Raw genomic sequence first — 61,915 nt, forward strand, 5'->3', positions numbered from 1 at the left:
CAGTGAATGAATGAATGAATGAATGAATGAATGATTGATTGATTGATGAAGGCTACATGCACATTCCTGCATTGACATTGTGCGTCACATTGTGTACTTTTGGAGGAGGTGTCCGGTCTCCTCCTGTGAACTTTCACCCCTTCACCCTGCCTCCAGTTGGCAGTGCATCACTAACACATGACACCAGCCTGCTGAGGGAAGTAATGATACCAAATTAGAAAGAACGCATACAGCTATTACAGGACATAGCATTACCAATACACCTAGCACATGCTTTAACAAAACTTTCCTCTAACGGATCCAGGGCAAAGGCAAGATACACACTTGTATGTACACACACAACGAGAAGCAGGAGCTGTTGAAGGAGCTATAATTAACCTCCCTGTGAGTCCCTGTAAAGCCAGCTGTGATGGAAACTGTGGTCACACTCTTTGGGTCTACTTAGATATGTGTGATTGTGTTACTGAACTCTTTGATCCTGCTGTTTTCTTTGAGACAGAACCAACAGATTGGAGCACTTTCAGGGTCAACACACTCAATTTAGTTCAATGCGGCTTTATTTATATGAGGTGAAATTGCAAGGTATTCCACCTCAGGGGTAGTTTAGGTCAAGATTTCAGAATATTATAGAGAAAACCAAACAGTTTTCCTCAGCTGTGACTTCACAACCTTCCCCTGAAGCTCTTTGAATGAAACTTTACAGAACTGTCTGCTGATTAAAGCTGCAAATAAGTTCATTTGAAGAACATTTGATTATTCAGATTCTTAAATAACCGAGAATAATGCGAAAATTTCTGTGTTTGAGTCAAGGTGAAGTCATTTTTGGCCAGAAAACAAAATCTTTGCACCTGGAGCTACCATCTGCCATGAATGAGCATCTGGAAAAACTAAAACACACACCACAGAAGTTTCATTGCTTCATTGCCATTTTGTCAGTGTGGATGCTTTTATTGAATTTTTTTTTTTTTTTTAGATCTCAACAGACAAACTTTCCAGGCTTATCAGAGGCACCATGCAAAACACATTTTCGAACACAACAAAACAAATGCAGCTCTGGAATTTTTTTTTTTTGAGAGAGAAAAACAACAACAAATTCTTGGAATTTATTCAGTGTTTCTTACAGTAGAAGGAACAACATATCAAGAGAAGAACAGGGAGGTCACAGTCAGGAGTAATGTCAGTACTGAGTACAGTATAAAGGAACACGGAGGGGAATCAGCAGCAGCCGTACGAAGGAACGCTCGCTCGGCCGGGGTTGAAATGTTGTTACTGAGTCTGGGGTGCAGCCGGGCTTCAGCTGACACGAGTAGAGGTTTCAGGTGGGACTTGGTGTTGGGTTTTACTCTGCCTTCTCATAGTGACGCGTGCAAACGACATCTCCGAGTGTGAGTGTCTGCAGTAGAAAAATAAAGAAAGTTAAAATACAACTGAATCAGATGTAGCTTTAACGCATTTCATGGACGGATGCACTGACCAGTGTGAGGTTGTTGCCACTGACTTCCCTGACCAGGCTGGTCTCTTTGCCGTCCCACTTCTGTATGTGCACCAGCTTCCCATTTTCTACCGTCACCATGGACTGCAAGTAGCAGAGATACAATCACAGTGAACACACAAAATCACATCATCCAAATATATGTGCCTGTATATGTTTTTTTAGCTGCTTGCTTTGCTCGAGTTTTTCAATTTTATCCTACTTTATACGTCTTCCTCGTCTCGTTTTAAAGTCAATTATGACATTATTTACTCTCGATAATCAGCTAGTAAACTGGTTTTACAGACTAAACTACATAATAGTGTCAAGTAGTTAAAATCAGCACAACTAACTGCAACACAGAAGGGCTTTTTTGGTAAGACTCTTTCAAAACTGTTACAACATATTAGGTCATAAATGTGGTGTAACAGTAGGGACAAATAAGAGTTGTGAAGTCAGTAAAGTGGCAGTAAAAAAAATGATGCTGCATCAGTCTTTCTGAGTTGCAACAACTTCTAACGAAATTAAGTTAGACCAACAAACTATATTGAGTTGAGGGAATTTGAGTTTGTCCTACAATCAATTGTACTTCTTTAATAATTGGTAGCATGAACACAAGGTTTGAAGTTTTTACAGACAAAAAATAAAATAATGAAGTTATCAAGTCAATTTAAACCTTTAACCACAACCAGAAATTTGCTTACAATCAATTACCTAAAAAAATCAGTTTAAATTACACAAAATATTAAGTTGGTGCAATTACCAACATTATTATGTCAACGCAACTGACCAAAACTCGTTTACAACTCAAAAGGTTTATTTAAATAAGTAAATCATCTTGCATTTAAAGCAGTTAATTGCACTTTTTAGAGTGCAAAATCTATAAACCATCTTAAACTGCAGGTTCTAGTTAATAGAAAAACTCTAAATATGCTGTTTAAAGGTGTGATTTTCAACATTTACTGTCTTTCTCACTGAGACTGTACCCTGAAATCATTACCTCATGTCCGCAGCCCTCTGAAACTTTGCCTTTAAACTCCAATATTTACTCAACATTACTCCTGAAACCACAGTTCATTCGTATTTACCCTCAAAATAAGATAAGAATAAGAAAAGGTTTCTGTGACTCAGGTTATGGTTGCAGATCTTTTCATGATCAATCCATTTTCTCTGACCCTCACCTCTGACCTTTCTGAACCACGTAAGGCCTCTACAAGAATGATGAACCACAGATGTAGGATTGACCATTAATCATTCTCATGACTGTAATCATCACTGTCATGTATTTATGGTTGCGTCATTGAATTCTAAGTGTGCAGTGAGTTTAAAAAAGGCTGGTTTTATGCACCGTAATTAAAGATTTATCACAAGAACACAACTGCAAGGTTTTACGTTTCAGTGGCCGTAATCTACAGCAGCCTATTGTCGGTGCAGTGTGACCGTAGACCTCTCACCTTAACCTTCCTGTCATCGGCGGTGGTCTCATCAAACTCCTCTCCCAGCTTGAAGTTAATCTCTGTGTTCTTAATGGTGCTCTGGGTCTTCACGGTCACCGTGTCGCCGTCCACCGAGATGATGGTGGTGGGCTTGGTTACGCCACCAATCTTACGGGTAGCAAAGCCCACACCTGGACAGACCAAAGACAGGAGGGTTCAATGCAAATTCATGGAAGAGGAGATGGAAGGTAAGATGGCTTCGCAACACAGAAGCATTCACAAATAAGATGAAAGTGTCAACAGACAGGTTCATTAACAAAGCCTTTCCCCAACCCACATGAGCTTTAGGCAAAACGACAAATGGAAATTAGGAGTTAACACAAAATATACCTGAGGCTAAAGGGAATGCTATCTTTGCATGTATTTGTTCACAAACAATGACAATAGATTTAAAAAAATGAAGGAATCACTGAGGTTAGAATACAGATGTGGATGTCATAGTTGCACTGGGATTCATGAAGACCAATGCAACAAATTTTGTGGCAGTGTGTCAAGCACCAAAGTTTTGTGTCACCCTTGTGGAGGAAAAGTTCTTACTGCTGTTCCTCTGGGGACCATGAATATCTGTTGCAAACTCAGCAACAGTTGCAGAACAGAAATAGTCCCTCACCACCACCAGAGTCCCTAATGTACAAATGATTTATAGATATTTAGTGGAAAAGTTGAAAGTGGCAGCAGTGGATTTGCCCTCTGGCTCTCCTTCAACTGACACGCTGCCTAATCTATGTTTGTCTACTACTAAACCTGCAGCATGTTCTTCAAACACTGGAGCTGACCTGTTTGCCTGTCTGAACCTGTGTGCACGCAAATGATTACTCGCTTTCTCTTAGAGTGTGAGTGTGTGAGTGTGTGAGTGTGTGTGTGTGTGAACTATCAAAGTGAGGACATTTTTACAAAGTGAGGACATTTTGGCCGGTCCTCACTTTGAAACAGCCATGTTTGAGGGTGAAGACTTGTTTTTAAAGAACAGGTATGAATTGAGGTTTGGTTAGGGTAAGGATTAAGTTTCGGCAATCAGTTGTGATGGTTAAGGTTAGGGTAAGGCTCTAGGAAATGCATTAAGCCTATGGATGTCCTCACTAAGATAGAAGTACAAACGTGTGTGTGTGAATTTTTTTTTTTTTCTATGCAAGAGGGATCAAGAGAGTGACTCACACCCGTCATTATTCAAGTAGACAACTGGCCCTGTTTCAAACTGACAAGTCCAGTTCGTTCCCAGTAGCTACAACAGCAACGTTCCCACAGTTGGTGACAACAAAAAGTCACTTTGTGTGTGCGTGTCGTTGATCACAGGGATTGGGGGTTAGAGGTTAAAGGGTCTCTGGTTTCTAGACGGGTCACACAATGGCCATGAATCGCACACACTGAAATAGTTTTGTGAAATTCTTCACAGTTGTAAAATCCAGAGCACCTGCCCCCATCAAGCACACTGTGTGAGATACGTTGAAGCCTGTTCTCGTCCCACTTGGCCGCTGCTAGGCATCGGGACCATCTTAATATTCAGCTCCTCCCATCGGCCCAAACAATGAGCAGCTTTCAGCGAAGGTCACCCACATTATACTCAACTGTGAGTGCCAGTTGCTTGCCATTCAGACTTTCCCACAGTGGGGTTGATGTTGCTCTGCACTAAAAGAAAGCCCCTCCCTCATTTCCAGCGCTAAGGCCATGCGGTCAACCACTCTTCCTCCTATTTTCCTCCCCCATTCTGGCTCCCATCTTCCCTCTTTCTCTTCCATCTGCCTCTTTCCACCCACCCAGCCATCTTTATTCATTCTCCAGTCCTATCCTCTCTTCTTCATTGTCTGCCTTTCTTCTCCACAGCTACTCAAACATAAACACACCTAAAACCATTCATCTGTCCGCATCTGCACATTTTCACATGTGCTCACATGCAGCAGCAGGACTGCATCCTCTCCTGTTACCGGCGCATGCGCACACGCTCGCATGCACATATGCGGCGAATGCACAAAACACATAAAACTCACCCAGCTCCTTCATGTACTCATCGAACTTCTCGCTGCTCTTGAGGTTCCATGTGCCAACGAAAGCATCGGCCATGTCTGCGGTGGTGTGGAGGAATGAGAGAGGGTGTGAGAGAGAGTGAGAGGGAGTGTGAGGCAGCAAGGCTCAGAATGAGAGAGGAGGGAGTGAGGCAGAGAGAGTGTAGTCAGCACCACAGGCCTCGCTGCAATCCTACTGGCTGGATATATACCTGCTGTTCATGATGTCATCAGGGGAGGGGGGGAGGGTGAGGAGGAGGAGGAGACAAAGACACTCGTACGAGGAGAGCATGTGATATACTTGGAGTAGTTAAAATAACTACCATGCAAAATACTCGTGGGTTTTCTTTAATGGTTCCTCTTCATCAGTTTGTGTTGTGTCTTCCATTGTTCTGCACATTTACTGGATTTAGGAACATGATTTACTTTAATTTGACTTTGAGAGCAAAAGAAGGAAAGGGGAGCCTCACTGAAGGAACCCCAAAGCATAGAGAATGAAATACGGAGGAGTAGAGGAGGGAGAGAAGAAAACCAGACTGAGCCCGAGGCTGGGAGGGGTCATGACTGATTTTGTGCTGAAGGTTGAAAATGTCATGATCGACCTCTCTGGCTTGGTGCTGTCCTCGCCACGTTTTTCTGTACTTTTTGGGGGGGTTTCCACATGGTTTTGTGGGTTGTTTGACTTTTACTGAGCTCAGTCTGGTGTGCCAGAAGCAACAAAGAGTGCTTTTGTGCACACTTGTAAGCATACATAACTTGCTGGCATATGATGGCAGACTGAGCAGTAGCTATGAGTGTGATAAGGGCGGGAAGAGTGTTGTGGTACCACAGTGCTTATTTTAGACATTGCATTGATTACACTAATTTCCTGGGCATTTACAGCAATGCTGATGAGAAATAAAACCTTTGATAGCACCAAAATTTCCCAAGAAAACTCCAAAGCCATAGAGCTCCATTGTTGTTGCTTTGTGTTTTCAGTCAGACCTCATTCTAGTGCAGTAAAAACCCAGTAAAGCACTAAAGCCATAGACTGTATATAAAGATGGACGTAGCATCTGGCTCTAGAATTGAAGCCAATCCGAAGTGTCAAAAACTTGCAATATCACGCCGTCCACTAGGGCTGGCTCCAAAAAGCTTTTTCTCCATAGACTCCAATTCATATTTGGAAAAAATAAAATTTGATAGACTGATTTTCTACAGCTCAGGATTTTTTCCCCGTTAGTTTTCATGGTCAAAATGAGAGATCAGGTGGCCAATCTTAAAATAAATCAATACTGAATTTTAAATAAATTGTTAAAGTTGGCAGAGCCAGGGGTCGTGGCTATACTTGATAGACAGCAACAGAAGCCTCTGTGGTAAAATGTGGGCGGGATAAGAGAGTCCTCAGCCAATCCTGCCCCTAGTTGCTCTCCAGTCCAGTCTGTTTGATGACGCTTTTACGTCACTGGCTCCAAAAAATCCAAAACGGCGACCAGGAAGTAGCAAAATCCGGGCTTCTTTTTCTCAACGTTGAAACCAACGGGTGACGTCACGGTTAGTTTACGCCTGACTAAAGCGTATGGATCATCCTGGCTCAATTCACCGCAAAGAGATACAAAACCACCACAACGACACAAAATGACACAAACAGAGATGCTAACCTACCACAAAACTACCACAAAGACACACAAATCCACCACAAAGACACACAAATCCATCACAAAGAGACACAAAACATCACAAAAAGACACAAAACTACCACAGAGACACAAAACTACCACAAAGATGCAAAACTACCACGCAGAAAGTTACGGCCAGTAACCAACACCTCTAGAGCTCACTAATAAATACAGATTAATTTCTTTTAGTCTCTACAAACATCTTGAAGTGTAGAAATTTTAAGTGGTGGATTTATGTAGGATTGTGTGTTGGACTATTTCTTGGTGGGGTGCAGTGACTTTCCAAGCTTTGTGCTAAGCTAAACTACTGGACTGCAGGCCGAAGCTTCATATGTAGTGCACAGGGAGTGTTGGGAATGAAAATGCTTCAAATCTTCTCAACCAGCTCTCAACAAAAAAAGTGTTTCCTGAACATGTTGACAGATTAGTTTGAAAGGAACCCATCGGAACCCTAATAGAGACCCTTAAAGATGTCAGGATGGGCCAACGTGTCTCCGCCTGCCTAAAACTTCAAAGACTGATATTCAAATCAGGGTTCACAAAGATATATGTGAGAACACACACAAATGCAAACACACAGCTGTATTCATTTAGGAACACTTATTGTCTGATGAAATTCCCCTTTTTCTGCAAATGTGCGCTCAAATGATCACTGGGAGTTGTGTAATAACAAACCACTTTAACACTCACGTTCACACACACACACACACGCACACACCCCGGGACTGTGGGCCAGAAAAAAGTCAATAGAGAATACTGTTGCATTGCGTCGCACCATATTACACACCCTGTCCCACTGCCCTTGTCCTCCAGTGGCCTCTCTCAGGGTTCTTCTATCAGTGTGTCTGAACTGGCATGTGTGTGTGATGGAACGAATCTGTGGCGTGCATGCGTGTAACATTTGACATGAACAGGTGTGAAAGAGAGGCACATGGTAAAAAGAGAAGAGGAGGGAGAGGGAGGGAGAGGCTGAAAGGTCGAAACCACTGAATCGAAGGTCTTCGGCTTTTTTTTGCCTTATTTTTATCTCATTTTAATCAAACTGCTTGTGCAGGTGGGATGTGAAAGTACGTAAAAGTAAATGTTCACGCGTGTAGCTGATAGTTTGTGCTTATAGTTATGAATAGAAATGACTTTTTTTTCTCTTGCTAAATACTGGAAACAGGAACAACTTTTGTCCCAAAAATAAAAAAAACGTAAAATTAAAACGCAGAACTTGTTCCCAGGCTGTCACCGGCTGTGCAGATGTGTCTGAGCATATGTACGTTTGATGGAATGGAGTCGCATGATATAATGCTCTAAAGGCAGGGAGGGTCATAACTCAGACACACACATGCCTGGTGTGAAAGCTGCAAACCACAGAACTGCCCTAGTTACACCTCCTGTTGTCCTCATTTACGGGCATCAAAAAATAGTGTTTCCTTGTCTGAAAAAACAAAACAAAAATTCAGCAAAAAACAAAGAAAAATCCCCATATTTCTGTAAATTTGCAAAATCTTCAGGGAGAAAATTCCAATAATTCCATAAAAGTTCACCTTAAAAGTTTTTTGGGAAAAAAATCCCCCAAATTTGGCAAGAAAATTCTTGTAAATATTTTCAAAAAATGAGTAAAAATCTTCCAAAAAAAAAAATGCTAAAATTAATAAAGTGATTACATACATACCAGTAAAACTTCTAGTATTTTCTTTAAGAACATTCACAAAAAAATCAACCAAAGTCAGGGAATTTTGCTGGATTTCGGTTGATTTTTTCTTTTTTTTTTTGTATGAATGTTCTTAAGAAACATTTCTAACATTTATTTTTTTCCACCAAAAAATGTTCAAAAATTTCCCAGGAATATTGAAAATGTGGACATCAGGAGCTTCACTGTACAAATATATTTTCAAACTTTAAAACGGGTCAAACTTTAACACAGGTCTATTTTAATTCCTTAAAAGTTTCCCTTAAAAGTTTGATTTAAAAAAAAAATCCCCCAAATTTGGCAAGAAAATTCTTGTAAATATTTTTTTTAAAAATGAGTAAGAATCTTCCCAAAAAATCCTAAAAATATGCAAAGTGATTACATATATATCAGCAAAACGTTTAATATTTTCTTTAAGAATATTCACAATAAAGTTTTTGTTGTGAATTTTTTTTTGTGAATGTTCTTAAGAAACATTTCTGATATTTCTTTTTTTCCACCAAAAAATTTCAAAAATTTTCCAAAAATATTGAAAACGTGGATATCAGAAGTTTTCCTGCAAATTTTTTTTTCTCCCTACATTTTCAAACTGTAAAATGGGTCAGTTTGACCCATAGGACAACACAAAGGTTAAGCACACAAATAGCTAGTTAACACTTGCATTTGCAATTTCTTGAACAACATCCTGTGTTATTTGTCATTAATATAACCATCTCAGTTTCTACTGATGTGAGTGTTGGTAACAAAATCAATTTTCCTGGCGAGACTGCTGCTGACGTTGTTGACCGTAGATGTGATTATGGCCCCTGTACTACTCAGGTGAACCCTGCGCAGACTGTTTGGTCTCAACACACAGGACTTTAGCCAAACGCTTCACTGAGTGTGTGTGCAAATATACACGAACACCGAGCTGACATTAGCACAAAGCTGAACGGCCAAGATTGCTGAACAAGCCCAAAAGGGAGCAGAGGGAAGAGCAGGACAGCCATAAACAGAGGAATGTTGATGTGTCTTCCAGATTTCTGAGGGCTTTCCTGTGCATCTGTGTGTGAGCGATACAACTGAATGAACATGTGGTCGTTGCCACTCCCTTCTCTGTCATTTGCTCATGCATTCATTTGGCAGCCTCTCTGCCTCTTCTCCATATGGAGCTGGAGTAACAAGGCAGAAAGTTAATTACATAAATGGAGGCAAACGCTTGAATAACATCATGACTCTGCCTGACTCAGATTACAGAGCGAGTGGCAGACGCTTAAACATGCATTTATTTATCAGCACCGCCTTTTAATGAGGGTTATTCCATCTCAAATCATCAGGGGCCTTCTGCTGAACCTTCTCTGATTGACCTGAAACTTTCTTTTATCATAAACAATGGATATTTGAACAGACAAAAGACGTTAATTCAGGAACTATTAAAGACAAAACCTTGAAATATTTACTATTATTTCTCATCACATCACTGATTCTGAATCTGCAATATGGGACAAGTCGGTAAAACTATCTCTTAATTATAGCTGACTTGAAAATGTTTTTGTGGTACAACTTTTCCAAAAGCAAAAGTACCTGTTATCGTTGGGCTAATAACTCTCTCGTTGTCTTCATTTACGGGCACCAAAAAATATTGTTTCCTTGTCTGAAAAAAATCCAAAAATTCCACAAAAGAATTCCCAAATTTCAAAAAATTTCCAAAACCTTCAGGAAGTAAATCCCAATAATTTCTTATGTTTCCCTTAAAAGTTTTATTTAAAATAAATCCCCTAAATTTGGCAAAAAATTCTTGTAAATATTTTCAAAAAATTAGTAAAAATCTTCCAAAAAATCCTAAAAATATCTGGTGATTACATGTATATCAGTAAAACTTGTAATATTTTCTTTAAGAACATTCACATAAAAATCAGCCAAAATCCAGCAAATTTTGCTGCGTTTTGGTTTATTTTTATGTGAATGTTCTGAAGTAACATTTTTAACATTTCTTTTTTCCACCAAAAAATGTTCAAAGATTTCCCAAATAACTTTGAAAATGTGGACATCAGAAGTTTCACTGTGAAAATATTTTTTTCCCCCCACATCCACACGAGGATTTATGGTGAATCACTTTTGTTTCAGCAGCATGTTACTGTTGTAGCTGCTGCAGGTGGAGCTAGTTTGAACTACTTTATATACGGTTTTATATTCATGGACAGCAGATTGATAAATCCGTAGACAAGTAAAAGTATTTATTTACTTTCCACCACTTCAGTATGCCTTAGAAAGTGGCACCATCTTCTTTTCTTTTTGGTAGCAGTTCCCTGAACAAGTGCAGCACAGTGTTTACGTGTGTGCATATTTTGTGTTACCTCTGCAGCTGGGCCTGAGATTGCATTCCTTTATTTGCTCCATAAATCCTCCAGTGAGCCAAAAAGAGGAAAAGCAGCCAGAGTCATTCAAGGACGCCTCACTGAGTCAGGCTTTCCTCCTGTATCTTTGGATTTTGCATGTTATCCGGTTTCATACTGCCGTATGTCACACAGGGATTATTTTTTTTGTACAGCTGTTTCATTCTTATATAGATTGGTAGTTATTCCAAAAAAACGTTTGGCTCTGTTCTGGATAACCATGGCTGGATGCAGCTATAATAATAAAGCTCTCCTCTGCATCCTAGAACATACAGCAGGTACACTGGCCTCCTCTGCTGGCCGCATAGTCCCAGTGCACCGTTTCCATATCAGCCTATAGCTACTTTACTGATTTGGCATCTCTGTGAAGATACGGCGACAGTAAAATCACCACTACTAATGAAATCTGAACTATAAAATATTATGTAGTCAAGATTTTGACCTCAAAACAAAATCAGTGTGATTTTGACCATGTCAATGAAAATACTGTATCAAAACTATCACTCTGTAAATAATCCCCCCCCAAAAAAACAGCAGAAAAAAATCACAAGATAAATAAGCAGGAATAAAGATACACACAAGGTGACAGCAGCAATCATCAGCACTTTTGTTTCCAGTTGGGGAAAACACACTCTACAAATCTGAGTCCAGGATGAGGAGCCGGAACCAACGTCGCTGCTTCCTGACCCAATAGCAACAGTATCCTTGGAGACAGAGCCGAGGGGGGGGGGGTCACGTATGAAAAGATCAAGCGTACACAGTGTGTGAACGCTTGTGTTTCCTGTGTGTGTGCAGCAGAGTATTGGATTCCATCAGTGAAACTATGGTAACTGACCCAGAGACTGGCAGCCCCTCTGCCCCTCCGTCACTGTGATTTTTCACCATAACTATCACTGTCATGGTGATATAAAAGCTTCTGTTACAGTTTTTTTTCTTCATTCACAGTCCCCCTCATTGAAACAGCAATGGACCTTAACAACTGAGTGGAATCAAGTCCTCTGAGCTGTTTCTGGGAATTGAGGAAATGAATAGAGAGAGAAATGACGTGCAGCTGAGGTTCCTCTGTGGGTTTAAAAAGAGGATCTTGTTGGGACATGTTCATTGTTTTAAATCCCTGCGTCATCAGGATGCTCCTTGTTTGTTTTCAGTTTTCGTCGGTGGTAGCAAAAGTGAAAAAGTGAAGCTTAAAATGTTGGGAGAAATGAAACTCAAAGCAGGAACACTGGTTTACATACTAAGCTGAGTCAGTTCTAAACCACTACACAGTAAAAAAAATTTTAAAAAATTAAAAAACTAAAATCGTACAGTAGTTTTCTGTTTAGAAAAATTAAATTCTGCAGATTCTGTATTGAAATTCACACTGTCAGTAACGCCAAATTAAATTTTTCCTCTATTATTTACTGCATTATTCATAATTTGTTTTGTTAATTCTTAAAGAACATGTAAATCTATGTAAAATGACAATAATCGTCTTAAATATATAGTTCCTTGTCTACCGGTTTATGCCCTTGCTATCAATGTAATGGATTTTCTTCTAATTTTAAGCTAAATCTTGTTGGGTTTACATTTATATACACTTTTACACTCACACTTAATAATTCTGGATAAAAATCGTCCCAGGTTTTTACTTTTTTTTTTAAGAGTACAAAGATGTTACATAGGCTTATTTGTCCTAAATCCCAAAATCAGAAATTTTGAATGCTGAATCTTGTATTGTCACCACGCCATGCTCTCATGGCAGCCTATATTTTTTGTCTGTTTTAGTTTTTCTTTGCTGCATTTTATTTATCGTTCACGTGTGTCTGTTGCTTTGTCTTTTTCCACTATAAATATTCCGTAAAGATGTGTGTTTTGTAACATGTTTTTGGCACACTTTTTCTTGCTTTCTTTTTTCCCCACAGTTTGTTTGTATAATGTGTCACTTTTTTTTTTTAGCAAATGTGGAGACAGTTGTCCTCCTATTACTGACTCAAGTTAAACAAGTTATAACAAATTCAAACCACTGTCATATCACTCAGTTAAAAACGTTCTGTGTTTGGGAGTGTCAAGTCCAGATAATAAAATGGGTCAGAATTTTCAAAAATAAAACCGTGTCGGTGATCATCCACAGACATATTGCAAGTCTGCTTGAAACCAGTTACCTAAATACGTTCAAATGTTCATTCAAAAAAAATATTTAAAATAAGCTGATAAAATAAAAAGCATGATTCTGAGGAACATTAACAGTATTTTATTGACGCTACTTCCGGTATCCCTATTCCGCTGTTTAACTTGACGTGTAACCATGACAACAGCTGTAACTACACGGTCGGTCCTTATCATCCGTTACTTAGTGTGGAGGGACAGAGACAGCAGCAGCAGCAATAAGCAGAGGGATAAAAAATGACAAAGAAAAAATAATCAACAACCGTACATGACTTTTTTGTAGTTAGCTCTGGTCCTTCTCTAATTTTATATTTTTATTTTCGTGTTATTGTAAAGACATGACGCCCTCACAGAAAGCCCGGTACGGATGCGAGGCGGTGCGGAACGCTAAATGGAGGCTGGCAGGTGAGTCAGATGATGGACTGAGTGGATTTTTGATTACAGCTAGCATGAAAAAAAACTTTGAGTATTGTAGTCAAAACTTTGCAAAACAAATGCTGATCTGTCCTGCATATTGACATTTCAGGCTGTGTAGGCTTATAAGAGGGAACTTGTTGACAACTGTTGAACGGTGAGAAATGTAAAATATCATGACTTATGCGAAAATTTATTGCTATAGGAAGGACTTTAAGATAAGATCATTTAAGATATGGATTATTTGTCTTGGGCAGCAGTGCAAATATCAACATTTTACAGCTTTGTAGGCTTCAGACAACACTATAAATATAACACTATTAGAAAAGTTAGACAGATAGATTTGGTATATAGTTGTTCAATACAGAGCCTTAAATGCAAACAATACCATAAAAACAACAAAAAACCCGCACTAGGAACTGAATTATATATATATATATATATATATATTTAATCCATTACTGTCAAAAACATACACATACATCCACACATATATTCAAACCTTCATTCATATTGGTATTGCAGTTATAAGGGAACCGTATTGTATCTGATATAGATGAATAACGAGAATAATTGATCTCTAAATCAACCTAATGGATCAAATGCATAAACCAAACACCTCAAGAGTCCAAACAGAGCTATAATTTGTTGAGCAGTGTGATATAAGTAGGATTAAAACACCTGAAATGTCCTGAAATGATGATCTATCCTTTAAATACAGCTCTCTCCGTACACTTTATGAGAAAGGGCTGATTCAGTGTGACTGGCCACAGCTGTGGTCTCCACTGAGAAAAGTTTTTGTGTGTCACTGTGTGCTCTCCCTCTCAGACCAGCGGTGTCTTGTTAAAAGGGGGGGGCCTGCATGGTCACATTAGAGGTACAGGGTCTTGTGTTTCTGTCTGTTGTTCTGGAACAAAACGAAAAAAAAAGAAACAAACCCCCAGCCGACGGGATGGATAACATCTCTCTGTCTCCCCCGGTGCCAGAAAGTGAAACGTCAAAGATGCTGTGTGTCTCTAATGCTTCATTAATCATGCAGATTCAGCTGAGCCTGAACCAGGTCAGGCAGCCTTTTGTTGGGGTGGGTGAGTGTGTACATACGTGTGGCTTTTCATGACTTAAGGAAGCCTAAATAATTCAGCCGGTGGGGCAAGGTGCTTGAGGAATCTCAAATGGCCCTTGCACTCCATGTGATGGAAAACACTCAAATCTGATCAGCCGGATTTGCTTTCACACTCACGCGCCCACAGTGGCACAGGATGAGGAGCTGGTGTTGTGTTACTTATGAGTTTTCCTTTGTGTACAGGTCTAGAAGAAGCCCACCACCGGGGCAATGACCTTAGGGTTATTAAGCACACTTTCAATGGATCAACTCTTGCTTTCTGTCTTTGTTCCTCCTCGTCTCTCTGCTCCAGTTCCTCCAGTTCCCTTACTGAGGCGCCCTGGTGGGGCAGCCCAGCTGTGGCCCGTCCACACCCACCCGGCAGGACACGTCCACAGGTCCCACTTCCCTCCACCTCCTCCCCCTCCTCACCTTCCTCTCTTCCACACCCGCCATGCAGAGGAGAGCGCCGAGCGACCCCATTTGGTCACCATCGTCCGTCCATGTGGTCAAAGTGCACTACGGAAGGTGAATTCAATGTTTAAATTCTATGTTCAAGGTTCGGTAAAAAGCAACTGGATTTTTAGTGAACTCATTGGATTACCATGACCTGGAAGACTGAGAATCTAAAATAGGGCACATGAAGAGAAGGGGGTTACTAAAGGCTTTCTAAGCAGTCTGTTTACGAACATTATTAGCATCACAAGGCATTAATAAAAGCAATGTTTGGGTCAAGAAGTTATGAGAAATCTTTCTCTGGTTTTAGTTCTTTCTGTTTGGTCATTATAGCATATTGACCAATCCTCAGGGGTCTTCTCTTTGTAATAAATCAACAAGGCTCCAACTATAAATTATATTAACCCCTTGATGCCTATTGTCGTGAATTCGCATCATACCACTTTCATTCAGACTGCAGCTGAGACAGCGTATCCGTTCCCCAAATGCTGGTTTGTGCATATTCAATACATACCTCGGATCCTTTTGCAAGCACTGGTTTCTCGTAGGACCGGTCGGAGTGGGATCCAATTATTATTTATTTGTTATTATTATTATTATTATAAATCTGTTCTATGTGTTATTTTAGCATCAGCTGGAAAGCAAAAACGCACAAAAAATGTTTTTTATTTAATTGTAAATAAATCCAGGTGTCCAGGGGTTAATAAATGAATTCTGATCAAGAACTCTTTTTACACTCAATTACAGTGTCTTGTTCTAATGAACTGAAGGCTAAAAAACACAAGTGCAATCTAAAAGTGACTCCTATTAATATGTGAGAACTCTGCTCCAAGGCATTCGTAACTGATTTGCTCATCATTAAAAAAAGCCATTCCTTTCCAAAGGCTTCAATTAAGTGATGAAATCCATAACTGAACTGTGATTTTGGTCTCTCTGTGCCCTCAAGGTGACAGTGCTGTTGAACCGCAGGGGCGTGGTGTCCTTCGAGCAGCTGCTATTGGATATCTCTGAGGCGTTGGGGTTTCCGCGATGGCACCGAGCCAGAGTTACACGCCTTTACACGACACATGCACGAGAGGTGAGGCCCGGCCAGGACTGGGTTAACTTGAAAGGGAGAAGACAAAAATGTGCAGACAGACCCTATGAACCTCCCACACTTGTAACAAAACATTATGCAGAGTGGCTTCTTGGCCCCAAGTTTGCTGTGCGGCAGTTTACTTGATTAGTCCTCAAAAACCAGGCAAAATATAAGATTTATAGAAATTATAAGAGTACAAAAATCCTCATAAAATCCCAACTACATGACCTGATGTGCCCTCAGCTGTATCTGCAACCCTATACAGTCTTCCTTCACAGAATGAATCAAATGTTTAACCTGCTGCAAATTCCCAGAACAAATATTTGGTGCTCTGCCACTGTAAACCCCCAAGTTCCCTCTTTTTGCAATCTGCACAGTTTTTCTGCACTGGAAAAGTACTAGGCCCCGTAAGCACAAATAATGACTATTGTGACACTAGATGTTGACATAGGGTCCATCTTTAAGACAGATTTAGTAATAAAGGAGGATATAGTTGTGTATACAGACAGCCAGCCTTACAAACACTGGGTCCAAATGTTTTAGCGCCCCAAGCTCTATTGGTCAACAAACTTTTATCCCAAATATGCCGATATGAACTGAAGCAGAATAATTATTTGCTTTATACACAATAATGGGTGAGGTCGCCAAGAAAACCAAGAATCATATTAGACAACAGGAGTACAAAGCAAGAGAGTGAAACAAATTGTAAAAACTGTACAAAATATATCAATTAGCATAAACTACCATTGAAAAGTTTGGGGTCACTCAGGCAATTTCATATTTTCCATGGAAAAATCACATTTTTATTCATGTGTTAGCATGACTGCACAAGGGTTTTCTAATCATCAATTAGCCTTTCAACGTGATTAGCTAACACAATGTAGCATTAGAACACAGAAGTGATGGTTGCTGGAAAACAGCCACATTAAATCCCATGAAAAAATGACCTGTTTTCCACGTTTTTTGAAAACCTCTATGCCTCAGGTTTTCTTTCGAGTTTTGATATGAGCTGTTGACAAGTTAACAATCCTCACTTCCTAACTAAAAGGCTGTGGGAACAAATCTAAATGTTAAAAGATTAAAGGTTAAAAGATTGGAATCAGGATGTAACAATCAATCCTTTTATGAATTTATGAAGTTGATTTGTTGTCCAAGTCTGCAGCCTGGTAGTTGAAGACTGTATCTAAATCTGGATTTCTTTTCTCTCTATCGTAGGTTAAAGGTGTGTGTGATTTCTTCCGAGGCGAGGTGGCCTTCCTGGCTCTCGGTAAGTCTCGTCCTGAGCTGAGCTGCGTGCAGGACGCTCTGGAGGAACTGTTTCCTGAACATTCGCACTACCGGGCTGATGCACTGCGGGCCTGGGAGAAGAGGCTCCGGCTGGCTCCAGATAAAGCTGCCAAAGCCGACAGTGGATACAGCGAAGGAACGGACAGCAGCAGGACCGACCAGGAGACACACCGAGACACAAATGCACACGTCAAGAACCACGCTAACACTCACACATCTCCGCATACAGACACACACCACACAGAAAACTATCATTTAGATTCTCAGAAACCTCATAAAAAGACATCATGCAGAAAACCTGCTCTTCTTCCCAACCACCTGCAAAGACTGCGAGTTAGATGTGGAGTCAGAGAGAGACAGGCTTCTGTTATCGGCCCATTTAAACATGAAGGTCTCAGAGAAACAGACATCCCCTCTCCTACTCTGTGTGACAAGTGCTTAGCCAGAAGAGCTAAACATCAGGGTCCAGAAGTGATCAGTTCGCTGTCTGGGAGGGTCCCGCTGCCTCCGGTCTCGAGCAAGCAGAAAGGAAGTTCTCAAACAGAGCAGGAAGGGGAAAATCTGGATAATTTCAACCCTTCAGCTGCTTGGCCGATCAGCAGAGACAAGGAGAAGAGTCTTATACAAGTTTTAAACGCAGCTCCAGATGTGCAGAAAGACACACAGAACAAGGCGGCCTTTGACCTTCCCTCGGACGGCAGCAGTGTCACCCTGCAGGACATCGAGCGCTGCTACGAGATTGGACGCGTGGTGGGAGACGGGAACTTTGCTGTGGTGCGAGAGTGCCGCCGTCGTGACACCGGCCAAACCCTCGCCCTGAAGGTTGTCGAGCGCTCCAAGCTGGTCGGTCGGGAACACATGATGCAGAACGAGCTGAGCCTTCTGGGTAGCCTATGTCACCCTCGTGTGGTGCGGCTGTTTGCCCACCACCACACCCACACCCACTCCTACCTGGTGATGGAGCTGGTGAGCGGAGGGGATCTGTTCGAGGCCATCAGCGACAGGGGCAAGTTCTCAGAGGCGGAGGCAGGACTGATGGTGTCGGACGTGAGCGAGGCGCTGAATTACATCCACTGCAAGAGCATCGTCCACAGAGACCTCAAACCAGAGAACCTGCTGGTGGGTATCAGAGCTGGAGAGAGAGAGTGGAGTTTTATGTGAAACTATCTCCCTTTCAGACAATAAATCTCAGTAGTTGGATTTGCAGATAATTTACTACAAGCCTGGAGGTGAAGAGCAATATCTAAAAACCTAAAAATAGTCACTTTAATATCACTGAATCTTATCCAGAGTTTTTTTTCCCCCACAGTGGCACAGTTTACATGATTGAAGTGTCAACTTTTAGCTTTATTTCAATGGGTTTAGCTAAAATATTGCACTAAATGTTTAGGAATTGCAGCCATTTCCATATTTTCTATATCTTCACAGTCTCAGAAGCAACAGGACAACTGACTGATAAACAGTTTTGTGGCCAGCCTGTTTCCTCATTATTTTGCCACTAATGAAGGAGATACACGGCCTGGATTTGATTCCAAGGGTTGACTATGCATTTGGCAGCTGTTCATGGAAACTTTTCGATATGCGGTCCAAAGATTTGTCAGTGCAAGAGCAGGTGAGCATTACTAGGGTGGAAAACACAGTAGGCAGCAGAAAGTTTAGAAAGAGCAGGCCTTCAAGACTACTGTTGTGGTGTACAGAAGCGGAATAACAAAAGTTGTGTTAGTGTTTGAACACTTATGGACTTGACTGTGTGTCATCAGACACAACCGATTTTAATAAAATAGGATTATCACAACGTTAAATGATGAAGCAAATTTTATCAGCTATAGGCTTTTGGAAATGATCAGTCACCTAGTTTTTACTGCATTTAGAAAGCAGAAAATTTATAAACTGTCATAAATAGACACTATTTTGAGGTTTAAATAGATGCATAATTGAATGTCATCTGCAAAGGAGTGATAAAATATGTGTGGCCCTCTTAATCACAAGTCCTGCACTTCTATAGAAACAACACAACCATGGCTAGAAGTAGGAAGAGCGTAAAAATGTCTTCTGTGCAGGATAACATAAATATAATACTAGAAATTATTATTTTAAATAAGTAATAAAGAAAAGAAAAAACCTGGAATCAACACGTATGATTTATTTCTAAGAAAATATGTGACTCTATATAAGATAGATATTTATTTTTAATGTATTGCTGTACTTGAACAGGTGAGTCAGTCAGAGCTTTTTGTTTATTTAATTAAATCTGATTAGTAAGATATGATTGTTTACAAAACGCAACCATATTGCACTAATCAGATTTCTTGGTGATTTTTTAAAAAGATTAAACTTGTTGAATAAATAGATGTTGATGAAAACCCAAATCTAATCTTAGATTCAGTTGTTTGTTCTGACAAAACAGCACGTTACTTATGATACAGATGAGTAGTTTAAAACTTGAGAGTCCAATGATTATTTATGTTTTTGAAGTTTCATGCTATGATAAATGGGGTCATTTGCAGGTTTTTTCAAAAGAAAAGATTTCTTCAAACCCCGGATTCAGAGGGCTAAACTCATTATTACGTGCTGAACTTAAAGCACAAGATAAATAAGATTGGAACTGGAACAGAACCGTGTTGAACGCTGCAAAACTGATGCACGGATGAAAAAGTCCTATTATAGAGTCAGTAGACAAACCACTGCAGGGCTGATCCAAACATTCAATCTAATTCTCTTTATTATTACGCTGTGGTCTACAGTATGATGTAAAATATATAGGGAATGTTATTTATGTCGTGAGAGAATCGTATTGTAAATGGAATAAACTCACTATCTAGCTTCAGGTGACAAGATTAGGAATTCAGCTTCAATTTTTTTCTGCCAATACTCATGTTCTCTCCACTCTCTGACCTTCACCACACTGTGGCACTGACATGTCAGCATAATTTACATTATCCAGCCTAATGTGAAGGTGGAATTATCAATTTTGATATAAAGTAGGGTCAATAGTTCAACAGTTTGCAAAATCCAGATTGCATGGAAATGTATGGTAAACGAGGAAGCCCTAGGAACTGTTTGCATACATTATATAACCTCAGCTCTGCCTCTGTCTTGTTTTTCTTGTTCCCTTTCCCAGATAGAGCAAGTAGATGCAGGCATCTGTAGGCTGAAACTGGGGGACTTTGGTCTGGCCATGGTGGTGACTGAACCAGTCTTCACCATATGTGGCACACCCACGTATGTAGCCCCCGAGATCCTCTGCGAGACAGGTGAGGTCATAATGTGACTTCTGTTTCTGAATATGAGTCCTGTTTTCTGATTCTGAAATGATTTGTTTGTGGTTTTGCCCATCAGGCTACGGTGTAGCGGTGGATGTATGGGCCCTGGGTGTGATTCTCTATATCCTGCTGTGTGGCTTCCCCCCATTTCGCAGTCAGGATAGGGACCAGGAGGAGCTGTTCAAGCTAATAAAACAAGCACAACTTCATTTCCCATCCCCCTACTGGGACCCCATCTCACAGGGTGAGATGTATAGAAATACACAAATCTCATACATGCATATACTCGCACATAAATATACAATCTGTGTTTTTTTTCCTGTGTGTGTGTAGAAGCTAGATGCCTCATTAGGGCTCTGCTTCAGACGGACCCCACAGTGAGGCTGACGGCAGAGCAGACCCTCCACCATCCCTGGGTGAAAACTATGGCTTCGATGTGCAGGCAGAGGGCACTCACAGACAAAACTCAGAGGAACACGGCAGAACCAAACAGAGTCCAGACCCCAAATGCAGCAGAATCACTGAGAAACCAGCAAGGAATCACACTGAAAGAGCTCAGCAGACATGACGACACGAATACAGGAAGCAGACAAGATGAGAGCAAGACGAACGCAGTCCACATCATGTCTCCATGGGTCAAAGAGGCCACGCCGGGTCAGCAGAAACCAGAGTCCACTTCACAAGAAACACAGGATCAAGATCCAAACACAAACTCTGCTGAACTCGATCATCTTAACCCCCTGGCAGCCCAAACTGAGCCTCCATCGATACAGTCACCTCCAGATTCACCAGCTCCAACCAGCACATCTGCACAAACCACAGCGGGTCACTCAACACAACACAACTCGTCCTCTGACCCTGCAGCAGCTTCTCCAACTCTTCACCAGCACGACTTGACCTCCCCAACCAGCCACCCATCTGAAAACCATAAGGAGCAGGGCGGTCACACCACCGTCACCCATCCACTCACACAGTCCTGATAGCACTGTTAATCTCCCATTTGATCGTGTGATTAGAAGAGGGTCATCACTGTGCTCGTTCCGGACATTACCGCTGGATCCTCGGCTGACCTGCGGATGACGTAATTCCCTCTCCTGGACTGATTGAGGTCTGATTGATGGAGCTGGATACATCTCATAATTGTGTGTAATCCATTTGTTCTGCAATCATAAATTAATCATGAGATATTATGTAATAACCGAGGTCTGAAAGTATCTAGAACTGTGTAAGAGGAGGATGGGAAGAAGTAAAGTACTGTGAGTTTGTCATTTTAAAAGAAAAATGTTGTGATGTATACATGAAGAGACATTTTTATTCTGCAAACCGTGTTGAGGATATCGTCTGTCTGTTGACGCTGACCCATCCTCCTTTTATATTCCTAGAAGTCTATCTTAGGATCATGCCTCTTGCGTTATTTGTTTACTACATGATTACAAAATAACTACACAGAGAACTGTTGTTTAGTCTTAGTAAATTCTTGAATGCCATCTTTCTGACAGTGTGTTTGTTGCACTTATTTTGAACTGGGTCCGGTTAATTACTCGGATTGTGTGATGACAGCGAAATAGAGAATCTGCTGCAACGTTTGGGTAATATGAAGTGTGGTAAGATCCAGTAGCTAATGCTGGGTTTGCCTCACACCGAGGACACTGTGTGACCACATACAGCTTCTGGCTAAGCTGTGTGTCCATAGCTGAGGGTGGCATATTGCTCTCTTGCCATTCCACACAGACCAAATAAGGCATATCTGTCTGTCCAGTGGGAGTGGCTAGTCCTGTCCCTCCCCATTGCAGACAGCTGACACTCTGACATCCTGCCCCACCCGCCTAAAAACACACACACAACCCCCCATCCTGTGCACATACACTCCTCCCAGACTGCTAAACCATATATGTGAGGCACTGATGACATGAATAAGCATGTAAATGCATACTGAGTGCCTGAGAATTGGGCAAGGTTTTCTTCCATCATTGTTTTCCTGTTTGTAATATTTGTGCATCTTTGCCTGACAAATATACACTGGGTGTCTTACCACTGAATTGCAGTAACAAGGCCACATTCAGAAAGCAACACCAGAGCAGCAGAAACAGGCTGTTTATAGTATTAAAGTCTAGTTTGTGCTGTCAAACTGTGTGTTGTTGTGCTGATATAATATGTAAATGTTGGCCCATGAACATCCAAACAGTATGGAGGATGGGTGCTTTAGTAGAGTAGCCTAAATTTGTCGCATATCAGGTTTTGGTCACCTTTCAAGTGCTGCCATACTCTGACCCGCAGGTGCTCACTACGCATGCGCCTTTACAAACTCTTTAAATACCCCAAGTCATCTGCCACAACAAAACATTCCGCTGTCAGCCAATTCACGGCTCTGTTCAAGTGTTGCCGGCGCTCACAGGCCCTCACACAGACAGGAAATTTATTTACTTTCAAATGCGCAACTTCTGTTACTGGCCACAATCGAGAGCCTACCCGAGTTAAAGCGAAACTGACCCGGAGTCTGTGCAGGGTGAAGTCGGGGAGACGGACAGGAAAAAAACAAAGATGGCTGTGTAGCCAGAGAGACAAGTCCCAACAGAACTGTCTCTATCCGCGGCTTTAATCACCGACACGTCCCGTGGGTCCCGTGGACAGTCAGCCGGTACCGGAGCAGGGACGCAGGGAGCAGCCGAGCTGAGCCCCCGGTGCACATCGTTGTAATCTGCTGTCATTGCGAATAACGGCGTCGGGAGTGCAACAACAGCTGAGAGTTGTTTTTGTTCTGCTGGGCAAAGGGAGAGGACTGCTGTGTTTTTGTCAACGCAGCTAGCCGCATAGTCTGCTAGCCTCACTGTAAGTCTACAAAACTAGTCGACATTTGATCTAACAGATAGTCAGAATTAGCTTTTGCACATGATTTCGTTATTACATTTCGATTGGCTTGTTAAAATCCCAGTTGGTACGTGTATGGTGGCATTAATAACAAGTTAGCTGCATTCCTTCCTGACAGCCTGCTGGCGAGGCGTTAGCTTAGCTCACGTTAGCTTGCTGTCAGCTGACCGTTAGCTTGACAGGTTGTAAGCTAGCCCTGAGCTAACCTGCTAATATTTCGGGCTCAGCCTGGTCGCGACAGGTACATATCACACATTTTGAGACAGCCGTCGCCATGTCTTCACTGGAAGAGAGAGACGTGGGCGTTGCGGCCGCCCCTGGCTCCTCCTCGGCCGGCCTTGGGGTCGGGGCCGTGGGGGCAGCGGTGGAGGCTGTCGCCGGGGTCGCAGCCATGCAGGAGGAGGTCGGGATACGACGAGAAGGGCCCGAGCCTGACCCAGACGAGCCACCCAAGAAGAGGGTGAAAATACCCGAGGGAGAGTCAGGGAAGCTGGAGGAGAGACTGTACTCAGTGCTGTGCTGCACCGTGTGCCTAGACTTGCCCAAGGCGTCTGTTTACCAGGTAAACGTGGTGTCAATCACAAACCTCCCCCCATAACCCTAAACTTGCCGTCAAACATCAGCAACTAGCTGACCCTCATAACAGGAGCTCACCATGAGTCCCAGCCCCCAAACCCCACTGTCAACCTGTTGAGTGTGTTGGCCAGCTCCATTTACTTTTAGTGATACTGGATCCAACACAGGCCCTGTACTGAGTGTACCTATACTGCAGACTGAGCCATGAGGCAGACAGATCAGACACAACCAGGCCGGGTGGCCAGCTGTGTTTGCTCCAGTTTACCACATTTTACTGAGAATTATCCTCAGATAGTCCTCAGCAATAACCACACCCCCAGACCCCAAACAGAACCAAAACCTAAAGTTTAATTATAGCTTTTGCCCTTCCCTTCAACCCACCAGACATTGTCCTGAATGACCTCAAACTGCTCTCCTCAAAGTCAAGTGAGCACATTTGTAATCAATCATTGTCAGTTGTCCACACCCTCATGCCTTACAGCACACACTTTCAACATTTTATGGTAAATGTTTATTAATGCTGTAAACACAAGTCTGCATTCTTTCCATACACAATGTTTTGTGCATAAATAGATATATCCCAACACACAGAACACCAACTTTACTCATGTAGAAAATGCAAAATTTCAGCTCTTCTATGAAAGTTCCTTATAAGTTGCAGTCTTGCCGTAATATTTGACAGACTGACAATGTGATTGGCTGTTGTTGCCAATCCATTGTGATAAACAAAATCAAAATAGATTCCAACTAAATATGCCTGCCCTTAGCCAATCATATATAATGATGTTACCCTCAAAATTACATGTTTTGATATAAATAGAGGCTAAAACAGTCAGTGTTTTTCATAAACATTTACCCAAAGTATCTATTTTTAAGCAGTCCCAGTCAGTACTCCTTAAATTGTCCATCATTTTTTTTGTCATACAATTTCACAAGAGAATATCGTAGCGTATGTTTGCCATGTTCCCTGTATCTTCCTGTTTATCATCCTCAGTAATTATATTTTTCCACTTCCCTCAAACGCTCTGTTTGATTGACATTTTTCTACCACAGTGTACCAATGGACACCTGATGTGCGCCGGCTGTTTTATCCACCTCCTAGCTGACTCCCGTCTCAAGGAGGAGCAGGCCACGTGTCCCAACTGCAGGTAAACAAATCAACTGTAGATTTAAGCACTTCCTACAGTTCAAAATATAGAACGGGGACAAATTAAAGGAAACATATACTCATAGGACCTTAGTATGTGCTGCAAGAATAGATTCAGTGCCCCTTGATATTTGCTCTTCAAGTCTCTGGAGCTCTACTGGAGGAATGAACACTATTCTACCTAAAGTTATTCCCTTATTTAGTATTTTGATGATGCACAGTATATTTAGGTGTTGAGCTGGGCTGAGTTTAGGGATGAACAATGTGTAAAAGATGTCTGATTGCGATTTTTCTGACCTATATTGCAATTGGATTTCCGATACAACTAATTTATAATCAAGCTTTATTTCAAGATTCACTGTGTAGCAAATTTAAAACATGTAATAGAACATAAAGCAACAATGTAAAACCTGTCAGATATGCTGCATAATATGGGTCAATACATAGTTTGTGGGACTTTTTGCGACATAGGAGACAGACATCACAGTTGACATTTTTGCTGTTTTCAGGCCTAAAATCAACATGGCCGCCTCTAACCAAACACCACATGGCATTTTTACACAAAGATTCTTCTAAAATATTACATATACTGTGGAGTAAAACTGAAAGTTATTTCTAAAGATATTGTAGTAAACCTGTTGACATGCCATAAATCCACACTGGACTCACACACTAATTTATATTAAATAACTCAGAAAGCCTTGGAGTCTTGCCAGTCTTTTCTTCAGGAGGAAATGACATCATGTGGAGCAGGTCATGTGATCTGGAATTAACACACTTCCTGGGGAGGTGTTTTTGTAATGGGCAACTTAGCCGAAAATGATTTCTCGGACGCAGATGCACTTTTTATTTCCATATATAATATGATATATTTTCAAAAAAGAAATATCTGTCGTGGTTATCTCAACTTAATATAAAGAACATAATCAAAGCAGTTTTTCAATAAGCTCATTTTGTTATTCTTCAGCTAATTAGAAGGTGGTTGTTAATAAATTCAGACTGTTATTTAGTTGACATTGTAGTGATATCTAGTCTTATTTTATAAGTAAGTGATTATCGTGTATTGTAGATAATTATGTAATTTGTAAAGTCATGACTATAGCGAACATAAAAACATTAGTTTTTGAAACTTTTAATAAAAAATGTATGCAAGATATATGCCATGGACTTCAAAAGTCCTTCAGTTATATATTGACCCAAATACATCCTAAACTGTGGCCTTTACACGTCGCTTCATGCATTGTTTCAAATTGTGATTTCTCTTTAAAATTGATTAATTGTTTAGCCCTAGTTGAGATCTAATAACTGTGAAGGCCATAGTATATCATTCACATTCTTTTCATATTCATCAAACTGTTCTGTGACTAGGGCTACACAGTGGGGTAGTGGTTAGCTCTTTCGCCTTGCAACAAGAAGAGCCTGGGCCTGGGAGCTTTCTGCATGGAGTTTGCATGTTCTCCCTGTGCATGCGTGGGTTTTCTCCGGGCACTCTGGCTTCCTCCCACACTCCAAAAATATGCTGAGGTTACTTGGTTACTCTAAACTGTCCGTAGGTGTGAATGTGAGAGTGACTGTTTGTCTGTATATGTAGCCCTGCGACAGACTGGTGACCTGTCCAGTGTGTCCCCTGCCTTCGCCCGAGTCAGCTGGGATAGACTCCAGCACCCCCCGCGACCCTAGTGAGGATAAAGCAGTGTATAGAGAATGGATGGATGGATGTTCCCTGACTTCTTGTGCCATGTGGATGAGGGTCATTTTAAAAGAGACCACTCCAATCAGGATACGTTTTTTTTTTTGTAGGATAAAGGTGATCACACAAAACAGCTTTGTACTGATTTGGAATGATCCATCCCTCAAAGGGCACAAATGGATGCCAGCAAAATGTCCCCCACAGCATAACAGAGGCACACAATCCCCTCACTCAAGGGGTCAAGCGTTATGTATTTTTTTCCTCTAATTTGTTGTCCATTTGTAGCTACTGAGTCACTTTAGTTAATGGCTGCAGCGATGGAGTGGATCTGAACATCACTGTGTATGGATATTGTTACATACAAATGACGTTTTGGTTAAACACCACATAAATACCACTGAAACTTCAGCTGAGACAATTATTTTAGCAGCTAAATAGTTTAGATGTAGGTAAACATTTTTTGTCAGATTTAATAACTTGCTTGTTTGTTCTCTGGTTCTTTTGGCTGATATTGTTCTCTTGACCAAAAGTCAGCCTTATGTACAGTTACTCGCAGTTTTAATTATTCTCATCTTAGTGTTTTATCCAGTAGACTTATTACAGTCAAGATCATTTTCTCTCAAAATGACTTCATCAAAAATGTATGGAAACGGGAAAAACACCTTGATTAGTTTGCTTTATCTTATATCGTGTTTCAGTTACCAACAGCAAGTTTCAAAAGCACAACTTTCCTATTAACCATGCTCACAGTTGTGCATCAGTCTTAAACTTATATGAACATACTGTGCATACCACTGATATTCAATATGCCCCTACACTGAGGGATGGTTTGTGGTTTTCTGTGTTTGTGTAGGTGTGAGATCAGCAAGAACCTGTGCTGCAGGAACCTTGCAGTGGAGAAGGCTGTCAGTGAGCTGCCGACAGAATGTACCTTCTGTCTAAAACAGTTCCCCCGCTCCAGCTTAGAGAGACACCAGAAAGAGGAGTGCCAAGACAGGTATACATCACGCACACACGCATAAATACACGCACATACACAAGAACACCGGAGAAAAGAAACGAGGTCCCGTCAAATGTTCCAAAACTATCAAATTAAACAGCTACAAACTGTGACTGGGTGAGTCCAGCCACTTTACAAGACTAAACGAAGGTGGCAGAAACGGCGTGTCAGCAGCTCTGTTGTGAACTTGTGTACGTGTGCTCCCGGTTTCCCAGCACCGTGTCACACGGGGTTAATGTGTGGAAGATGGAGGAGCATGTGAGCTGCTGCTTCGGAGGAGAAAAACTGCTAATGTGATTACCGACCGCGAGCTTGTGATGCTCAGGCCGTGCGTGAAATCCCATGGGGTTGTTGCTATAGCAACAGGTGACCCCGCTTAGGACAGCGGTGCCGATGCGAGTGTTGCTATGACAACAGCCACGGCAGTCACCAGGTGTTTGCAGTCGGGTCAGACGGAAAATTATGCGGGTCTCCTGAGGAGAGGGGGTGAAGCTGCTGTCCTCAGGGATGCCATCATCATGTTTTCAAATGGTGCTCATTTGAATATGAACTCAGCCGTTAATATGCTGTAATTATAACCAGTGATTACAGGTGCTTTTGTTGTGAACCCCTTTTGAGAAGACGAAACTTCAGTTTGAACGATGAATTCTGTTGAACGATCAATTAGCTTTGCTTCTTTACAGAAGCTAACTAGTACCTTTCATATTTCTAGTACCTGACTTTACTGCAAGAAAGTAATAAGTAGTCATTGAAGAGCACCTCTACCCGTGACATACTTGATAGGAATCTATGTCTTTGTTTCCTCGTGGTCGGCTCTCAGCAGACACTTATCATTAGCACACTGTTAATTTACCACAGTTCACAGCCTAGGTTAATTAATACCTTTGATATTAACACCTTCCGTTCGCTGAAAGTATTCATCACTGAGCGCCTCTGTAAAGGATCTAATTCATATGAAGTCTTTGCTTCCTTTGTCTTTAACTCCCTCTTGCCGTCGTGTTGCCAGGGTGACACAGTGTAAGTACAAGAGGATCGGCTGCCCCTGGCAAGGTCCGTTTCATGAGCTGCCGGCACATGAAAGCGAGTGTTCTCATCCGACGAAGACTGGTACAGAGCTGATGGGAATTCTGGGGGAGATGGACCAGAACCACCGCAGAGACATGCAGCTCTACAACAGCATCTTTAGCCTGCTCTGCTACGAGAAGATTGGGTTTACAGGTACATACATCAAAAAAAAGACAAATAGAGTGTGTTGATGGCCTTGAAATCTTAAAACAGCACTTCCCTTGCACTAGAAATGCTACTTTAACAGCTCTTTATCTTCTCTTTGCCTCCTGTCTCTGTCTTTCTAACTTGTCCTCCACTCGTGTGTCCGTCCAGAGGTTCAGTTCAGGCCGTACCGCACCGATGACTTCATCACTCGCTTATACTATGAAACACCGCGCTTCACCGTTCTCAACCAGACGTGGGTGCTGAAGGCCCGTGTCAACGACTCCGAGCGCAACCCCAACCTCTCCTGCAAGCGCACCCTCTCCTTCCAGCTCATCCTCAAGAGCAAGGTACACTCACTGCTCTATCTGTCCGTGTTTATTTTTAACTTTCTCCGTGGCTGCATGATTTCACAGCCGCTGATGCGTTGCTCTTCACCAGTTCTGGTCTGGTGTTCAGTTCCAAGGATTGTAGTCATTATCAGTCAATGTAATAATTATTTAGGGATGATGACAATTTAAAATCACCCATTCAGTTTACTCCTAGATAAAAAAAAAACATAATATTTGCCAGTGAGAAGCTGAAATCTGGGAATATTTTTTTTCTCTCGATCCAGTAACTAATCATTTTACCTCGGTGTCTGATCAGTAACAAGAAATTACACAAGTGAGGTGAATGTAAGCAGTTTAAAGAGAAGCTGGCAGGCTTCATGTGTAGGAAAATGAAGAAGAAGTTTGATCTTTGATTAAAAATATGACTACATATATGAGTAGTTGTAGAACAGTTGCATATCTGCATAAACAGACACAAGCTGGGTCTGACATCACAACACAGAATGTGTAATAGGCAAGCTAGGTATAATTTAATAAGAAGAAGTCTGGATCATAATGCTAGTTTTGACACTAAATAAGTTAAAAAATATGTATATGATGGAACAAAGCTGTGATTTTAGCCTGTTGGTTGTCACAGAGACCGACAACAGTAATCTGAATACATATAAACAGTATTTATCAGACGAGCTGGCATCAGTCCCTTCTTGCTTGTCTAACATAAATTGACACTACATTTCAAAGTGCCACATGAGAGAGGGAGAACAAGAGCTGACTAATTTAGAAGTTTGCAAACTTAAAAAGTAAACTCAGAGTGCACAGTTCGCATTTTCGTCGAGCTAAATCTCAGGCCGATCTGTGATCATTGCTCCCGCCGGCACCTTTACTTGAAGTTACTGTGTGTACGGCAGGATCTGTACCGGCAGTCGGTCTCACGAGGTTCCGTTTCAGACATCCCATCTGGAAGTTCATCCATCGCATCTCCTGGAACATAATCTTTATGTCTGAACACAGAAGACTTAAGTGAAATCCTGTCACTGAACTGTCCCGGTGTTGCGTCCCTCTATTCCCCTCTCTGGCCTCGCTGAAGCAATGGAAGAGTGTTTGGAAGGCCTCTGGGCTTAATTGTCTTAATTGTTGACAGCTGTATACATCTTCTTAGGTGTGGATAAAGGACAGGGAGTCTTGTGCTGTCACCACACTCGTGCTGCTGAAGGTCTAGATCAGAAGTGTCAACTTTTTTTTAGGTCAGGGGCCTCGTTCAACCAATTTGATCTCAGGTGGACCGCACCAGTAAAATCAGAGAGTAATAACCTATGAATAATGACAACTCCTTTTGTTGTAGTGCAAAAAACCTTTTTGTCAGATCAAAAAACAAGACGCAATATTCCAAAAATGAGACACAAAACAACAAAAAAAGAATGATTTGTGATCAAAATGACAAAAAACAACCAAAAAGAAGACAAAATATTACAAAACAAGACATAAAGCGACAAACAATAGACCAACGACACAAGCAAGACAAAACAGAAATGCAAAAGGACAAAAGTGAGAAACAAAACATCAAAAGCATGAGACAAGCAACAAATATCAGACAAAAAGACAACAATCAACAAAAGCAAGACAAAATATTAAAAAAATGAGACACAAAATGAAAAAAGAAGAATATTTTTTGATCAAAATGACAAAACAACCAAAAAGAAGACAAAATATTACAAGACATAAAGCGACAAAAAATAGACCAACAACGCAAGTAAGACAAAAAAACCCACAAAACAACAAAAGCATGAGACAAGCAACAAAAGATAATACTCAACAAAAACAAGACAAGGTGCTATACAAATAAAGTTATTATTATTATTTGGTTTAATGTGACATTTTATTTGACATTGTTTGAGCACTACTTTAAATGCTTACTTTTTTATCTGAATTTCCACCTTTTTATCTCATAAAATTGATTTTAAAAATTCTGCATTAACTTTTCAGTTTAGTTTTTTAACTGTAAATTTAGAATGGGGAAAAAAAAAAAAATCAACCCGCAATTTGCTCTTGAAACATTCTTGCCATGATGTAGTTTGTCCACCAGAGAGCACTGACAAGTTAGAGTTTAGCTGAAATTTGAATTGGTCCCAGTGATCGGATAGCCAAACTGATGGAATGTCAAGGAAAGATTTAGTTTCTTGGTGAAAACTTGGATACATATCAGCCTGAAAACTCCCGTGTGTGGGTTGGGATCTGTATTCACGTGGATGCGTGTGCGCAGGTGAACTCGGCCCTGGAGTGCTCCTTCCTGCTGCTGAAGGGGCCGTACGACGACGTGCGGATCAAGCCGGTCATCCACCACCACGCCTTCAGCAACGACGCCAACGAGACCGACTACGTCCCGCTGCCCATCTCCGACTCGGTGGAGTGCAACAAACTGCTGGCCGCCAAAAACATCAACCTACGCTTGTTCATCTTCCAAGTCCAAAAATAAAGAGCGAGAGAAGAGATGAAGGAGGAGGAGGAGGAGGAGGAGGATGAAGCGGACGAGGAAGCAGTGGAGTGAGGATGTGATGATTAAAGAGAGACACCACTGAACCATTGATACCTCTTAACACCTACACACACACACACACATGCTCACACACACACACACACACACACCTTTACGCAGGGTACTCACGTTTACACACACACACACACACACCACTAATTACACTTACCTCCTTTTTCAAGATAGTGAGACCCCTTGCTCGGGAAAGCTGTGAGTTGCTATGGAGATGGGTGGGCATTGATATGGGATGGAGGGGTGTTGGTGGTGGAGGAGGAAGGGGCTCCCAGACGGTTGGTGTGTCTCTGTGGACCTTTTCACCCGCCACAGCCGAAGGTAGCACACACGCCAACCAAAGCAGGGTTTGCTGGATGTCGCGTGCATGTTTGTGTGTTTGTTTGTTTTTGTGTGTGTGAGTGCAGAGTTCAGCGACGGACGCCGGAGCGCAGCCGGAATTCTGCTCGCGTGTTCAAATGTCCCAAAGACGTGATAATGTGAAAACAGAGCGATTGACTCTACTGAGATGTTCTTTGGACATGTGAATGGAGGTGGAGGGTGTGAATGTGTGTGAATGTGTGCGTTTCCCCTTCTCTCTTGACACACTTTACACCCGAGTTTCGTCAACAGTTCTCTCCCGTTTTGGCAAAAACGACCACGTCGCGTGTCCGACTTTGTCGTAAAAGTACCCCCTTCCACCTTCCATCAAGAGGAGAGACGGCCTGGCTGCATGCATATTTTAGTTCTTCGGATTATTCCTCCGGCTGTGGTTATATTTAACCTCCAACACTAATACCATTTTTATTTCTCTTAACCCTGAATATTTAAGTACACGTGAACCTTTTTTTTCTTTGTAGTTGGGTTTTTAGCGTGTGAATGGCTGCCTGTGTGTGTGTGTGTGTGTGAGTGTGTGATAACAGATCATAACTGTGAATGTGTCCCCACGTGAACAACTGTACAATCCTGGAGGACATAACTAGAAAGACTGGATTACCACCAAAACCCCTCAAGTTTCACCACGTCGGTTGCTTTCTGGTAATTTAATTGCTCTCTTATTAGTTGGGAATTTGCATTGCTGAGGTGAAACACAAACTGGATCACGCTATTATGGAATCTTTGTAGTTTTAGTTTTATAGCTCGTATTATAACATGGTGCGTTTTTCTATCTTTCTTTAAAGGATTTATTGTTTTGTTCCAAGATTAATCAAATCGGACTCCTCAAAACGCTGGTAAAATTCTCCTAAATCGGCTTGCGTTTCGTCAAATGACCACAAACTGATTGACCCACAGAAAACCTGAGGACATATTGCAGTATAAGAGTACTACTAGGATTCACTCAGCTTCTTGTTGCCTCCAGCCACCAATTTTTTTTGCTCTCGGCCCCGCAAAGGCGAGTGAAGCAGCCCAAACTGTGAGAGTCTCAGGGTGATCAGGACTCCAAAATCAGAAGCCCTCTTTAGAAGACTTTTTTGTCCTTTGGAAGCGAGACATTAGGTGGTGATGGATGGTGTGTGTGCGTGTGTGTGTGTGTTTGTGTGTGTGTGGCAGGGGTGGCAATGGGGAGGGGTTTACCTTACCATGGTGACATATTAGTGTTAGACTTTACTTGAACGAAAACGAGAAGATGTTACTTAAAGTAGATCCTACTGTAAAGCAGATAGATCTCTCTCCTCCTGACCTCTACTTCCTGTATTTCTGTGTTTTAATGCTTTGTCTCTATGCCAGTGGACTCACTCATCTCACTATTGGCTGTACATGTGCCTTTTATTAAAGATCATGAAACCTGCTCTGCCGCCTGTGCGTGTCTGAATGTTAAGAAAGAACTAAAATAGGCCCCGGTCTGTATAAATTATGCATTCAGCGCTGCGGTTATGAAATCTAAATTTAATTTTAAGGCCTAGCGTGGATGATGGATATGTTTCATTGAATTTGATGGGGGGAATATGAATCACTTTCAGTACAAAATGAATTACCCGGCGTCGGAACAATAACACATCGGCACTTATTGCTCGCGTAAAAGTGGGCATGTCGCAGCGGTGTAGAATGTCAGCTGCTTGGAGGCTTTAAAAGGGAGCGTTTTATGTAATGTGATGTGCCCCGTGTGTCTGTAAACCTTAATGTGGTTTTGCCTTGTGTTGTGATCTGTTTATTTGAGAGGACGTTTGATGACGTGGCAGCAGAGGAAGCGCAGGTGTGAATAAAATCAATTCCATTTAGCTGCTTCACATTCACGGTGCTCACTTGCACTGAGCCGTCTCTAATGTCATTAGCTGCACCTTTGATTTATCTGAAAGAACCGAGCATCATTTCACAAAGTCTGAAAAGCTGAAATGATTGAGTGCTCAACTGTCAGAAATTTAATTTGCCAAAATTTTGATAATCAATTAAGGTTTTTTGGGGGGGAATTTCTCACAAAGGGGCCCAAATTTTCCAGGCTGCTAGATTCAGATTTGGACATTTTGCACAGTTATTACTAACAACTGTTAAGTGATTAACCCTCGTGCTGTCCTGCAGGTTAAAATTGACCTGCTTTGAAATGTGGGGGGGAGATCACAGTGAAACTTCTGATGTCCACATTCTTAACATTTTTGGAAAATTCGGAACATTTTTTTAGTGGAAAAAATAAATTTTAAAATGTTTAAGAACATTAATATAAAAATCAACCAAAATCCGGTGAATTTTGCTGGATTTTGGTTGATTTTTTTTTTTTTTATGTGAATGTTCTTAAAGAAAATATTAGAAGTTTTAATGATATATATGAAATCACTTTAGATATTTTGGGATTTTTTTGGAAGATTTTTACTCATTTTTTGAAAATATTTACAAGAATCTTCTTGCCAAATTTGGGGATTTTTTTTTTTTTAAATTAAAACTTTTAAGGGAAACTTTTAAGGAATGATTGGAATTTTCTTCCTGAAGGTTTTGCAAATTTTCAGAAGTTTGGGGAATTTTTTGGCTATATTTTGGGATTTTTTTGAGACAAGGAAACAATATTTTTTGGTGCCTGTAAATGAGGACAACAGGAGGGTTAATATTCTGCAGGTCAATCAGAAAGAGCCCTTGACAGCAGGGGCGGATAATTAATTTTATTGGGGGGGCACAAGAGGGTACAACAGATATTTTGGGGCGCCACCGAAAAGTTGTAAGAAAAAATGAAAGCTGCAACCAACCTCTCGCTTTTACAAAGTATTTTCCATGTTTTTTTTCTTTTTGGATCTTTAACCCAACAGGAAAGCTGTATATGACCTTTTCATTTTGGACTGTTAACATTCAAATTATGATGGACTTGTTTCCTTGTTTATGTGAATTACAGCATCATTAGCTGCAGCATCTGCCTGTTACGTAAAACTAGTAAGCTCAACACATTTGGATACACATACATGTATCCAAATGTGTGTTGTATTTTCCTTGCTTTCCCACCCCTCCCTCTTCTCCCATCCCTCCCCCTTGCCCTCCTCTGTCCCTCTCAACCCGTCCAGCCAGCAGGCAGATGGGTCCCCCCATATAGAGCTGGGTTCTGCTCGAGGTTTTTACCCTGTTAAAAGGGTGTTTTCCTTGCCACTGTCGCCTTTGGGCTTGCTCGGGGGTCAGGCATATGGGTTCTGTAAAGCGTCTTGAGACAATTTGATTGTAATTGACGCCATATAAATAAAATTGAATTGAATTGAATTGACAGTATCCTGAGGGTAATTAAGTAACAAATATTATACAACCCTGTCAATTTCCACTTCTTACAATGTTTACTGACAATTATCACGTCTAAAACAAGAAATAATATTCTGCATGTTTAGCAACTAGTTCTCAGCTGTAAACCAGAAACATCATAGGGTTCTGTATGCTAATCAGTCTAAATCAAAATTAGTACTACCCAATACACGGTGAACAACAATCTGTACCCTTGATCTGTGGTAAAATAATCTGAAATGTTCTGTGCAGTCATGTAAATTTTAAAATACAGTAAGTAGCACTCTATACATTTAACAATAAACCTGAGAACAATAATAAACAGCAGCAATATTCCATATTGTAAGTCATTTAATAGTGCACAGCTCAGCAAACATCATAGTGTTCTGCATAGAAATCACAAAAGGCTGCTCTCAATCTTTCATAGTGAGCAGATGTTCTTGCGTTGCAGGTCCATGGTCCAGACGTGGCCATCGAACAGGCTGGGGGGGGTCTGGCACCATCTACTTCCTAGAGCACCTCCTCTTTTTGCATTCTTCATATGGGATGGAAATAAAGTAACACTAGTTTAGCACGTCGATCAAAGGCCTGTAGGTGTAAAGCAGGAAGCCCTCCACAATGAGGATGTGAGACTCCTCCTCCTCTTGGTGGTCGGACTTTGGGACGATCTCTGTGTCCAGGGTGTTATTAACGCCATGAGACTTCTCAAACTTCACCGGGTTCTCCAGCCACGCGTAGATCCTACTCATCATGGCGTTCATGTCCAGAGCAGTGATGACATCATGCTGCTTAAAGCCATCTTCACCAACTTCAATCTGATCTTGGGGCTTGAAGAAGTCATCCTGATGGACCACGCAGCAGTTGGGCAGGTTCTTGATCAGGCAGTTGGTGAGGGTGGTTTTCCTTCCATTGGTTACGCCGTCGATGCAGATGATGTACTACATGTTCTCGGATTGGTCAAAGCTCAGAAAAAGGGTCAAAAACTGGGTCGGGAGTGATCGGACGTGGAAAAAAGCAGAAAAAGGGAAGGTTGCAGCAGGAAACGTCAACTACTCAAGTCCTCCATGGGACTTGAGTTTAGTGAGTAAGGTAAGAGCAGAAAGGGAGCTGCCACTTGGACGCCATTCTGCCACCCAGAGAGGACCTCTTTCTGCTGTCGCTGCTACACATACTGCCCTAGTTGAGGTTTTAGGTGGAATATTCCTTTTAACCAGCCCCTCAGGTCTCTTTGAGGATTTTGGATGGAGTTCTCGATTAAACCAACATTTTAGGTGCATGTCCAGGGATTTTTGGTGAATGTTCCTTTAAGGTTGATGTGCGAGGACCTTGTAGGTGGAATACTTCCCGAAACAAACCTTTTAGGTCAACATTCAAAGAATTAAGATGGAATGTTCCTTTAAACCAACCTAAATTTCATGTTTTGATCATTATCAAGTGAGAAACCTCAATCCAGACTCCTCATAAAGACATTTGAGATTTATGCTGCTGTTATTTGTTTAGTCCAGACTAAATGACAGAAATCCACAACTGTAATTTTATTTCAGGACTCGGTTATTAAATCTCAAAACGATCCATGTGACTCTAAAAACTCAACAGCTTTACAAATTCTAAGATTAAACTCTCCACAAGGGTCCAAAATAAGTTGGACTTCTACATGAGAGCTTTAATTATTCTTCATCTACTTCCTGAAAAGTTTGGTCAATAAAAAAGACAAAACTAATATTTTCAGCTGAACTAAAGACAGTCTTTGTGATTTTTCTGCTCACATGTTGTTTTGTTGTAAACTTACTCTTTCAAATAAACAGCCTCCTAACCCCTGGAATCCAGCGTTTGTCCTGTTTTTGTGTTGCTCCTCAGTGACCCAACACAGCAGGTCGTAATGTTTTTTGAGCAACACACCATACTATGACGTTTTTACAATGATGGTTCTACTATGGAACCAGTTTGACATGTTCAGGCGTTTTTTGTGTGAACACTCAGAGATTTCAGGTATCAGAAGGTGGTTTTCAACTTTCTTTAACTTTCTGCTTCAACTTTAAACTAAATTTACTTCACTAAGCCAGCCCTCTGGACTTCCAGTAAGCTGTGTTCCTATTGGCTGTCCAGGTGGCTGCTTGGTGTTATCAGGAACACTTGAGCAGCTCAGTGTCTTTGTCTTCCTGCTTTATGTGTGCAGTCAAACATTTCCTCTGCTTCTCTTCACTAAACTGGGTTTGGCTCGGTTGCTTTAGTTTTTTTTTTTTTTTTTTTTTTTTTTAAATAGGCATTGGCTTGCAACTTCCAACAGTAAAATCGTCTTTAATGTGTTTCTTGGTGTGTTTTAGGGCTTTGTACTGGTCTTGGTAAATGTGGTTCTTTAGCCACAGTTATCACATGGTGCTAACGTGTGCAGTGATTAGTGGATTTGGTGTAGCTGAGTTGTGTCTTTATCTTGGCTGTAGAGAGTCTTTAGAGGTTTTTGGTCAGACATATTCTGTATTATTGTTTGTGAACCAACTTTGGTTGTCCAGAAGGTAAGAATTCCTGTCCTGATTCTGTTTAAAGAGGTTCTCTGGTAGGCTGCAGGAGACTTTAGCATTTGGGTTTTAGTTTGGTTTTTGTACGGTTTCATTTGGATGACTATCTTGAGGCCCCTCTATGTGGTTTAGTGAGGTTTTCTGTAACAGTTCTACAAAGCAACCTGCAGCAGAAGAGACTTTGAGAGTTTTTAGGAAGTTCTGGAGACCAGACTTTAGAGCAGCAGAAACATTTGTCAGCAGTTTGAGCAGGAGAAGGTGAGCTTCAGAGTAGAAATGAGAAGGAAACCTTTTTGACCCATTTGGTGAGGTCCTGTACCAAGAGTTGGAGCAGGTTGTCAAGAGTCTGTAGTTCTTTGGTCTGAAAGCACCAGAAGTTGACTCATTAAAGGAGAAAATGGCATATTGTTGGTTCTTCTGTCGCGCTGCAACTTCCAGTTTCCTTAGACTGAATATTAAAGGGATAGTTTGGGATTTTTAACATGAATCTGTATGGCATCCCCGTCAGCAGTGTTGTTAATTCACACAGACTTACTGCCGACAGCATCCAGTGAGCAGAGATCCTGTCCGGTTTTGGTCCAGACGAAGGTAGTCCGGCAAGTTTGCTGGGGTCACGAAAATAAAGCGTTTTCTTCTCAAACCAATATGTGTTCGAAAGAGTGATATATTTGCATTACAAAACCGTTGTCCACAAAGAAGTCAGACCTCGTAAACGCTTGGCACTATTTTCTCTCCCTTCATATCACTCCGTGCTGCCTCCAGCTGGCAGCCGTGCAGGTTTCACTTTGTTTACTGCTCATAAAGTTAACATGTCTGACTACGACAGCGACGATGAATATATTGACTTCAGCAAGTCTCTATGCCAAGGGGATATCTTTATGAACCCGAATATACTGAAGCGAATAAACTGTAATGAGCGTTAGCTAGCTGCTCCATTTTCTCTGAATATTTTTGTTCTCGTCTTTGTCAAGCCCAAACGAAAAATTAATCCATATTCTGGCTACATTCCCGACAACAGCATCCATGGAGCGACCGGAAGTTAGCCGACCTAGCGGAAGTGCTAATGAGGTCTGCTCTGGCGCCGATTATTACCGTCACACATTGCTTTGAAAACAAATCCTGTCCAAGACACAGGGCTGTAGCTCCGTTTCAGTGTGACTGTGTCTAACTTCCTCTAATAAAATCGTTTTTTTCACTGGGAGCTGAAGCTATAGATATACATCTATCTACTGATTCATATCTACACACACTAGTCTGGTCCTATGCAGTCTCAATGATGACGTTTCTCGAGTACGTGAGACAGTACGGACAGTAGCGGACTGAGAAACGGCCACAGTCTTCTTACCGCAAGGACACAAAGCTGCTCGTCTTCTCCTCCTGCATCAGGAAACCTCTTCATAGCTTCTTCCAATCCAAACGAAATACAATCAAAAGATCTAACCAACGTCATTGGTGCATTTAGGTGCAGTCCGACAACGAAGTTGCATTCAGGAGCATCGGAAATCGGAGTATCAGTAATGTAAATTCCCAACGAAAAATTTAAGGGGCACACGGGGTGGCCAATGAGATCACAAGGGAGCCAGCCCCCCCACCCCCGGGCTCCTACGGAAGATCCACCACTGTTTGATAGAAAGAAAACCTGTTCGACTCAAGGACGGTGTAATTGTGGTTTTGAGAAGGAGGGGGCACTAAAGTCTCATAGTGTAATTCCACCATGTTTAATGAAATATTGGAAATGTTCTCCATTTGCATAATTTGTGTAAAAACAAATGTAAGTGTGGAAACGTCACCGGTTTACAGTCAGATATCTGCATTAAACCTCCCGCTGTGTGAGCATTTTACTCTCCCTTTTATGCCCCCTTTAACTAGATGTCGATAGCAATCAGCCGTATTAATGCAGAATCCTTGGCTTGCTTGTCGGATACTTATTCAGGCATTAAGTCAATGACATTCCTCTCCCATTTAAGAACTCAGTGGTAGGTTAACAACCCAAATCTGTGCTTTCCCACAGTGTGCAAATTAAGACTGCTTCTTTTACATCTTCTGCTGGATGTGTGCGGAGAAGATGCCCTCATACAGTGTGCTTTATTTCCTGGCGTCTCATCTACTGCCATCATCAAGTTCAGAGGAAGCAAAGAGCCAGGATGATAGAGAAATGTGACCTCGTCAGTCCAGCCACAGCACTTTATTCTCTTCACACAGTGCATTTCCTTAAAACACAATATATAATTTAATATCAATATAAAACTCCATTTGTGTATATAAATTATGCATTCAATACAGCAGCTCTGAAATATACTATTAAGCTTTGGTACAGTGGTACATTTATCTCTGTGAGTGGGGGTATGTTGCATGTGTGTGTGTGTGCAAACCCAGGGGGCATCATCAGGAGGAGGGAGGGGTGTAGGTGAGGGTGAGGGGGGTTGTGTTTGTGTTAAATATGTGTGTGGATGAGTTCACACAGAAACAAAAGTATCATGGCTCCGTCAGTACTGTGCGTTCCAGGCCGGAGCGCTGAGGTTGGTGCAGCTGGGAGGGCGGCAGTGGGCGGGTGGGGGCACGACGCAGCAGTACCCCGCCTCCCCACCTACCCCGTTTACAACTTTACTTTGGGGAAAGGACACCGAAACGCCTCCCTGCAGAGAGACAAGAGGGAGGGGGGAAAAAAAAGAAAGTTGGTTGCAGAGAATTTGCTACCACCAGCACTTTGTGAAGTACTAAATGCGTCTTCTGGGGGCTGAACTGCTCGAGTCTGACGCACAAAGACACCTCTGGGCGTTCTGTGTTTACCTGAACCATGCTACACTGATGGGAGGCAACCGGTGAGTAGGTCCCCAGCACAGCTTGGGTTTGGGTGTGGGAAGACTGCTGCACCCTCACAGCAGGGGCGTATCCTGCTGCAAACATAGAAGAGATTATTAACAATATAGATCACTGCTGCGGGTTATTTAGCAAAAGCTTAATATAAGAAACAAGCAACAAGAGATCATTATAGGTATTTCTGAACAGATTTGAGGATGTGCACTTTGCTGATTGCCAAAAATACTCCATACTTATTCCATCAATGTATAATAATTTGTTTAACATTATTTATTTTGACATAAAAACTAAAATAAAAAATACATATACAGTAGCTGAAGTCTTGAATATTTTTACGCAATCTTTTTTTTTAACAAACGGCCATGGATGACAGGAGTGAATTGTGTCTCCTCGTGTTTTGTCAGCGTGATGAATAGAAACAGCAGGAAAAGAGACCGGTTCACTGTGAGACCCTCAGACTACATCTCTGACAGTGTAACGGCCCCCTCCTCTACTGCCGCAGCTCGTTTTCTCACCGCCTTCCTCACCCACAAACACACCCACTCGTATTTGGGGGAAAAGTACCTGTTGGCTGTGCTGCTTGGCTGTGGATGTGCTGGGTAGGTGAGAGGGGTCTGCATCCATGCTGAGCTGAGGTAGGGTACTGGCCGTAGTAATACACAGGCACCTATAGGACAAAAAGATTAAAAATTATTCACACTGTGGCGAAAATGATTAATTTATCCACTAAACCCTGATGTTGTCTTTATTTACAGGCAACAAAACAATACTGTTTTCTTGTCTGAAAAAAAATCCAAAAATTCAGCAAAAAAATTCCCTAAATGTATAAAAATTTGCAAAACCTTCAGGAAGAAAATTCCAATAATTCCTTAGAAGTTTTTTTTTTAAATAAAAAAATCCCACAAATTTCGCAAGACATTTCTTGTAAATATTTTCAAAAGATGAGTAAAAATCTTCCAAAAAAAATCCTAAAAATATCTAAAGTGATTCCATATGTATCAGTAAAACCTCTAATATTTTCTTTAATAACGTTCACATAAAAATCAACCAAAATCCAGCAAAATTCGCTGGATTTTGGTTGATTTTTATGTGAACGTTTTTATGTGAATGTTCTTAAAGAAACATTTTAACATTTCTTTATTCCACCAAAAATGTTCAAAGATTTCCCAAAAATGTTGAAAATGTGGACATCAGAAGTTTCCCCATGAAAATGTATTTTTTTACCCACATTTTCAAACTTTAAATCGGGTCCATTTTGACCCGCAGGACGACACGAGGGTTAACTGACATGACGAATTTAGTTTCTCCCGACCTGAGGTGAGGGCTGGCAGTAGCTGGAGGGGTTGTGAGGAGGAGGAGGAGGAGGAGGAGGAGGAAGGGGAGGAGCTGCATAGATGTAACCCGGACTGGGAGGGTAGACGGGTGGGGCTTCACCCGCCGTCTGACAGCTCACTGTCACATGGGCAAACTGCGAGGAGAGATCTTCAATCTGTTGGTCAAGAGAAAGGAGGTCAGACTCTTGTGCACGCGCCACAAACACGCAGCATCCGTTGCGGCGTTCAGCAATACATACTGTGGAGTATGGCTGTGAGGGAGTGACAGGCAACATCTGTGGAGCTGTGTAAGAGACAGACGAGTACTGAACCACCTGAGAGAGACACATGTGGAGACAGAGATAAAGGCACACAAAAGGTGGCATGTATGTATGTCACTGGGAACATAGCTTGCATCTAAAATACGTCTCGTCATGCGCGTGTGCGCTACCTGCTGCTGTGACGGCTGAGGGGGAGAGCCCTGCAGCTGAGTCTGGCTCCTGATTGGCTGCTGACTGTCCGGAGGATTGTACACCACAGGGGTCCCGTCAGGGTTGAGGAATGGCTGCCCTGATAGGTCAAAGGTTAAGATTATAAATGAGCTTTTCTCATCTAAAATCTTACTTGTGTGTGTTAGTGAGTGTGTATGTCTGTGTGTGTGTGTATGAGGTATGTACCAGTGTGTGGGTTCACCAAAATACTGCCTGGTGGGATCCCGTTCTCCATGATGTAGGCAGAGCTGGGAGCTTGTTCCTCGATCATGGGAGGAGGAGAGGGGTGAGGACATGTGGATGGCAGTCTGTAAAGAGAGATGGAACCTGAGAGAGAAGAGAAAGCAGAGAATAAAGAGTAAGAATAGAAGTGACATTTCAACATCTCAATCTGATATAAAAAAAAAAAAAAAAAAAAAAAAACACACACACACACACACACACACACACACCCGCCCCTGTGTGCTAAAAACATACTGCCTGCAGCCCCACAGCATAGCTTTTTTCTTTTTCTTCCTGGATATGCGAAGAAGACTGGAGGTGTTGTGTGAAAATTTACAGCTATGGTGTGAAGATTCATGGACTGAGTTAAATTTTCACACCAAAAGAACTTCCACTGCTTTTTGTTAATTAGATGCTGCCGAATAAGGAGCTGATAATTTATAAGCAGCGATTTTCCCAAGTGTGGCGTGGCGATGAAGTCTGCGCGCAAGTTTGCAGCTCGAGCTCAGGTACAGGGGGAGTGAAGCGTCTCGGCCGTGACGGATTCACACCTCGGAACGCGCGACACAAGACGCGTTGAAAAGTCGTTAAAGAAAAGACGCACCTGAACCTCGTGCGTCCCAGCTGTGGTTGGCGGGTTGGCGAGGCTTCAGAGCAGGACTCGTCCACTGGTAGGAGGAATCGGAGTCGGTGCTGCTCCAAGGTCGGGGGTCGTTGCCATAGCGGCAGTCAGTCTCAGTGCTGCTGCCTGTCCAGCTGGAGCCTGAGCTGTCACGGCTCCCCCTGTGAGGCACATCCAGAATTATCCCACAGCCTCATTACTGCTCAAGAAGAATGCTGTTAAATCTGAATGGAGGACAAAAATGGCTTCCACACCTGCTGATATGCCGCACATAATGATAGGCTGAAGGTTTCATGCTACATTCTTTCACCAAAATGATCTGTAAAGTCTTTGCTTCCTGCCAAGGATGTTAAACCTTGACACAAACGCGCAAATAAATGAAACTAAATCTAGGTCGTCTTTCTGTTTCCGCTGCAGACTTGAAAAGCTTGGTGCCAGCCAGGCTGACCAGATTAGGATGATAAATGACTGTGCGAGCGTGCAGTGAGAGCGCTACCTGAAGAGCTGCCTTCTCCTCTGGGTCTCAGCATATGGATTGTACTCCTCCACATCCCTGCACACAACACACACACACAGACATATATTAATGCTCTCATCTAAATATAATAAGCTGAGAAGCACATGGGGAAAAAAAATTACACTGCAGGCAAGGTTACCTGGTTTCTGCATGGGTGCTCTCCTTGGTGCAGGGCGGCTGAAAAAGTACAGCAGAGAAATTAGTAAGAATCCTCTCTGTGTATGTCACAGTAGCCTGGTTCGTCCTTCTCGGTCTCTTCCTCTCACCTCTTGGCTGAAGATTCGCTCTCGTGCTCTTTGGTACTCCTCCTCTCTCTCCTCCACTGACTTGCTTTGCTTCTCCCGTAAGGGGTGGAGTCGGTTCTGTAGGGGAGAGAAAAGAGAACAGGCCAAATCACTGATAGAACACGGCCAATGTCAATTATACAGGGAATTCCTGAGAGACAGGCAGCTATATAGGAGGACAGACAGACCTGGTCATCTGAGCTGTTGTCTCTCTTCAGAATATATTTCCACTGGTGGAGCTCTTCTGTCTTGTCTTTATGCAGCTCATCCTGGAAACGCTGCTCCGGTCTTTAGCGCACAGACAAATCTTGTTAGTTTGTTCCGAGCATTAAGGGTTTACAGGAAGATTCACAAAGGCACATTACTGCATGCTTACATGCGTGTGCTGCTCGTCCTGTTGATGATGACAGACTTGCCTGTCTGGTCTACATTGTGCTCCATGCCAAAGTAGGCCGCCACCCGATGGACCAGCATGCGGTGGTAGGACGACATGTGAGGGAACTTCTTAAAGGGGCTGAGAGTGAGACCGAAACAAGGAAGGATGTGGGGAGGGAGAGAGAGAGAGAGAGAGAGGGGAAGGGTGAGAAAGCAGAAAGTAAAGAAGGTACGAAGCAGAGAGGAACACAAAGACAGAATGAGGGAGCGACAGAACAAAGTGAGAGGGAGGAAATGAGAAAGAGATGCAGAGCGAGAGCGATAGGGAACGAGGAAGAAGAAGAAGAACAGAGATTGAAATTGGTTTTACTTTTTGGCTCAAGTCCAATTTCATTTCTGGTGCTCAAACACACCCACACGAAAATAATCGCCTCGATATATTGTTTAGTACAATAAATAAGCTGTATGGACAGAATTATAAGAACGGAGCTGAAAACTTACAGCATTTTAAAACAGACTAAAGCTGTGCTTCATCTTTAATAGAATTCAGCTTTGATTCAATTTTCATTCCTGCACATTAAACAGGTAGACAGCTCAGTCAAGACTCAAGGTTATGTCCTCTCCGCCACACTCTCCTTCACACACACACACCTATTGCTGGTGATGAAGTCGATCATGTCCTGCTCCAGTTTAAGCAGCATCATGCGGTCTCTGGGGTTGCTGTTGAGGGTGTCGACGATAAACTGGTGCAGATCTATGCCGGTGGAGTCTGTGTACTCCACGCTGGACTCTGGGAGCGACACAGGCAGGGTGTGTGTTACACAAAAAAAACAACAAAAACAACAAAAGCACACTGCAATATTAAAAACCCCAAGAGAACTACATCTAAATAGTGGCACGGAATCCTGCTTTATTACATTTTATTTGCCTCTCTCTCTTTTATGAGATATCACTAACACACAAAACACACACACACACCTTTGGACAATGAATGTTTCTTTGGATCTGTGCTCTTCTCATGCTCCTCCTCCTGACAGGAAGTGCTCTCGTTGTCATGGCAGCTAGATGAGATGCTTGTGTTTGGAGATTCCTGGAAATAAACATAAGAAAATAAAGAGTAATTTCGAGTGTGGTGATGAGAGAGGGAGGTGGAAGGATCGAGGATGATGTGTGTGTGTTACCATTGATTCTTCAAACGGTGAGGGCTCCTCGCAGATAGCCATACTGCGCACTAACTTTCCTTTGGCCTAAAATACACACGCAAGCAAGCAATATTACAAATTCATAGAGTCTAATGCAATCGATATTTCAGCGAGAATGAATAATGAGAGGCAGGATTATTTTAGCTTACCTTTAGTTTTTTCTTTGGTTGCACCTGGCTGCAGTGTTTCTGCGAGTGAGGACGTAATTTATTATAAAGTGAGCATGTGAGCAGTGTCGGTGGGGGGAGGAGGCATAATTTTAACATGGTACATGGCAGTATCTGTTCAGTTTAGCATCACTTACCTGCTGCTCAAGCTTCTTTGTGTCACTGTGACTCTCCTCATCCTTTCTCTGATTGCAGGGGGGTAGACATGGCGGAGGGGAGGGACAGATGACGGCGTCACATGACGTCACATCGCAGGGTTTTAGGAGGACATCTGCACTTTCTACTGCTGCCTCAGTCATCCTTCTGGAAAACGCACAAATCAGACAGTCAGAGAGACGGTCAGGCTGTGCAAATAATGCCTGCTTTTGTATACTTGAGTGCCATTTAAGGATGTCTTTGCCTGCATTTGCATGGCTCTCTGTGTGTGTGTGTTTGTGTACACAGTTTGTACCTATCTGGAGTTGTTTACTGGAGAGCCTCACAGGTGAATGATGAGGTCATATATCCCATGTTCCCACAGGGCAGCCAGAAACGCAATTACCGTCTCCGCCTCTGCTCCCCTCCTCAGCCGCTCCTCTCTCTGCCGGCCCTTCACTGGTCAATGGAAAATAGCCTGAAGAGATCGAAAAGCACAGGAGAAAAAACTGTTAGCGGTCATTGTACAACAGAAAACACCACTACGCTGCTTCACACTAAGTCACACACTCACTCACATCAAACGCTAGCCAAAGCATAAAAGCATAGCTGCTGGAAATGACATCAAGTAGCTAAGCTTGTGTGTCTGCAAGTGTGTGTTAACCTCCGTCTGCGATTCCCAAATGCTCTCCTGGTTTGACGGTTAATTGCTGCTTTACAGTACTTAGTGTATTACTGTCAGCATGCCTGTGCATCTGTGGCGGTAACATACAGGCCTGTGCTTGGATGTGGTATTTGCATGTATATTTACACGTTATGTGAACTGATGTCTGCCGTGTGTGTGTCTGAGTGTGTCCTCGAGCTTTTCTTAGAAACAGCAGCTGTGGAGAGTATCATCCGATCCGGCAGCACTGATATTCCCAGAATGCCAAGCCGAGCCTCTGATCCCAGTGGTGAGAATATTGCTGAGACCAAAGAGATAGACGCACACACACTGGAGGAAGTGGCATTCCACCATCTTCTCCAGAGGGCCGACTGTGTTCAGCGGGGACACATTCCGCTGTAACACACAGCTCAAGGGGACACTTACTGCTGCAGCACCTGGGACAGAATAACGAGCTTAGAGGATGCCGAGTCCCACAACATGGTTATTTAACACTCGACTGGAGATAATAGCGTTTTTTAAAAAGAAAAGACCTCTGTCAGTCCATGTGCAACCAAAGTGGTGTTTACTTCCCCTACAGCTTCAGTGAAACACTGTAACATGACAGCTGGGAATCCATCCAGAAAAAATATTCTTAGAACGGTAGAGAGGAGCTTCAAATCTTGGCATGTGTTGGTTTAAAATTTTAAAGTGGAAAGATCATTGGCAGAAATGCTTCAATATGTACAACTTTTTGATAAATTATTTTATAAAGGAGGTGAATCATACTTTAATTCAGATGGTTAATGTGATAAGATTTTTTTATTGATGTAACTGTATTGACTGTCACTACACACATAATAAAGGGCTATTTCTTGGTAAAATGAGTCATGTTACGTAACAAATCCTTCAGCTGAAGGATCAGAAAGTACATTGGTACTTATTGGTATGTTGAAAATATCCTCTTTTCAAGTCAAACAGTTGATCGTCATAGATTTTTTTTCTTTGTTCCAGCCTTTTGAGTGTTAGCTTTTGCTGCTTTTCTTTGTCTTACATGATGATAAATTGAACAAATTTGCATTTTGGCGTGTTGATCAACAAAACGAGCTATTGAAATTTACAAAAAAATGTCATTTTCTTCGCACAATTTTTTTATATATTTTAGACAAGCTGATGGCGGATTAATCACTGATGAAAGTTAGAATGTCTTGCAGCCCTACTGTTTCTTACAAATGAAGTATTAAAGGTAACACAATACCATAGAAAATCTGTATCTTTGTCTTTCTGTGGAGGTCTACTGCAGCCTAGGGAAGTGAAAACGGTTCAGAGGCACATAAACACTCAAAAGGACATAATAACTTGGGAGACTCCCTAATGGCGAGTTCTTGCTGAGCTGTCCTTCAGCCAAACACACCAGCTTCATGAGTGCTGCACTGTGGCTGACCCTGACCTCAGACCTCACCGAAGGGAGGGGCATGAAAAAACAACACATCTCTGTAAATTAATGCAATCAAAGAAAAGAGAACCATGCTGGTACGGTTTCGTATTAAACCCGTGAATCTACATCGATAAGAGAGGAAACACAGCGTAAGAAGACAGAGAGGGAAAAAACAGATATGGACCAGATGCACTACACACAGGAAAACAAGATGAATGGGAGGCGAGGGAAGCAGGGGATGAAGAGAGATGAGGAAGCGGTCTGTAGGGACTTTAGAGGTGAAGAGGGGTGAAGGAAGGCGATGGAGGCAAAAAGAAGTGAAGAATTAGCGATAGAGAGGCTTGCAGCGCAGTCTGTCTCCCGGCTTTTCAGCCGACGGCCGTGAAGAGAGGATTTGAGTGGAGCTACCAGTTTTTGAGCTGAGCGCTGCAGAAGTGGCCGGCCGCCCGGGGAGAAGGTGTGACACGATCATTAGCGTGTGACGGATGGCGGCGGGAGGCAGGGAGCGCCAGTACCCGCTACATCATCATCCATCTGCTGCTCTCCCTGAAGCTTCCAGCCTCGGAGCCACTTACTCACCAGGACACCTTTCTTCTCCAGCCAATAGCTGCCTGGCTCATGTACACTGACATACAGGCAGGCCAGTGGGAAAATATCCAAAAGCTACTTTAGATGGCCATTGTCAGCTAAACCAAGTTATATTAAGTCCTTAAGCCTGAAACAATCCTGTTTGTAATTCAGACCACTGAAAAATCTCTTTCTGAATACCAAGGCTATAATTAACAGTGATACTTGTATCATTTAAAACTGAAGTCAACCATTGTAGCTTGTGTGTCTCGGTTTATTATCCTGCCCTCTGTATTTGTAGATATTTATCTACTCTGCTTTCTTTTTTTCTTCATTTGCACCCCTCCATCTGAACAAAACCCATAGAAAGCTAGAAATCATCACTGCCTCTGGTCACAGAAGCTGCTGTTTGTGTTTTGTCTCTAAGGTTGCAGCTGAATCTGAAACGAGATTTCATATATTCTCTCCCTTGGCTCAGGAGCTCATTAGGAAACGGCTCAGACTAGAAATGAGAGAGCAGGTCTCTGTGGTTTAAAATAATAATTGAGAATTTGGACGTAAACTCAGAACCTTCAGCGCTTTGTTTACCCATAATGTGCACGGGGTTTGCCCCCAATCCTCTAATTGGGCTCCTATTGTTTCCATCTCACATTATAGGAGTTTTTTCTCACCAGTTTCTGCTTAGATGTATATATCGATTCACATTGTGCGCCTGCACCTTTTAAATTGGCTGCTAAATTCTATTTTTCTTGGGCAAGTTTTGCTTTACCTCCTTGCTGCTGCAAATTTAGGTGAAATACAACATTATCTAAGCCTTCACTTTGAGACAAGCATCAGAAAGTAGGCTACAGATGTGAGATTTAGGTTACACCGACCCATCATCAGCACCTGGCTAGCCACAGCAGTCTTATCACTTGTGACTTGTGGGCTCGACAGCTGCATTGCTCTGCAGCTGAACTGCAGGGGGGAAATCACCTACTGCACATACATGCAACACAGCAGAGTTTAAAGGGCTACTCCACACAAAACCAAGCTTAGCAACACCTTCTGGCTTTCTCTGAAACGGACGGTATCTTAAACACGCCGCACGGAGGATGCGGGCAAAAACAAACAGGTGGCATCTTCACACAACTTTATGGCATCCTGTTGACCCACATAGCCGGACGGACCGGCGTTTGACCGGGCATCCACTCCGCGACTCTTGTCGTTGTGGAGGGGCTGAATGCGGTCAGAAAGCCGGTGGGAGCAGAGCCGCGTGTGTCGCATTACCGTGACCCAGGCTAAGCTGACACACCTGGCTATTTTTACACCGGGCGCGGGGAGGAGCGGACCTCCTGCTTCGGGACTTCACCGCGCTGTCAGCGGAAGATACACGGAACCCATTCAAACAGAAATACGGGGCAACTTAAACCGCGTTCAAACTCATATTTCAACACACGAAAGCAATCGGAAATACAAAGAAAGAAGCAGCAGTACAGAAAATGGCTGATTTCTTTTTGAAAAGCGATTTCTTTAATTGATCATTATCATTCAGCGGTGTCGCTACACACTCTGGGGGGAAATGCGACTGATAGCAAGCAGCTCCCAATTTAGCCGCTGTCACCGGATAGTTTCCGGTAATTTTATGAAAAATAATAAATTAAAATAAAAAGCTCAAGATGGTGGGGTGGTGCGATTACTACCGCAAAAGTAGCGCAAAGAGGGACACGTGAAAAGAGAAGCGTCGATGACCGTTAAATTAAGCTAACGGCGGAGAGTGTCGCCGCGCGCTGAGGACGGCCGTTAGCTTACCGTCAGGTGTCTTCCTCCCTCCGCGGGCTTCTTCTGCCGGTGTAGCCTTCCTCTACCGACCGACGGGCACTGCCGCACACCCAGCGTCTGTTGACTGTGAAGGTGCGTCGCTCCTCCTCCGCCTTTTGCCCGTCTCTGTCGGAGCAGGGGAGGAGGGAGTGGGGAGCAGGGAGGGGGGGAGGGACGACAGCTCTGAACCCTGAGCCACGCGCCCACACAACACGCAAGGAATGCACGAGAGCCGGCCCATCCAGCAGCCCACTCATCTCTATCCAAGTCCCCGTCTGTCTCTCTGTCTCTCTGTCCTCAGTTCAGCACTGCAACACTTCCCCATCACACCTCAATTACTGCTAAATATATTCCCCCCTCTCCTGCTTACAGTCAGCAGGGTAAACCAGGTAAGAAACCCTCCCACCTCCATGTTTCCCCTCATGAACATCACAGTCAATTCTCGTTTTCCTCGATGGTAGTGACCTCACTGATCTTCAAAAGAAGTATTTTTGAGGTATGTTGATGTAATATTCTGACAGTGCAAAATTACCTTGTTTAAAAAAAGTCTAAATATTTAAATACAAACTTTTGTTTACTGTTAAAAGTCACATGGGATGTTGGCTGTTACTATAAACAAAAACATTACAAACCCCTTTTCTGTAAGAGTACATGGGTAATATGTGAGCAAATTTCCGCCACCCGAAACTGAATCTGAATCATTTATATTTGAATTGCTCAACAACAATAACTGTATTAAAGATTTGAAATGGAATGTCATATTTTGAATTTTAAGTCACTAATGTGAAAGAAAATTACAATTAACTGGGATTACAATTAACTGAATGTAATGCATTGAAATTGCACTTATTTGTTCTGCAAATGTATTTGGTCCTCATTGAAAAGTGAACTCTCTTCATTCAGTTTTCACAATTCAGATTCAGTTCTGGATATCTAGATTCATGCAAGAAGCCCCCTTTTAGAGATCAATAATTTGCAATAGCTATATAAAATAAAATAAACTTCATTGATCCATCACGAGGGAAATATTGAAATGCAATACAGTATCTGCTAAATTATGTGTGCTCTTATCTCATACTGTAACATAACAGCTAATCAGCAATAAAGAACAATGTAACTCTGTGTAAAAGGCTAACTAGCGGACTTCAGGTTAATCTAATAATGTAATGCTAGACTAACTCGCTATAGCACTAGCTAACTAGCTGGCTTTAGGTTCTGCTAATTATTTTTATGCTACAGCACTAGCTATCTAGTTGATTTAAGGTTAAGCTAATCATGTTATATGCAATATTAACTTTCTGTAGTACTTGCTAACTAGTTGACTTTAGGATAAGCTAATAATTTTTATGCTAAATTAGTTTTCTGCAGGGGCTGCATAGTGGTGGACTGCTTAGCACTTTCGCCTTACAGCAAGAAGATCTCCGGTTCAAATCCCGGGATGGGCCTGGGATCTTTCTGCATGGAGTTTGCATGTTCTCCCTGTGCATGCGTGGGTTTTCTCTGGGCACTCCAGCTTCCTCCCACAGTCCAAAAAATATTCTGAGGTTAATTGGCTATTCTATATTGCCCGTAGGTGTGAATGTCAGTGTGATTGTTTGTCTGTATATGTAGCCCTGCGACAGAGGGTGTCCCCTGCCTTCGCCCGAGTCAGCTGAGATAGGCTCCAGCACCCCCCCGCGACCCTAGTGAGGATAAAGCGCTGCATAGAGAATGGATGGATAGTTTTCTGCAGCACTAGCTAACTAGTTGACCTAAGCTTAAGTTGATACTGTGCCAAATCAGGTTGCTGTAACACTAGCTGAAAGGCTAACTTTAAGTTTAGCTAATAATATTATGCTATATTAGCTTCCTGTAGCACAAGCTAACTATGTGATTTTGTATTTATCTAATATTGTCATGCTACATTAGCTTGCTGTAGCACTAGCTATCTAGCTGGCTTTAGGTTATGATAATTTATGCTAAATTAGCTTCCTGCAGCACTCGCTAACCAGCTTTAATTCTTGAACTACTGTCAGCTAAACATCCCTCTTGAGTCACCATTACTTATATTTAATCATTTTAAATAATATTAATAATTTTGTAAAGTTCTAATTTTTGTCCTAGACCCCTGTATTGTAAATTAGCTAGAAATAATCAAACTGTTTAAAAATATTATGTTATCTATCACCTAAAATTTGAAATTATAGATTATCTTATATACTAGTAAGAAGTTTAGAATGCTCAAAGTGACCCTGAGGTAAAATTACCCCCGGGGGCATTTTCTCCTACAAGAACATGCACTGTAAACATTGGCGCATATTTCAGGAATTTCCTTCAAATATACAACTACAATTAAAAAAAAAACATTTTACTATTATTTTAAAGATTTAACTGTAAAAAGAAAATGACAAAAATTGCACATAATGTACACATATAATATCAGTATTTTACAAATGGTAATTTGTTTTTTTGTTTACAACATTTGACTGTAAAATTACACTCAAACCAATGACAGAGACAGAAAATGTGTATACGGGTGGCTGGACTAAGAACATTACTCACATTAGTGTGGCACAGAAACGGATGTCTTGAACTCTGTAAACCAAATTGTCATTTTGTTTTGGTCAGTTATATTTGTCATTTGTTTGTGCAGGCATAAGTGCCATGTAAAGGTAGACTCAGGATGCGCTTTTATATAAAACCCAAAATAAACCTGGTACCGCTGTTGCAAGTTATACCTTTTAAATTGTTTGTATTCTAATTGAACTTCTGCAAGGTTTAGGATGTAACTCCTATTCTGTGAGTATGTCCGTGGTTCTCTAACATGCCTCTGTTGTGGCAGTGTGGGGTGTCAGAGTCAAACACTTCATTTCCTGCATTCTGGTCAATTTTTATGCTCCAGTTTGTGCCTCTCAGAATCAATTTATGGTGCAAATGTCTTTGTTTATGTGAAGGAAAACACAAAATTCAGGCATGAGATGACAATTGAAAATACAGTGGAACATAATGCAGTAAGGCTTTCAGGCATTCTGTGCCGCCTTTAAATATTTATTCTTCTGCAGATCAACTTTTCTCATTTAATATGATCCCTGCTGAGTCAACACACATATAAACGGGATTTACTCTTCTGTCCTCCTTTATCTCTTTTTGTTTGGGGAAATAACCTCTTTAAATGTGCATGCGGCACCTATTCTTATCAATGACAAACTAATTCATTTTAATTTATTTACAAACCCCTGGATTTTAATAGATCATGTGGGTGTCAGCAAGATATCTGCTCATGATAAGAACATTCTGTACATTCAAAATGTGTTGTGCTTATCTATGTTTGAGACACTGGAGAGAAAAAAGCCTGCTTGTGATGGAAGCTTTACTGCATCTACGAGGAAACGTTATAGGGGGATGTACAACACCCTGCGTCAGCCTTGAAATCTACGTGTGTGGCTGCCTACACGGTCCCTATAATACATGCTAATAGCACACTCAGAGCCCATTTTAGGCATTGTGAGTCATTTTACTCGCACTTGCTTGATACTTTTTCTATTAATACTTATGTTTTTTTTTCACTTCAAAGGCAATTTTAGCGCAGGACCTGAATATATGCAGTTCAGTTCAGTTCAGTTCAGTTTTCTTTATGCAGGGCAAATATACAATATAAAACATCTCAGACACTTCACACAGTAAGGTCAAGACCTCACAATATTATATTATGGAGAGCAACCCAGCAAATTCAATGATTCCGTTTGAACAGGCACTTGCAATGGTGGGAAGAAAAGCTATTAGCAGGGAGGGCAGCCATTTGCCTTGACCGGTTGGGGAGAGGGCAAAAAAATATGTACCGGAAAAGGAAGATGTTATTGTCATATTATTTCTTAAGGAATTATAACAAACTGCACCCTGAAAGCATCAGTAAAGTAAGGCTCTTTTAGCCTGTCGTGTGTTACCATGCATTAGGAATCCAAATGATGGGCATGTTTAATTTTGAATTTGTAGGCATCCCTTATTTTGACCTTTTATATTGCTAATTAAATGACTGTACATGGCAGAAATCTGTTCTCACTTTGACATGAAAGAGTCTTTCATTAAAAGCCGCATTTGTTTGATCATGATTAAATGTTAAATAGCAATAAAAGGAATATTGTTTTTAACCAGAAATCCATTTTAATTTTTCAATTAAACTTACCATGTCCAATAAACACCGCACATTAAAGTCTAGTCATTTTATTAATAACAAGAAGATGGTGCATTAAAAACTACTATTAGGTATATAATGCAGGCTGTGTCTCTTGGCTCTTGTGATGATGAAGCATATACTGTACGTACAGCAATTTATATACACTCCACATGTATACGGCCCATGGATTGTGCAGTTAATTAAAAATCTGCCACGACGCAGTGTTATACCATTCAAAACAGCATTTAATTACAAAGACAAGAGCTGCATACGCACATCTATTGTATGAGAATAATTAGACAGCCTATTATAGCACAATTTGGCTATTTTACCTTGATGAATAGCAAATAAATTAGTGACTGCTTGTTATGGTCTGTTCAGTGGTAGGAGACCCAGGCTTCCTTAACCCCCACGTCTGTTTGCACTGGCCATTAGTGCTGCTCACGCCATTTATCAAGGAAAAAGTGTCAAAACCGCCATGTGAAATAGTCCATTACAAGGAATGCAGATTGCAGAGTTATTACCAACAACTTGTACTACAAATGTGTCTTATGCAAAATGGCTCATTTTGGATTCTTTTGGTTGATGTATTAATGTTAGAATTGGTTTAAATGGAACTAATCTGAACTTCCTTATGCACTGTGAGTAGCTGTAATCCTTTAAAATTCATCATATTTTATGAAGCGATCATACGTTTTATGGTATGTGAAATCTCAATCTGATAACTAATCAGTGGTAAAGGAAAGTAGAAGGTAGCATTTAACCCTCGTGTCGTCCTGCGGGTCGAAATTGACCCGGTTTAAAGTTTCAAAATGTGGAAAATATATCTATATTTTCACAGTGAAACTTCTGATGTTCACATTTTTATTTTTGGGAAATTTTTTGAACATTTTTTTGGTGGAAAAAAGAAATGTTAAAAATGTTTCTTTAAGAACATTAACAAAAAATCTACCAAAATCCAGCGAATTTCGCTGGATTTTGGTAGATTTTTTGTGAATGTTCTTAAAGAAAATAGTAGAAGCTTTACTGATATATATGTAATCACTTTAGATATTTTTGGTATTTTTGGGGGGAAGATTTTTATTAATTTTTAAAAAATATTTACAAGAATTTTCTTGCCAAATTTGGGGGATTTTTAAAAAAATAAAACTTCTAAGGGAAACTTCTAAGGAATTATTGGAATTTTCTTCCTGAAGGTTTTGGAAATTTTCAGAAATTTGTGGAATTTTTTTGCTGAATTTTTTGATTTTTTTTTTTTTTTGAGACAAGGACACAATATTTTTTTGGTTCCCGTAAATGAAGACAACAGGAGGATTAAGGGAAATGCTTAAAATTGCACTCAAGTAGAGAAGCTGAATAGATAGAATGGTTTAAGTAAGTGGTGAAAACAACAGATAAATTGCTGTCTTTTGGTATAGTTGGGTGTGGAAGCTGGGTTGTTGCTCAAATTTTAGAAGCACTTATGTGAATTTGAGGTAAATTTGAATATATCATGTCTACTGCTTGTGTATTTGGAGAGCTTTATCAGCATGTGTGTGCCAAATTACCTCTGATTCTGAATCATCCAGCCCTCTCCTTCTCCGGTTTCACCACAACAGACGTAAGCAATAATGTATCTGGTTACGTGGATGACTGAATGTTGAATGTTGCCAAGCCTCATGTCTCTGCCAGTTCTGTTTTAGACATACTGAGGTCAAATGTCCTGATCCAATGATGGCTCTGTCTGCAGCCATCCTTCACCAACATAATGAACTTGGCTGCACCTGCTTAGATCTGAGGGTTCTGCTAATCTTCCCCTTCATTCCCATGTAATGTGTGTGCTTTAATCTAGTCCCAGATGTTCAGTTATTGATTGATCACTTGATTAGACCCATTCATTTAGAAACAGATAAACAGATAAAAGAATGCAGTTCTTAGACTTTTCTTAGTCATCTTGCATGGTTGATATTCCGGCCTATTTGGGTTCTTCACTCCAATAACAAGAAAATCCAGCATCAGCTTCATTTGTTATTGTTCTTTTGCACTTGAAGGACATATAATACGTACAGTCAGTGTCATTTCTGTGCATGTAGCGTCTTTTCCTCATCATGGACGTCCTACATGCATAAAAAGCATCTTCAGCTTGCTGCAAATCAGGAACTATGCAGCTAATTTTAAACAGGATTTATCTTCTGTATGTTTTTTTTATATACATGCCCGGTAGAGAAAGCAATCAAGACCAAATGGAAGAATCAACCAGAAACACAGATCTGCAAGCTGATAGGAGTATCAAGTCCCGAGCAGATTCATTCTTGTTCCATTAATTCTGGTCTCATTCAGTTCAAAGTCATTCACAGACTCCATTATTCAAAGACAAAATTACACAAGAAGATCCCTCCGATATGTGATAAATGTAGCTCGGAGGAGACAAAACTACTTCACAGACTCACCCTTTGTCCTAAAATAGAAAATCTCTGGTCTGAACTTTTTAAACACTCTATGAAGTTGTTAATATCTATATTGAACCAGACCCTGCTTTAATAGTTTTGGGAGATTCTCTGAACCAATTCAACACTTAAGAAGACAAAACAACAAATTCTCTCTTATCACGTAATCAGCGTTAAGAATATTCTCCAGTGCACAAAAAGGAAGTTCCCATAGTCAAATTATGTCTCTGTTAGTTAGTTGATATTATTTGAAAGTATAAAGTTCTTGTCAAAGGACAGACAGATAACATCCGGCAGCCTTTTATCTACTACCTAGAGAGCTAGCATTAATTCTGGGGATCGAGAACTGTATTTAGATTTTACTTTTGTGATATTTGGCATTCTTTGAATGTCACTTTCGTCTACTTGTTTTGAAAATAAATAAAATTGACCTTCCCATAAGCGAGAATAAATACCATATGGCACCAGCAGCTCTAAGTTATTATTTTGTCACTGTCAAGATCAAGAGTAAATATGGCTTTTGTGTGAATCTTACATATACAGTTTGTACAACAGAAAACACTTCACACATACTGCAGATATGACCTTAGGGGTAAAACACCAAACAGACTCAATGGCACAACCACAAACTACGGAGATGACTGAGCCTCAGGATGTGCGTCATCCAAATGCTCGCAGGCATTGCTGTGTGTGTGCATCACTGGTCTGTTTCTGACACACACACACACACACACACACACACACACACACACACACACACACACACACACACACACACACACACACACACACACACACACACACACACACACAGGTCTGTCATGGTTTAGTGACACTTCACGGACTGAAAAGACGATTTTACATCATCCTCAACACAAATGCAGCCTAATCGAATTAGAGATCATTTTTTGTCCACTTGAACAGTTCATCCATGGACAGCTGGCCTGCATGCAATCTAAAATTTGAAAAAAGAAGTGACATAGCGGAAACACACACACACACACCTGCTGTTTGCTGGTTCTGGCAGGATGGCTGACATGTGTGCACACAGGACTGCGACTCAGCGGCGCTCGTTTCCCGTCGCGCGTGCACAGAAATACCACTGTTGTAGTCTGTTACATAAACTCACTCATTAGAAAGTGCACAGCTGACTGTGTGTTAGCATGCGCGCGCGTGCGTGCGTGTGTGTGTGTGTGTGTGTGTGTGTGTGTGTGTGTGTGTGTGTGTGTGTGTGTGTGTGTGTGTGTGTGTGTGTGTGTGTGTGTGTGAGTGGTAGTGTTACATCAGTTCTAGCGCATCACTGAGGTGCAGAAACGTCTGTTTTAAGGCCTTTACTGGAACTGGGGTTAGAGTGGTCGTGTTCTCAGGGAGGCAGTAGACGGTGAACTCACTGACTCTTCTGGTAGACATATAAAGTAAGGTTTTACAATATCAATTATTTACAAAAAAAAAAAAAAAACATTCACAGCACCCTTACTAGGCTACTCAATAGCGAGTCCATTATTAACTTTACAAGTTTTAAGAACTTTTTATTTCCCATGGTGTATGTTATTTGGATGGATTAACATTTAGGGAAATATGCTAATTTGCATTCTTGCTGAGAGTTTGATGAGATTCATATCTGCTAAATATAAAGTTGCAGCCAACAGCTTTACTTGGCACAAAGACTGAAGATATAGATATTTTGCAAAACAAACATTATTCTCAATCTATACTTTCAACCTTTGGGCAACTCATCCACATAGAAATAGAACTTAAGCTACTTAAATGCTTCATAATGCACAGATTTAAAAAATAAAAATCAATTCCTGCATGAACAGCGTTACATTTTGTAATGAGCATGAATCTGGAGCAGCATCACTGGAGATATGGCAGATATGTACGACCAGCTACAAGTTTACAACTGAACTTGGCATTGTTCACTTCACCCAAAAACACTATAAAGCTATTAGCTTTATAGTTGATAGCCAGGCCTGTTTGTTTTTGCATTCTTGGTGTTAATGGTTGTATGGGTGAACATTTTAATCAGTGGAAGCAGAAAATACCTGTATTAGTATGTTCCGGCCGAAGCATTACAAAATCTACATACCAGGAATGTAAAAGTTAGCTCATTGCCTATTATACTGGTACTGATCATAACTATGACATTTAAAAACATTAAATACTGATATGCTGACAACATACACATGATAATATCCTAAGAATCCAGTGCCAGTAACTATCTGGTTGTCACTCCAACGTAGCAGGTGGTGGTATTACACCTTACAGCTGGTTGCCACCACCCCCCCAAAAAGGGAAAAAAAACATAGAGGACGATGCCAGATCTAGCCAGCGTAGCTCCTACCACAGCGTGTGACTACTGCTGCCATGCAAAACCATGTAGAGGAGAGGACAGACGAAAGAAAGATGCTTTATATGCACCCAAAAAAAAAGCATTTTTAAAATAGATAATGCAAAGATACAATTACCATGAATTATTTTAGCCACGATAGTTGGGTAATGAAAGTCTGATATCATGACGACAGCTCGACCAAAATGGTTTTGTCAGTGTCAAGGCAGATTATTTATAATTAAGGAGCGAGATAATGATATTTGGAATCAAAATCTTGATGTCAAATTTTGGAATAACATAGTATCCAACAAAAAACTATATTAAAAATGAAGTTTTTAACAGTGCTGTGGGTGAGACGTGGCTCAGAAACACACAGTGATGACTACAGATAGAGTATTTTGCATTGTTGTCTATTATTATGATAAATTATAACCCCAGCCTCACAGAATTTTCCATGTTGAAGCATAAATAAACATTTAATGCACTGACTATGATTAAACTTTAGCATGAAATACTCTGTGGCATCTCTGATCTATTTTGAATCGTGGTCATCCAAATAACCAAAATATTAACTCTACCTGCATGTGATTTCTTAACGCTCACACTGATCTAGTTTTCAACTAGCCTCTATGCTACACCAGTATAATAGAATTTCTGCACGAAACTTCTGTTTTTTTGTGGAGCAGCCCAAGATTCTCCAGGAGCCCCATCTCGCCGTCCCTATGAAACATTTCTGGAGGTGCTCCTGCAAATTCTAGATAAAAATAAAACAGCAACAATGGGCTTCTTTCCCAAATTCTTTTTCCATATTCAGGCTCTTCTGGAGGTTGCTTAATTGCAAACGAGAAGAGACAGTTTTTATTTACCATAACATCACGACTGCAACTTACACCGCTGCCCATGTCGACATAGCTATCTGCTTTGATCATCAGTGTGTGTAAATGTCTGTGTGCGCACGGCTGTACAAGAGATCGAGTGACACCTCAACAAGTGAAGCTCATAAATATTAATAGGGGCCTCATGAATATTCAGACGGCGGCCTATGAATATTTAAACCATGATGGAGCATGTGGCCGGGTGACTAGACAGCCACAGACAAGAAACAGACAAATAGACCTCCTCCTTTGCTTCCTAACCTCGGTGAGACGCAGCCTTTCTTTAAAGCTACATTAATTCTAATTAAGAATACATAATTTTCATGATTTCGCTTTCATGTGAACTCTGGCTCGGGATAAGAATAATGGTCGCCACGCTGCACAGGACCAGCTTCTTTATTCAAATGAGGTAAACATGCTGAGTGGAGGCTTCATAATTCAAACCCTGGAAACTGTCTGCATTATAATGATGGTGTAGATTTTAATAAAATTAGATCTGGGCATTCTGTTTCATCCCTTACTGGCTGATTTTAGTGACTGTGATAGTATTCAGCTGTTAATAATGTCTTATTTTATAATGTAAATATTACATTCCCACTTGCTGTTGCACTATAAGACATAATCAGGAGCATTTCTAGGGTATGTACTGTTGATTGGTTGCTTCCAATTAGAGCTTAGAGTGACTGAGGACCTCTATTATTGAAATATCCCAAGAAATGTGATGATATTTTAGTGATTCTAAACCTCCAAGTGGCCAAACATGTTCATTTTTTACGCCATAAATATAAATGTGCATGAGTTCCACTAATAATAGTACCTTCTTACATGCCAGTATCCCCACAGAAACTCGTTTTCTGTGATAAAAAGGTGAGGAAAGGTTACGTCTTAAAATAGCATATAATCTACCCAGAGTCACAATTCTGCATCACAACAAGGATCACATTAGTAACACAGATATCATCATTCTCATTGGTAGGATGCAGGCAGATGTCACCGACATTTAGCCTTGCAAACGGCTAATTTAGGTGCAAATATATGTGAAGATGGAGAAACTGCTAATGAAGCCGAAAGGAGTACAGTTTGCATTCTGAGGTCCGGGATTTCAAACGTACAATTCACTGATTTCACACAGTGACTCACGCTTCTAATTAGAGATCTCACACGCTGCTTTGTTTCCCGCCCACAACAAAAAGCATTAACCTCAACTTTATGCAACGTCCTCTGGTCCAAACTGCACCTAAATCTGGGGTGGAGGGAGGGGGTATCCGAGGCATTAGAAGAAACAAACAGACAAACAAAACCCTGCTGTAACACCCTCGGGTAAAGTGGATGATGAATTTAGATGCAGTGCGTCAGCAGTCAGAATTACAAAACTCCGAGCACAGTGAGGAATAATACGGGTTCAAACGTGGGTTGGGCTGAGAGTGCAGATTGTGCTAAAACAGTTTAGGTGCTCAGGAGAGCTGCGAAGAAGCATCGCTATGAAGAATCCACCCGACTGGTTTTATTTTCTGATCAATGAGAGTGACTCAGTGTGGATCACCTTCCGCTACATGGC

General features: G+C 41.5%; 4 protein-coding genes across 8 annotated transcripts; 2 read left to right on the forward strand and 2 right to left on the reverse strand.

Annotated features, from left to right (window-relative positions):
* Positions 1–908: 908 nt before the first annotated feature.
* fabp3 (fatty acid binding protein 3, muscle and heart) lies at positions 909–5,157 on the reverse strand. The gene is made up of 4 exons (XM_022198670.2): positions 4,953–5,157; positions 2,926–3,098; positions 1,475–1,576; positions 909–1,393 (listed from the first exon to the last, which is right to left on the reverse strand). Exons 1-4 carry the CDS (start codon positions 5,023–5,025, stop codon positions 1,340–1,342), a joined length of 402 nt encoding a protein of 133 aa, XP_022054362.1. The 5' UTR covers positions 5,026–5,157; the 3' UTR covers positions 909–1,339.
* Positions 5,158–12,152: 6,995 nt separating this feature from the next.
* dclk3 (doublecortin-like kinase 3) lies at positions 12,153–21,913 on the forward strand. 2 transcript variants are annotated; one of them, XM_022198669.2, is made up of 7 exons: positions 12,153–13,231; positions 14,656–14,870; positions 15,745–15,876; positions 17,092–18,282; positions 20,285–20,417; positions 20,503–20,670; positions 20,760–21,913. In XM_022198669.2, the coding sequence occupies exons 1-7, from the start codon at positions 13,165–13,167 to the stop codon at positions 21,404–21,406; spliced, it is 2,553 nt and encodes an 850-aa protein (XP_022054361.2). In that variant the 5' UTR covers positions 12,153–13,164; the 3' UTR covers positions 21,407–21,913. The 2 variants fall into 2 exon arrangements, with proteins under 2 accessions (XP_022054361.2, XP_051811741.1); XM_051955781.1 differs by lacking the exon at positions 12,153–13,231 and having other exon boundaries at positions 14,539–14,870.
* Positions 21,914–22,735: 822 nt separating this feature from the next.
* On the forward strand, positions 22,736–33,561 carry zftraf1 (zinc finger TRAF-type containing 1). Its single transcript, XM_022198668.2, has 7 exons — positions 22,736–23,255; positions 23,522–23,856; positions 24,924–25,018; positions 27,561–27,704; positions 28,714–28,925; positions 29,088–29,266; positions 31,509–33,561. Exons 2-7 carry the CDS (start codon positions 23,569–23,571, stop codon positions 31,719–31,721), a joined length of 1,131 nt encoding a protein of 376 aa, XP_022054360.1. The 5' UTR covers positions 22,736–23,255; positions 23,522–23,568; the 3' UTR covers positions 31,722–33,561.
* Positions 33,562–40,120: 6,559 nt separating this feature from the next.
* On the reverse strand, positions 40,121–50,697 carry arpp21 (cAMP-regulated phosphoprotein, 21). 4 transcript variants are annotated; one of them, XM_022198666.2, is made up of 20 exons: positions 50,563–50,697; positions 46,440–46,601; positions 46,126–46,291; positions 45,971–46,009; positions 45,801–45,866; positions 45,598–45,709; positions 45,271–45,409; positions 44,621–44,758; positions 44,433–44,532; positions 44,227–44,322; positions 44,100–44,137; positions 43,940–43,996; positions 43,426–43,604; positions 42,786–42,926; positions 42,560–42,678; positions 42,369–42,443; positions 42,108–42,284; positions 41,360–41,462; positions 40,766–40,869; positions 40,121–40,611 (listed from the first exon to the last, which is right to left on the reverse strand). In XM_022198666.2, the coding sequence occupies exons 3-20, from the start codon at positions 46,285–46,287 to the stop codon at positions 40,462–40,464; spliced, it is 1,995 nt and encodes a 664-aa protein (XP_022054358.1). In that variant the 5' UTR covers positions 46,288–46,291; positions 46,440–46,601; positions 50,563–50,697; the 3' UTR covers positions 40,121–40,461. The 4 variants fall into 4 exon arrangements, 3 of the variants coding, with proteins under 3 accessions (XP_022054358.1, XP_022054357.1, XP_022054359.1); XM_022198665.2 differs by having other exon boundaries at positions 40,766–40,872; XM_022198667.2 differs by lacking the exon at positions 42,369–42,443 and having other exon boundaries at positions 40,766–40,872.
* Between the last annotated feature and the right edge of the window lie 11,218 nt (positions 50,698–61,915).

This window comes from Acanthochromis polyacanthus, chromosome 11 (assembly GCF_021347895.1).
Source record: "Acanthochromis polyacanthus isolate Apoly-LR-REF ecotype Palm Island chromosome 11, KAUST_Apoly_ChrSc, whole genome shotgun sequence".
In the NCBI taxonomy this organism is placed as follows: domain Eukaryota; kingdom Metazoa; phylum Chordata; class Actinopteri; family Pomacentridae; genus Acanthochromis; species Acanthochromis polyacanthus.

What these genes read in the sequence shown, in the direction of transcription:
- zftraf1 (XM_022198668.2), top strand. Translation starts at nt 23,569, where the DNA reads ATGTCTTCACTGGAAGAGAGAGACGTGGGCGTTGCGGCCGCCCCTGGC. An exon ending in GCCACGTGTCCCAACTGCAG is followed by an intron (nt 25,019 to 27,560) that starts GTAAACAAATCA and finishes GTGTTTGTGTAG; the next exon opens with GTGTGAGATCAGCAAGAACC. An exon ending in AGCTCATCCTCAAGAGCAAG is followed by an intron (nt 29,267 to 31,508) that starts GTACACTCACTG and finishes GCGTGTGCGCAG; the next exon opens with GTGAACTCGGCCCTGGAGTG.
- dclk3 (XM_051955781.1), top strand. Translation starts at nt 14,574, where the DNA reads ATGACCTTAGGGTTATTAAGCACACTTTCAATGGATCAACTCTTGCTT. An exon ending in GTCAAAGTGCACTACGGAAG is followed by an intron (nt 14,871 to 15,744) that starts GTGAATTCAATG and finishes TGTGCCCTCAAG; the next exon opens with GTGACAGTGCTGTTGAACCG. An exon ending in CTGGGACCCCATCTCACAGG is followed by an intron (nt 20,671 to 20,759) that starts GTGAGATGTATA and finishes GTGTGTGTGTAG; the next exon opens with AAGCTAGATGCCTCATTAGG.
- fabp3 (XM_022198670.2), bottom strand. Translation starts at nt 5,025, where the DNA reads ATGGCCGATGCTTTCGTTGGCACATGGAACCTCAAGAGCAGCGAGAAG. An exon ending in TGAGTACATGAAGGAGCTGG is followed by an intron (nt 3,099 to 4,952) that starts GTGAGTTTTATG and finishes TGGTCTGTCCAG; the next exon opens with GTGTGGGCTTTGCTACCCGT. An exon ending in GTGGCAACAACCTCACACTG is followed by an intron (nt 1,394 to 1,474) that starts GTCAGTGCATCC and finishes TTTCTACTGCAG; the next exon opens with ACACTCACACTCGGAGATGT.
- arpp21 (XM_022198665.2), bottom strand. Translation starts at nt 46,287, where the DNA reads ATGACTGAGGCAGCAGTAGAAAGTGCAGATGTCCTCCTAAAACCCTGC. An exon ending in CAAAGAAGCTTGAGCAGCAG is followed by an intron (nt 46,010 to 46,125) that starts GTAAGTGATGCT and finishes CCTCACTCGCAG; the next exon opens with AAACACTGCAGCCAGGTGCA. An exon ending in GACTTCATCACCAGCAATAG is followed by an intron (nt 44,759 to 45,270) that starts GTGTGTGTGTGT and finishes TCTCACTCTCAG; the next exon opens with CCCCTTTAAGAAGTTCCCTC.